Source organism: Papaver somniferum, unplaced genomic scaffold (genome assembly GCF_003573695.1).
Source record: "Papaver somniferum cultivar HN1 unplaced genomic scaffold, ASM357369v1 unplaced-scaffold_10, whole genome shotgun sequence".
Taxonomy (NCBI): domain Eukaryota; kingdom Viridiplantae; phylum Streptophyta; class Magnoliopsida; order Ranunculales; family Papaveraceae; genus Papaver; species Papaver somniferum.
In genome coordinates, this window is record NW_020618825.1 from 16,437,041 (window position 1) to 16,509,129 (window position 72,089).

At 37.4% G+C, this 72,089-nt stretch overlaps 3 protein-coding genes and 1 long non-coding RNA gene across 4 annotated transcripts; 2 read left to right on the plus strand and 2 right to left on the minus strand.

Annotated features, from left to right (window-relative positions):
- The first annotated feature begins 7,272 nt into the window (after positions 1-7,272).
- LOC113326453 lies at positions 7,273-7,812 on the plus strand. Its single transcript, XM_026574179.1, has one exon. The coding sequence runs from the start codon at positions 7,273-7,275 to the stop codon at positions 7,810-7,812; it is 540 nt and encodes a 179-aa protein (XP_026429964.1).
- A 16,002-nt stretch (positions 7,813-23,814) lies between these two features.
- LOC113326070 lies at positions 23,815-25,367 on the plus strand. Its single transcript, XM_026573875.1, has 3 exons — positions 23,815-23,976; positions 24,099-24,596; positions 24,696-25,367. Exons 1-3 carry the CDS (start codon positions 23,871-23,873, stop codon positions 24,947-24,949), a joined length of 858 nt encoding a protein of 285 aa, XP_026429660.1. The 5' UTR covers positions 23,815-23,870; the 3' UTR covers positions 24,950-25,367.
- Positions 25,368-56,802: 31,435 nt separating this feature from the next.
- Positions 56,803-58,464, minus strand: LOC113326985 (salutaridinol 7-O-acetyltransferase-like). Its single transcript, XM_026574638.1, has one exon. It carries the CDS (start codon positions 58,351-58,353, stop codon positions 56,998-57,000), a length of 1,356 nt encoding a protein of 451 aa, XP_026430423.1. The 5' UTR covers positions 58,354-58,464; the 3' UTR covers positions 56,803-56,997.
- An 11,126-nt stretch (positions 58,465-69,590) lies between these two features.
- On the minus strand, positions 69,591-70,874 carry LOC113326757. Its single transcript, XR_003348525.1, has 4 exons — positions 70,742-70,874; positions 70,048-70,183; positions 69,859-69,953; positions 69,591-69,760 (listed from the first exon to the last, which is right to left on the minus strand). It is a non-coding gene; the product is annotated as an uncharacterized LOC113326757 (long non-coding RNA).
- Positions 70,875-72,089: the final 1,215 nt, after the last annotated feature.

A 72,089-nucleotide genomic window follows, 5' to 3' on the forward strand; every position in this document is an offset into this window, starting at 1 on the left:
TTAAACTGATTCCTAATGATCGGTTTACATGTGCAACTATAAAGTCCGATTTAAGAATTGTCGAAATAATTTCAAAGTCCGGAATCGGTTCACTTCTAGTGCCATATAATCCGATTATTGTTCACATTTCTTCTGGAACTTAAAAATCGGATTACATATACACGAAAATAAACCGATTGTCAACTTTGTGCTTTCTACGTGATTTTTTAAGTGAAGAATTTGGGTTATAAACATCAACAACAAAAATCGATTCTGGTCACGTACCATTCGCGACAAAAAAATTACTACAATCGGGTTATATGGTGATGAAAAAACCCCGATTCCTGTACCCAATTTGGGGATTTTACCCAGAACCGGTTTATGTCATGCTATCGAATAAACCGATTCTGGGTTAAAGTTTTGATTTTTTTTCCTTATTCGACTATTGGGACATGCAAATACATGTCTATAGATCGTTACTCGTACCTGTTTATTAGAAGCATTATCATCTTCTTCCTCCCGACGAAATTGTTCTTGTGCGTGAATAATATCCTCAAGCATTCTTCGGTTCACTTTCTCTTCTTCACTCAGCAAATTTTCCATTTCGGTAGGATCGAAATCTGATGCACCCATCTCTTCATCACTACTAGAGTCTTCATCATCACTATATTCTTTCATTTTTGTTAAGAAAATCAAAAACCCTAGTTTCACTCTACTTCTTTCCCTCCAAACCTTTAAAAAGAAAATGAATTTCTATTCTAATCCAAACATTATAATGCCACTCAAACACTTATTAATTTAACAAAAATTAACTTAATTAATTAATCACTAATTTAATAAGGACATATTAGGTATTAACAAAAATCATGATAAGGAATTTCTATAAATTACTTCATAATGGCACTATTTTGTCGTGTAGTTATAGACCCCAATTAAATGGCATAGGCCCCAATTTAGCCAGATTGTAAAATCCAAAACCGTCATCTTGGCGATGCTAATGCATGTGCGATGACTATCGTTGCTGATCATCAACGGTTAGCAAATATAATCTTCCTCGGATAAAAGAAAAGAAAAGAAAAAAAGGAACTTTGGTACGTACAAGTCTGCAGCCACTGTACTGCAAGATCTCCACTGAAGAACATAAGATTTTGTACCAAAAAGAAAGATCATTTTTGTTAGACAGTAAAGAAGATGTTAAGGGCAAATCAGGAGCCCCACCCACGTTAGATCCGTTTTTACTAGCTAATAGTCCCAGTCCAGGGCTGCCTCTTGGCTTAAAGCCTTAAAGCTTAACGGTATTCTCTCAAGGGGCAACTCTAGTAATGGTCCTCAACTCCTCCTTAATCACATTCTCCGTCCAAGATATATAATGCATCCTAATTAATCACTTGTTTACTAGTCCAAATTTTAGTCAAATTATGCACGTTGAAAGTCATTGCTCGAAATTGCATTGCATTCATTAACGTTGGCAAACAATGATCGACTAAATTTTATTTTATTTTTGACAAATCAGGATATCCTGGCAGGCCTCTTAGAGCTCCTGACTAATCACTGGATCAGGTTAAGACCATAGATCTCTCATTCCTATCTGACCGGGTTAAAACGTTGATTGTGAGAGTGACCATAAGGAAGAACCAAGATTTCAACCTCCAGTTTATGAGGTAGTGTCAAACCATGCGCTTGACCATCTTCCCGATAGTTGACTAAAATGTACTAACAACAAAAACCCGCAATTCAAAACCTTTGAAAGTATTTGAGTTGAAATGATCCTATACCTTGAGGATTCTTGTGGGAAACGAAGCTGGAAGAGCCAGGAACAAATACGGCATTAGACCAATAAAAAGTTTGGTAAAGTTATTGATACAGGAATATTGTCTCACTCACTCCATGAATGGAGCACAGAGGAGAGAAAGACAATATCGGCAATCACTACGTAAGTTTCAAATGCAAATTAGTCAATTGAAATGACCAAATCTTTTTAAGGTTTACTCACCTAACAACAACTCAATCTTTTTGAGGTCTTTCTCTCAGTATATTTTTAGTCGATTCACATTAATGTTTAATTAATCTTTGACCAACTATTTAGTGTTCAAGATTTTGAGTGTCGTGTGCAAACTGGTATACCATTTGCTTTTGGTCATCAGGTGTCAACAGCATTATTTGGTTGTCTAAGTCAGTACATGTGGAATGGTCGGAGCAGGTATTTCTTCTCTTTGGTCAGATTTTTTCATTCATATTCACTCGATAATTTCTAATGGTAAAAGATGTTGGAAAATTGGGTCAAAAATTAGAGGGTGAAAAACAAACACAAGAATGGTGTCCTCGTGACTTTAAGGTTCTTTCTATTTTTTTTTAGACAATAATTAAGTCTTTCCTAATTAATTTGATGAATACAACAGGTCCCTTGAACTATGTCTTTGGGATTCAATGAACCGTAACATCGTAATCGAATTTAAGGATTGTACTTTTTTGACCCGCACAAGAACACACTGTTTAAAGTTCTGATGATGCTACTAAAGAAGAAGAAAAATAATGATATTTGATGTGTTTTCAAGAGAAACAATCACTACTACTTATAGGGATTTCATGTATTTTGGAGGTGTCTGTTCATCACCAAACAACAACTTCAAAAGGTGTCAGCCCAGCACAGCCATCCCATGAAATCACATGCTTAGCGTGGTGTGTGTTGTGTTGTGCTGTGTCGTGTCGTGCAGGAGATTAAGATGTGTCGTGCTTGGTCGTGTTAGAAGGCGTGTTGTGATGTGTTGTGCTGTGTCGTGTCCGAGATTAAGACGTGTCGTTTTTTGCCGTGTTAGAAGGCGTGTTGTGCTGTGTTTTGCCAGAAAATAAACCTGATATGTCGTACTGTGCTGTGCCGGGCACATCTATATTATGTTTTCCAATACAAATATTTACTAAATACTTAGGATTATATGTATTGTTATGAAAAGAAGTCAACATAACGGTAATAAAATGTCAATAATTGGATAGAATAAAATAAACGTAATGTACCGTGCTTTTGTGAAATATGCACAAAATGTGATGTATTGTGCAATGTTGTGTAGTATTTTATACATATTATGACGTGCTTTCTTAACGTGTTGCGTTGTGTCGTGCCACGTGTTTATCCGTGCCGCGTGCTATGCTGGGCTACTGCGCTGATTAGTCTAGCCCAGATCGTCTAATGAAACTAACATGTTATGTCATATTGGGCTAAGTCATGTGCTGGGTTGGGCTGTACTCAAATTTGAGCGTGCGGGACTGTGCTCGTGCTGGCAATGCCTAATTTACACCTCTACACCTGGCCACCTTCATGGCAATTAAAGTTGGGTATTTGAGTAAGCTTTGAGAAAAAAATATAAAATAAAACCCTTTTGACACTTTATCTACTAAGAACATCCTCACAAATGTAATCTATAACACCCACACTGGAGTGGGGGTTGATTGAAACTTTGGATGAACCAAAATCATAAATTAAGAGCAAAATTGTAGAATTAAGATTGTATATTTGTATGTCTCAAATTGTCAACAGATGAGCTGCGTAAGTAACATAAAGGTCGACAATGGATGATTAAAATAACAATGCACGTCGAGATATGTTTTTGTACTAACATCATCAACTATGTATGCACTGTACTTTCCTAGGAAGCCGCCAATCTAAAAATTTAAAATCAAAAATTGATTTCTTATTAAGATTATGTTTTTATTTTATCAAAACTAAAAATAACATAATAGTTAAACAGAAATGATAGATGCACCGAGGGAGTTATCCCGATGCTCTCTAGCAACTTCTTGGGACCCGTCACAAATAAGTGGCCGCCCTGTTACACTCCCTTGGTGGTGAGGCGGTGAGGCCCTCAAATTTGTGAGAGAGCATCGAGATTGTGGAACGAATCCCTCTGTGCATCTATCACTTCTTAAAATTGAATGAACTTGACTAAATTAAGTATAATTTTTTCATTTTTGGTCGATTGACAGACCCTTAACTGGCCCAAAACCATAGTCACCAATTCGGCAACTTCATTACCAGTCCTAACACCGCCAAACCCATTATTGTTGGTCTCTCTTCATTAACTTTTATGCTTCGCTGCAAATGTTACATTAGACAAGAACACCGCTACCACGATGGGGAGATCCGACCGAAGAAAAAAGGAAACACTGCTGCAATTGGATTGTAAAAGAAAATTTGTGCCTACAGTGAAAGTATCAATTTTCCTGAAACGGAGGGAGTACGTCGTTTTATTAGTTACAATGGAAAATTAGTTGATGCATAAACCAAAATATGGCTACATAATGTGTTATGCGTCTTTTGTGGTGGTGTGCACACTGGCTATAAAATCAAATTTTGAAAATCGTGCCTTAAATGATAAACACCTCCGGATTTTTCGTAAAATCTCTAAATTTGATATTGTTGTTTGTACTCATTGTGTATATTTCTTTAAATTCTTTCCAACGAGATAAAATTTGTAAGATTCCAAAGCATAGATTTTTAGATATGTTATATTCTAGTTTGTTTGCCAATTATACCCCTGAAAAGATATGATAAATAAGGAATTATAATACAATTTGACTCTGATACCTCTTTACCCTTCCTCTTTGGTTTATTTACGAAAATGTTTAGTACCTATTTGCCTTTCCTCTTCGGTTTATTTACGAAAATGTCTAATACCTATTTGCCTTTCATCTTCGATTTATTTACGAAAATGTATAAAGGAAAAAGAGAAAAATTTGATTCAGAGGGACATTTTTGGTTTTTCGACACGGAGCATTTCCAATCTTTTTATGTCAATTGATCACTTATATTTACAAAAAAAAAAGACCATATAGAAGTTCCTCCCTCTTTCGCTTCGCTCGGTCGGTCGGCCGGCCAATTACAATGTTTATTTTTGCAAAAACTAAATGAAAGATTGTTGGTAGTATAATGACATTCTCTCTGGGACATCCCAGTTATCTCACATAAGCTAATGAAAAAGACTAATCATGAGGGAGCCTTATGTAACGAAAGTGCTGCTACTATCTACAAACGTTTTAGTTGCCACACCGTCCATATCACTATCGGGTTTGGATATTTTGGTGCATAAAATCCTAACCTGCCGTCCAAAAAAGTGCTTTTGTTTTCGATTCATCTGAATGCGCATAGTCATACACGATTCTCCTAGCATTGCATGGACGAAGCACATAAGAGGATGAAAAATTGCAAAGACTATATAACGAACTCCAAAACAAAAAATAGTCAAATGACGAGCTAAGTGTTGTAAAATATTTGTTTCGCGTTTCGGCTTCTTGGAAATCATAATCGACAGTGTTAAATTAAAGTAAGATGAGACGTCAGATATGTTTTTATGCTGCCATCACGAAGTATGTATGCACGGTACTTTCCAAGAAAAAGGAACCCCCGATTTAGATTTTTAACATCTATAAAAAAAAATCGATCAAAGAAAGTAATGACTTTCGCAAAGTTTGTATATTATTGTACTAAAAGGCAAAAAGCCGAATAACCTCTTTTAATGGTAAGCTTGTGGATGTTAAAGAATTGTAAAAAGTATTGGCTGCTAATTATATTGGGACATGATTTATCCTCTCAACCGATAAAGCAAGATTTGCAGTATTGGAACAATGATCGTATCATATTCATCCAGTTGGAGCTTTACGCTACAATTATTATAACTGTCCTAAAATCCATTTAGGACGATTCTAGGTATTTGAAACAGGGTCCGGCCGTTTCATAACTGCAACAGTTGCAGAACTGTTGGCAACGGTACATTTGAAGTATTTGAAACGTCTCGGTTCAGTGCAAAACCGACAATTCTGTCATTTGTAAATATTCATCAGAAACCATACGAAAATGATGAATGACATATCCTCCGACAAACAGAAACCATGTTAATCTGAACTTTTACATTCAAAACATATAGGGATAGGTACATTTACTAGCAATAAAATCATCTAATCAGTTTAAACCAAAGGTCTTCGGTTTGGTTTGATGGTTCATCGGATATCGACATTTTCCCCGAACGACATCTCACATAAGCTAGTGATAAGGACTAGTCATGCGGGTGTCATTGGTAACCAAAGTTCTGCTACTATCTACAAACGTTTTAGTTGCCACACCGTCCATAATACTAGGAAGCCATTATCGTTATAAGGTTTGAATATTTAGGACCCACATAATCTAATTTTGGATCCTCATTATTATCATTGTAAGGTTTGAAACCTTAAACAGTGAAAACCGACCATGTATAATGGCTCAAATCAATCATCCTATCACATCTTAAGATATGTATTTTAGTGCATACATTTCCACACTGCCGTCCAAAGTGCTTTTGTTTTCAGAATCATTTAAGTGTGTGAACGGCTTCGATTCTGTTCAGTAATTTATAGCCATAGACCACAATATCTAGTTGCAGTCGGTGGCCGAACAAGCATAGGCCAATTGGAGTAATAGACCTTTGATGGTTAATGCCCAAAAGTTTTTCTCCATGTTTTTAAAATTGCATTCAGATTTTCCGCCCCCTGCAGCCTAACTTGGCCGGTCATTTTGATAACTGTTCATTTTCTTATTTGATAACTAATCATTTTCTTAGTTAGTACCATGAGAAACATGTTACTGTATATATGGAGTTCTTACTTACTTTTATGACCAAAAGTCATCATCAATCCCCCTTACCAAACTTTGGACACACTTGGTATAAACCTCTTATCAGAATTTAATATCAGTTGAGTGGATATACACATACAATGAATTTCAAGCTGCTGTGGGAAACAGTAGACTTTTCACTGACAATGGGTCTTTTTGGATATATAGAATCCATTCCTCTGTGAGAATATTGATGATGAATGGATGAGTCAGTTTTGAACTAAATATCAAATCTGAAAGAGTTCAGTAGAGAGTTGATGTCACTACCATGTGCAAAGAAAACTGCAAGTGCAGAAGAGCGGGTGAGCCAGTGACGGAATCAGAACTTATATATTATGGGGTCAAGAAAAAAAAATATATATATATATATATATATATATTTGTTCTAATTTATTTTTTAAATCCTAATAGAATATATTTTCCCTTATTTACAGCTCACAGGATATTCTCATTGATGGACTGTAATCATAATAATATATATTGCCTAACATCCCTCTAAGGAAGTTAAGGCGTGTTTTACCAAAACCAACATGGTATCATCCTAACTACACGATCCTCTTCTTCCTCTTCCATTTTCAAACCAACATGGTATCATCCTAACTACACGATCCTCTTCTTCCTCTTCCATTTTCTTTTCTTCTTCAACAACATCAATCATGGCAGGAGATAAAAAGACACTACACCCGGCGTTTACCATCAACAACATCAAAACCCTCATCCCTATTCTCCTAGATATCAAACAGGATGAATACTCTTCTTGGGTTTTTCTGTTCGAGCTCCATCTTCAGGCTCATCGTCTTCTCTTTCTCATTGATGGATCCACACCACCACCGGATGTCGACGCTACCACCGTGCTTCAACTTGACGCTCTCTGTCGTCAATGGATGTTCTCCACCATGACCAAGGATTTAATGCTCACCGTCCTCAAATCTGGCGAAACTGCTCAAGAGATTTGGAATCATCTCAAGAAACTTTTTCAAGACAACAAAGGTAACCGCGCTGCGACTCTTGAACGTCAGTTTGTTAACCTTAAGTTTGTTGATTGCACTAGTATTGATGATTATTGTGATAAAATTAAATACCTATCCGATCGATTACGTGATCTTGATTTTCCTATGAATGATAAACGACTTGTGATTCAACTCGTCAACGGCCTTCCGGAGGAATACAACATGGTGGCCTCCTTTATCCAATAAGCTATGCCTACATTCGATGCCGCTCGCTCACAGCTGCGAACCGAAGAGATCCGGCGCCCTCAACAGACCTGTACGTCTTCACCTACAGCGCTTGCAGCTAAAGCTTCGACCACAGATCGTGGAACTCAGCGCTCACAGCGCTCAGGCTCAGCCAAACGCAGTGGCAGTCGATCGTCCTCCTCACTGCGGCTCCACCACTGCTGCCAACTCCACCACTGCTGCCAACTCCACCACATCCTTACCATCTGTATCGTGCACCAAATCCGGCTTACTGGACACCACAGTGGGCAACGCCACCTTGTCCGTATCCCACAGCACCTCCGGAAACAGCATGGCAGCAACCTTTCAGTCACAGCTCCTACCGAGGCCGTGGACGCAGTGGACAGTCACGCGGTCGACCTTCCAGCATTGGACGTGGACAGGCATATCTCACTCCATCCACGGAATACCTTCATCCCAGTGACATTTCCGAAGCGTACAGTTCCATGAGTTTACACTCTCCTGACGACGCTTTTTATATGGATACCGGTGCCACATCGCATCTCACCGCAGACTCAGGTACTCTAAACACTGTTTTTAATACTAGCAATGTTCGTTCCATCTTAGTTGGCAATGGTAACAGTATTCCAGTCATTGCTTCCGGTACCAAGTTCATAGACATTCCATCTCGCACCCTAAAGCTAAAAGACACTCTTGTTGCTCCTGACATTATCAAAAATTTGGTTTTCGTTCGTAAATTCACCACTGATAATCATGTGTCTGTTGAATTTGACCCATCTGGTTTTTCTGTGAAGGATTTGAGATCGAGGAAGATTCTTCTTCGATGTAATAGTTCCGGGGAGCTCTACCCTATTACTCCTTCTACCGTGCCACCTTCAACTTCGCTCTTGCCTCATCCAATATCCCTTCTCACGTGCTCCTATGATGTTTGGCACAGCCGTCTTGGCCACCCAGGGAAAGCTATCTTAGATAATTTACGTGCAAACTCTTCAATTCTATGTAATAAAAATCAGTCTACTAAACTTTGTCATTCCTGTCAAGTTAGTAAACATATTCGTCTGCCATTTTCTGATTCAAACTCTGTCACTTTTTCCCCATTTGATATAATTCATAGCGACTTATGGACATCTCCATTGCATGTCGAGACTGGTTTCAATTACTATCTTATATTGCTAGATGACTTCACAAATTATCTATGGATCTTTCCTCTTAAATTAAAATCCCAAGTTTATACCAAGTTCTTAGAATTTCGCTCTTTCGTTAAAACACAGTTTGAACGAGAAATCAAATCTTTTCAATGTGACATGGGTCGTGAATTCGACAACTCCTCATTTCACGATTTTGCTCACCAAAATGGGTTAGTTTTCCGTTTCTCATGTCCTCATACCTCCTCTCAAAACGGCAAGGCTGAGCGAATGATTCGTCGTGTCAATGACATCACTCGCACGATTATGTCTCATGCCTCGATCCCTCCCACCTATTGGGACGACTCCCTTCATATGGCCGTCTACCTTCATAACATACTCCCTTCCAAAATTCTCGATTACGCTTCTCCAGTTTCAATTCTTTATCAACGACAACCAACGTACTCTCATATTCGTATTTTTGGTTGTCTTTGGTATCCAAACCTATCCGCCACCACTCCTCATAAGCTTTCTCCTCGTTCTACTAGGTGTGTTTTTCTTGGTTTCCCAACACATCATCGTGGCTATCGTTGTCTCGACTTAGCCACTCACAAGATCATCTTATCTCGACACGTGACGTTTGATGAAAACGTTTTTCCATTCAAAGAAAAACTTCCCATCGCATCCCACAGTCCAGAGCCTCCTTCCACATCAACTCTCCCTCTTCTTCCCATTCGTCTTCTCTACCCAACAACTCTTAACCCTCAGACCAGCCTCCCTCCTGCCCTGCCATCTTCCGCCGCTTCTGCACAACCTATTTCCGCTGCACAGCAACTACCAGCTACACAGCACCATCCCGTCACTTCCCCACCAGTTCCTACTGCACAGGAACTACCATCTCCACAGCACAATCCCGTCATTTCCTCACCAGATTCCGCTCCACAGCAACTCTATACTCCTCCCCATCGTCGTTCCCCCACAGCAGCTCGACTCCACTCCACTGCACACCCAGATTCCAGACCTGCAGTTTCTGACAACTGCGATCCAGCAGGGTCTGTCCCTACCACGACCCCTGCCTGCCCTGCCCGGGCAGATACACCATCATCCCCCACTCCGTCTGTCCCTGACACTTCAGTCACCTCTTCTCGACCTGTCACCCGTGCCTCTCGTGGCATATTTCGTCCCACCCATCGTCTGAATCTTCATGTGCAAACACCACAACTTATATCCAATCTGCCAAAATCTCACCTGTCTGCTCTTCGTGATCCCAACTGGACCAAGTCCATGCTAGATGAGTTCGTTGCTATGTTAAAAACACACACTTGGGACCTAGTACCACGACCTCTTGGTGCTCATGTTATTCGCTCCATGTGGTTATATCGTCACAAGTTTAATGCAGATGGTACATTGCAGCGACACAAAGCCCGTCTTGTTGCCAACGGTAAGTCACAACAGGTTGGGGTTGATTGTTTTGAGACTTTTAGTCCGGTTGTTAAGCCATCCACTATTCGTACCGTTCTCAGCATTGCCACGTCCAGATCCTAGCCGATTCATCAGTTGGATGTCAAGAATGCCTTTCTTCATGGGGACTTGTCCGAGACAGTTTATATGTTTCAACCTCCAGGTTTTGTTGACCCTACTCGCCCTGATTATGTTTGTCGTCTTCGTCGATCCCTTTATGGTCTCAAACAGGCGCCTCGGGCGTGGTTTCAGAGGTTTGCAACTTTCATTACAGGTTGTGGTTTTCGGGGTAGTGTTTGTGATCCATCTCTTTTCATTTACCGGTCCGGTCAGGATACTGCATACTTATTATTGTATGTTGATGATATCATACTCACTGCCTCTACTGATGCTCTACTGTCCCGTTTTATTGACCTGATGAAACAGGAATTTTCTATGACTGATCTTGGCCCGTTGTATCATTTTTTGGGTATTACTGCCACTCGTTCTTCCTCAGGGTTGTTTTTATCTCATTCGATCTATACAAAGGATATTATTGCTCGTGCATCCATGACGAACTGCAATCCAGTAGCAACTCCGGTCGACACAAATTCTAAGATGAGCGCTACTTCTGGTCCAGCAATTTCGGATCCTACTTTATACAGAAGTCTGTCCGGGGCGCTACAATACCTTACTTTCACTCGACCGGATATCTCTTATGCAGTCCAGCAGGTATGTTTATTTATGCACGATCCTCGAGAGCCTCACATGCAAGCCATCAAGCGCATTATTCGATATCTTCAGGGCACTATTGATCACGGTTTGTCACTATCGGTTTCGAATATTTCTGCCCTAACCGCCTACTCTGATGCTGATTGGGAGGGTTGTCCTGACTCACGACGCTCAACCTCTGGTTACTGCATATTTCTTGGGGACAATCTTGTATCATGGTCCTCAAAACGTCAAGCAACTGTGTCCCGTTCCAGTGCCGAAGCAGAATACAGAGGTGTCGCTAATGCGGTGGCTGAAACAACCTGGCTACGGAATTTACTTCTTGAGTTGCATATACCATTACGGCGTGCTACTATGGTATATTGTGACAATGTGAGTGCTATCTACATGTCTGGTGATCCGGTTCAACATCAACGCACTAAGCATGTAGAGATTGATATCCACTTCGTTCGTGAAAGAGTTCGTATTGGTGACATTCGCGTATTGCACATCCCTTCAGAAAATCAGTATGCTGATATCTTCACGAAGGGTCTTCCACGTCAGTTGTTTCTTAGTTTTCGTTCTAGTCTTAGCGTTTGTTCCTCTCCCGCTCAGACTAAGGGGGTGTAATAGAATATATTTTTCCTTATTTACAGCTCACGGGATATTCTCATTGATGGACTGTAATCATAATAATATATATTGCCTAACATCCCTCTAAGGAAGTTAAGACATATTTTACCAAAACCAACAAATCCATATTTAGGCTTCAAATTCAAGTGACAAGGTCATTTTTTCTCTTTAGTTTTAGCCTGCAGTGCAGATAGATTTTATCACGTAAACATCATAAATTTCAAGTTTGCCAATAGAAACTTGCACCCACAAGACGCAACAATTCAAGCAATCCCAACCTTGAGACTCAAAATTTATTGGGTGCAAGTGGGGTCCCTGAGAAGGGCCGTCAGTGGACCTAGCTGACCAACTAGGCAATATTATAACTTCTCCTTAGAGTCCTCCTGGGGTGAGCATTTTATCGTAATCATTGGATTTAACAGGGACCAACCGTTCTTTTGCGGATGGATAACCAGACCGTTCGTTATTGAGTTGGATGCAGATGTAATCTTTTAAATCCAACAGATTACGAATCGGGCACGAATGCAACCTTGAAAATTCGTTGGACATCCATATCTGTTAAATTAAAGGTATTTATATAGTTTTAGAAAATACCTATGAATCATTTAGGAATTTTTAAGGGGTTTGATTGGGATGTTGTACATGGTATTTTTATATTTGTATATATATATAAGATATGTAGATTTTATAAGGAGTTACTTGTGTTAGCTTTATTTTCTTTACTATAAATTTTAACTAAAACAAATCCATTGGATTATTCGCATCTAATCCGTCCATCCGTGCATTCATTGGATGCAAATTCGTTGGATCTGGATTGGATGTGGATGCCAAATTTAGAATCCGTAGTGCATTGGATTGGATGCGGATGAGGTGAAAACCGGTCCATACCGGTCCATGCTCACCCCTAGGACTCCTCCAAGGTTGGGGATTTCGTCTCATATTCTACTAGTTGAAAGTCTTTCTTCATTCGCAGATAAGCCCACCAATATCTACGGGTAAATGGGCTCATGTCATATCTACGTAGGTTTTTCGAAGCATAAAAGAAGGTTATTAGCTTTAAAATGTGTGTAGGTGCATCCAATCATCCATAGTGTCATTGGTTACAATTTGGTTCAAAAAAAATAGAGACAACAACTCTCAAATTGTTGCTTCGAGGATTCTTAATGGCTTCTTTCCGTTGCGTAATTTGCTAGTTCATTGGTCGCCTGGTTGCCTTTCCTAATTGTGTGACGAGGGATCCATCCTAGTAGGTGTGTGATTTTATTGAGCACATATCTCAGGTACCATGGTGCTTTGGTAATGTGCTTGACGAAATGAGCTATGTCCGTGAGTGATTAAAAGCAAACCTTTGTCCATTGTGGTAATTATATAATTGTCCCTTGTTTTGATGAATTTCACAAATACCCTTACCACAAAATAAATATACTCCTCTCCATCTATAAGCCCATCAGGGGTCCATTAACATCTCTTTTGTTTCCATATTTATCCACCTCACACAAAATCACTTTCACTATTTTCTTTTTAGATCTAAATATTTTCTCTCCATCTACTACTTCCTCTGCCATCACCAAATCTTCAACCTCTTCACTTCTCCATCGTTGCTACCAGAGTACCACCACCATCTCTTACGCCGCCACCGCAACCAACACCATTAGTACCACCATCTTCATCGTCACAACCATCACCATATTTTCTCTACTTCCTAACCAATTGATTAAATCGATTTTCACCCAAGTCAGTTTCTGCCGCTGTGACTGAATAGAATCCACCATCTGAACCACCACCTCCTAAATTGATTATAGATCGATTTTCCATTTTATCTGCAGAAATTCATTATTGTGACGAATCAGAGAGAACCTAATTTTCATATCATAGTCTTGGTCATTAGAAACATCAGATTCATTCCGATTTCAGTTGATTTCATCTTGAAGAACCTGAAATCAATGATAACGATGTGTATCAATTGGGAAGAGACGATGAAAAGATTCATCAATAAGTGGATATGGAGATTCAATCATGATAAACAAATTAAAAGATAAGTTTGATATATGGTTTCGATTTTTTGGTCTTGATTCAACATAATTCTTTTGTTTATTTCGATTTTAATTGAGCTCTTGATTGTGATTCATTTCTGAAACAGGCAAATGGAGTTTGGTTATATTAGTGAGATTGGTGGTGCTGATGGTGATAGAAACATTGGGTATTGGTGTTGTTGCTATTATGGTGGTGGTGGTGGAATGTGGTGGAAGGTGTTGTTACATCGGTGGCGGTGGATTTTATTGTATTAGTGAAGGTGGAGACGTATTTTTTATGGATAAACTATTGTTGTTGATCCCGTTTATGGGATCAACTCTTACTGTTGACACCAATTTTTATGGGATCAACTAGTGTTGTTGGTCTTGGTGTTGTTGTACTTCTGTTAGTGGTGGTAGAAGGTGGTGGAAGGTGTTATTACAACGATGGTGGTCGATGTTTGTTGCATTGAATGTGATGGTGGTGGTTTTATCGTAGTAGTGAAGGTGGTGGCTTATTTTTTTTAAGGGATCAACTATTGTTGTTGACACCACTTATGGGATCAACTCCTTTTGTCAACCCCATTTTTATGGGATCAACTACTATTGTCGATCCCAGTTATGGAATCAACTCTTATTGTTGATAACATTAGTATAGTCATGATTGTAGTTTAAATCAGGTTTGTTAAAAAAATTAGATACTTTATATTACGAGTACCTTAAATGCTCTTCATATTGCGTATTGCCTCTCTTACATCATTATAAAGACTAGTGTGCTTATGAATTTCGTTTTTTGATGGGTGTGGTAGTGGTTGTGTAGTGCTGGTACTGGCGATGTTGGATTGGTGGTAATATTGGAATTTGGTGATTTTGTTGGTTTGTGTATTGGTGTTTGACTAATGGTACTAGTTGTGTCTTTGTATTTTATAGATGTAAAGTTCTTCGAATGTTAAATTTGTGGTGCAATGGTAGCATGACTGACTCCACGTCAGATGATGCGTGTTCGAATCACGCCAAGTTCACTCATTCCTATGTGTCATTTCAGGTTTTTGTATCAAAGATGGTTGTTGCAGAAATTTTTGTTAATCTTGTGTTTCTTAAGGATATGTCAGTTTGCAGGTTCCAGGTTTACTGGTTTTACAGTAAACAGACTCGTAAAAATGCTGTCAACTCTAACTGTTGATCCCATTTTTTGTGGATCAACTTCCATTGTTGATCTCACTTAATGGGATCAACTTCAATTGTTGATCCCACTTAAAGGGATCAACTTTGGTTGTTGAAACTATAATCTGGAAACATTGTTCATGGGTTCCATCTTTTGTATCAACTTTGGTTGTTGACTCCATTCACTGGGATCAACTTCGATTGTTGGGGAAAAAAAACTGGAATATTAGTTAGTAAAGTTATTTTAGAACTTTTGATTTTTGGATCAACTTCAGTTGTTGACACCTAATTTTGATGGCGACGATGGTGGCGATAGCAGCGATGACAACATCGTCAATGATGGTGGTGATGGTGGTGGTGGAATATAAGTGACGGTGGTGGAATATTGGTGGTGGTTGTAGTTAGTAAATGGTGGTGGTGGTGATGGAGTGGTGATGGCGGCAGTGCTGGTGGTGGAATGGTGGTGGTGGTGGTGGTGGCTGTCAAGTATTAGAGAAAAAAATTTGTTACGGGAAGGCTTTTAAATGAAAAATAATATTATAAGTGAGGGTAATAAGGTAATCTAATTTTTAATGGATAAGGTTTTTAAATAATAGGGGTATATTTATTGTTGTATAAGGGTATATTTATTGGGTGTGAAAACTAATGATATTTAATTAATATACCCCATTGTCCATTAACTAGTGAGATCTTTACTATTTAGTCCAGAAAACCCGACCCGGATTACTGGCTGGTCCGGCGGGATATAACAATTAATGGCTAGTCCAATAAAGTTTAAAAACATGTTATTTTACCTATATGCCCTGGACCACGTGATGTGTACAGTTTCCGTCCGTTTTCTTTTCATTTTTTTTCCAGTTGCATTCTCTATCTCTTCTGCAACCTAACTCTCAATTGAAAAACGCAAACTGCTTCGTCTTTCTTCACATTCAGAAAACTGCTCCCGTCTCTCTTCTGCAACCTAACTCAATTAATCACCATTATCAGAAAAAGATCGAAAAATCACCATTATCAGAAACAGAAACTGCTTCTTCTTTCAGTATCTGACCTAATTTTCATTAAATTCAATTGAAGAAGAAATGGGTACAAGTAGAAAAATTAAGAGGACGATTACAGAAGAAATTACTGAAGTATCTCCATCACCAGTGAAAAAAAGAAAGAAATCTGACGACGATTCACCAACAGAAGCGTCCCCTGCTTCTAAATCTCCTACACTATTGAAAACAAGAAGCAAATCTGTCGATGATTCAGCAACAAAATCCTCCCCTACTGCTAAATCTCGTACACCAGTGAAAAGAAGAAGGAAGTCTACCGATGATTCACCAACAGGAACCTCCCCTGCTGCTAAATCTCCAACAACAAGAAGTATGAGTAAGGTTCCTCAGGAAAAGGTAAATCAAATCAAAAACAAAGCCAAATATGTACTTCATATTGACATGCAATATTCCCAAAACCTAAAATATGTACTGTTACATATTGAAATGTAGTGTTGTTTAACTAATACATACTAAAATTTAGTATGTCAATTTATATGTGTACTACATATCAATATGTTGTCTGCAATTTGTACTTCATTTTGACAAGTTATATGTTGTACCATACTGATATGTAATGTGTACAAAACTTTTTGATATGTAGTCTGCAATTTGTACTTCATTTTGACAAGTTATATGAGTAAGGTTCCTCAGGAAAAAAGTAAATCAAATCAAAAACAAAGCCTAATATGTACTTCATTTTGACATGCAATATTCCCAAAACCTAAAATATGTACTGTTACATATTGAAATGTATTGTTGTTTAACTAATACATACTAAAATTTAGTATGTCAATTTATATGTGTACTACATATCACTATGTTGTCTGCAATTTGTACTTCATTTTTACAAGTTATATGTTGTACCATACTGATATGTAATGTGTACAAAACTTTTGGTTTACAAAAACAGCAAAAACCAAGGGAAAGAAAGCAGATGATGCTCCTGAAGCAAAAAGAAAAAGAAAAACAGCAGCGACAACTACTAAAGCAAAAGGAAAAAAGTGACAAAGGCTGCTACTCCTTCACCACCAGCAAAGGGGAACAAAATAAAAAAAAATAATGCATAATGTCTTATGCAGCTAAAAAAACTGATGCATAACCAGAAAAAGTGAGAAAAGTAATGCATAAGACATTATGCAGCAAAAAAAATATTAATGCATAATGTCTTATGCATCTAAAAAAAAACTGATGCATAACCAGAAAAGTGAGAAAAGTAATGCATAAGACATTATGCAGCTAAAACAAAATAATGCATAATGTCTTATGCATCTAAAAAAAACTGACGCATAACCAGAAAAGTGAAAAACAGTAATGCATAAGACATTATGCAGCTAAAACAAAAATAATGCATAATGTATTATGCATCTAAAAAAAACTGATGCATAACCAGAAAAGTGAAAAAAAAGTAATGCATAAGACATTATGCAGCTAAAACAAAATAATGCATAATGTCTTATGCACTAAACAAAATGATGCCGAAGACATTATGCACGTGCATAAAAATCCATAAATCAGAAAAGTGAAAAAAGTAATGCATAAGACAATATGCAGCTAAAACAAAATAATGCATAATGTCTTATGCATCTAAAAAAACTGATGCATAACCAGAAAAAGTGAGAAAAGTAATGCATAAGACATTATGCAGCAAAAAAAAAAATTAATGCATAATGTCTTATGCATCTAACAAAACTGATGCATAACCAGAAAAGTGAGAAAAGTAATGCATAAGACATTATGCAGCTAAAACAAAATAATGCATAATGTCTTATGCATCTAAAAAAAACTGACGCATAACCAGAAAAGTGAAAACATTATGCAGCTAAAACAAAAATAATGCATAATGTATTATGCATCTAAAAAAAACTGATGCATAACCAGAAAAGTGAGAAAAGTAATGCATAAGACATTATGCAGCTAAACAAAATAATGCATAATGTCTTATGCATCTAAAAAAACTGACGCATAACCAGAAAAGTGAAAACATTATGCAGCTAAAACAAAAATAATGCATAATGTATTATGCATCTAAAAAAAACTGATGCATAACCAAAAATCTTCAGTATGTAAATACTTCACTACTGGTGATAGATACTGACATTTTGATAGACTTAACAACATATTTCATTATTCGAAAATAACTACAATAACTACATTTTGATAGACTTATAATGTTTCAAAAACCAAAAGATGTTCTAAGAAACAACAAAAACAGTATTTTCAGTACACTTGTAATGTATGTACTGTAAATGAAATGCTTATTAACCAAATTCAGTTGGTACTGACAAAATCAAAAAGAAAAACGGTATAATAGAACAAGGGCTAGAGGAAAGAATTGTGGAAAAGGAATCTGGCAACATCATCGATATAACATTCTGCTGCACATTAAAGCCTGTGATAAAAGAAAAAGAGAAATCAGAACACTACTTGCTTAAAAGTACATTGTATTGTATCAAACTTACTTAATTAAGACATTAATATGTATCTGACTGAAATACATACCTGACACAAAATCATTCTTCAGAAAGTTCATACTGTCGGATAAGATTGCATGCAAAGTTCATACTGTCGGTGAGTCAACCAGCTCCACATATTACAGATGCAAAATTTCAAATCCTCTAAATTTGAAAACGATGTAACCTCATATGCAAAATGATATTGCTTATGGTATACATGAGAATAGATGGAGAAGTCTGGTTTGGGAGCAACGTCAGACATGTTAACCCTGTAAATGATCAAAAAATTAACTAAGTCTCTGAATGGATATACGTTATACATATTGATATGTATTGGAATCTACTGTATTGCACGATACATACTAAGAGCGCAGGCTATATGTAGTACGTATTGATATGTAACATGTAGAATAACTAAGTCTCTGAATTCCTATACGTTATACATATTGATATGTATTGGCATCTACTGTATTTTAGTAAGATATATTTGCAGGCTATATGCAGTACGTATTGGTACGTAACATGTAGAATATATTTTACAACATATCAATATGTTTTGAGTTTCATCTTCTATAAATAGAAGAACTGCAACTATATCAAAAAGAGAATACAAAATTATTACACGATCTATCTAACAAAACAAACCTATATCAAAAAATACAGTAAAACAAACCTATATCAGATTACAAAGAAACTAAAACAGAACAGCAGCAGAGAAAAGGTGATTATAGTAACATACCTTGTTCGAATCTGAGATTAACCTAATTCGATTTTAAGATACCTGATTGAAACACACAAAAATCACAATGTAAATCGAACGGAAACTGAATTGAAAAATGTAAATCATCACAAAACTGAAATCATAAAAGAAAGATAACAATGTACATCATAGACAACTATTCTGATAGAAATCGGATCAGAATAAACCTAATTATTCATCAACATTCCAAGAACAACAGCAGAGGAAGATGATTTACGAGATAAATACCTTGTTCGAATCTGATTTCGAAGCACAGATGATTTACGAGATAATAGCTGTGATGAGCCTAATTGAAAGACGCAACCAAATACTGTGATGAACTAAAACGCAGGAGCAGAGAAAACCAAAGAGAAACAAATCTGAGATGAAAAAAAGAGAAATAAACTGAATTTGATTTGTTCGTGGAGTTGCAGAAAGGGTATTTTTGGTACTTTTGAAAAACTTGTCTTGTGTGACCCGTACGTTTTGGACTAGGGAATAAATACTATGGTCCAAAACATGTTTTTGGACCAGCGGATAATTTTATTCTAGGAGTGGATTGGAGAGTAACCGGTACTGGGTTTCCTGGACTACCTAGTAATTCCTAGTTAACTAGTTGTTGTTGTTTTGGATCGCCACAAGGTTGGCCTAAGTCCAACCCGCCTTTGGAGTCCAATACAAAGGATTATTCTTGTATTTCCTAGATATGACGTAAATTTGATGTTCTAATGTGTGTACAGTGTTGCAAGTGATCTTTTACATTAAAGAGAAAAATCGAAGGTAAGAGGGTATGTGGGAATCAGGCGCCTATAGAGTCTACCCCATGACGACCGATTCCAAAAAATTTCAAGATTCATCTCTGATTGATTTGAAAGGAGTAAAGTATTCTGGCTAGTTTGGGGCCTAATCCATTTATTTGGACCTGTTACTAGATGAAAAAAAAGGTCATTAGAAATAAATTTCACATAACCCCTTATCCAACTATTATCTAACTACCCATTTTACTCCTAATTAATTAACCTAACTAATCATATTAGGTGTCAATTAATCGTTTTAGATGTGAGATTAACTAATGTAAATCCATCTTCATCTGAATCAAACAACTAAATTTTTTTGATTTTCTATTCGGAAACACAACCCAGAAAATCGGTTTACGTTCATGCACTTTTAAACTGATTCTGGGTAGTGTTTTCGAAATGAACAGAGGAGTTACAGAATCAATTTAAGTAAGCATAGATAAAATCCGGTTCTAACAATCGGATTTTTTTGAGTCATATATAAATCGATTGTGACCTTCTCATAAATTTTTTTCATTCATTTCATACCTACTCTTTTTCGTAGGAATCACTGATGCACTTAGCACGTGCATCAAGCCTTTGAACCCTTAGGTGACCCTAGTGGACGTGTTATAGTCTCGTGAGGATTTACATAGAGGTCTACCCACAAAACTTATGCAAAAACTTCTAAAACCATCAATCTTCGTTGGAGGAATCCGAGTCCGATTCACCCACCATAATGTCCAGGCCATACTCCGGAATTTTGGATACCATGAAGTGATAGCTTGCATAGAATGCGAATTCTTCCCCCTTTTCCTCCAAGTAGCGCGCTTTCACGACTTCATGCTACAAAAACACAACACAAACTTACTTAGTTAGTGGTGTTTCATTGGGAGATAAAACAAAACGGATTACGTAAAATAATCCACAAAAATACTTACAAATTGTTCAATGGACAAGCTAAAGTGGATAGCGTTCTAAATCCGATGTTGGATAGATAAATAAGCAAATAGGTGCGTGTTGGATAGATAATCCGATTTGGCGTATCATGCTTTGGTGATGGATAAATTTTCATTTGAATCAAATGATGCCATTGTTTTATGTAGAGGTATTGGGAGAGTTGGAAAGAGTAGATTATGATATGAGCTTTAGAGACTATATGTATATAGGTGCGTGTTGTTTTGTGGAGGTATGGAGTGAGAGGGAATAGAATGAGAAATTTTGTGGCAAATGAGGTCCAAGGATGAGCTCTCTATATATAGAGAAAGGCCCCAACGACTTTTTGTTTTTTAAAAAAGTGAAATAATTTTTAACAATCGGTCTTCTCAAAGGTACATAAAATCCGATTTTGCTTTTATGCCACCAAGAATCGATCTTTATTGTGACCAACATAAACCGATTAGAGACACGTAAAAACTTAGAATTTTCACCGAAACTAATAGGGTTATATAAATGCACATGTGATCCGATTCTAGCTTGAAAAAGATACAGAAAAAATAACTTTTCTAAGGAATGAAGAATCGGATTATACTGACCCCACACATAAACCGATTCCCTTATGACCTAGACAATCGGTTTATGTTGACATATCGAGTAGCCGAATTGTTGGCATGTGTTTGGGTAAAATAATTATTGAGCATGCATAAACTTGTTTGATACACATAAGATTAAAATTAAAACTTTAAGTGTATTAAGTTCAAACCAGGATCACCCAAGATATAAACTTTAACCATCCCAAAAGAGTGTTAAAAACTTAAAAAACCAAGTCTTAAAAACTTAAACTTATAAATCATGGAGCACCAGTATCAGGAGCAGCAACCCCAGAAGCATCTATAGCAGCAGCATCAGGAGCAACACCAGCACCACCAACACCAGCATCAAGTACAACAGCTTCTGCATCAGCCATGGCTTGATTTAAGCCATTTCTTTAAACATACCTTCCAAATGTCTGTGGAGATCCCTCTCAGATGAAGTCAAATCCCTCTTTCTCCTCACGAACCTGATGACCTCATCGATCTCTTCCAGTGCAATCTTGTCTACCAGTGCCAGAGCTTCCTCCAGATAGGTCTCACGCCCATATGCAAACTTGTATAAGCTTCTTTGTGGCACGAGTTGTGGTTCCCTGTGAATGTCCTCATGGGTGAGATCTCAAGAGAAAAATGCTAGGTGGCCGAAGTCCATATTTACAAAAAAAAAAAATCAAGTTAACAATCGATACATAATTAAACATATGTAATCCGATTCTCAACAATAAAACGCACATGAATGTCAAACATAAACAATCGGTTTATGTAATACATATATAAAAACCAATTAAGAAATAGAATCTGAAGAGACAATTCCACAATCGGTACATTAACAAGCAAATAAATCCGATCGTGGAAACCTATAGTTAAAAAAAAAATTAGTACCCAGAATCAGTTTATGCTAATTCACTTATAAACCGATTCTGGTGATGTCTTTTCATATTCCGATTTCAGACCCATAATCGGTCGATGTTAATCATCACATAAACCGATTACTCTGTGTGCTCTTCATGGCTGAAAAACAAAACCCAGAATCAGATTATACGATAGGTCAACATAAACCGATTCTGGGTAAGATCAGAGATTTTGATTTTCAAAAATCGAAGATTTAAACATAACAATCAATAAAGAAATCGAATACTACAAGGGTTGATAGAGATTTACCTTTTTCTTGGTTGGATCGCAAATCGTTGGAGAAGAGGGTGATTTTTTTATTTATTAAAGTTTTGAAAATTTGGAAAGATTATGATGAAAATAGAAAGTTTTTCTAATTTAGGTTTTCATGTTTTTGGATTTTGCTGAAAATGGTAAAGATTAGTATTTATATGGGTTAGTTTTAGGAATTAATTTGGGGATAAATTAGACTTTTTAAGAAGTTTGGCGCCCCATAGCCATTTGGTAGAGTTGGAAGAGAAATTTGATAGGCCCCAAATAATTGGTCCAGGCCCCAATTTAGCTAGGTAACGTATAAAGATTGGTTTTGCTCTTATAAAAGAAACAAGTCCTACCAACCTCCTTGCACCATTCTAGTCACACATTTTCAATCAAGGAACGTCACAACCGATTACCATTTTAGATATGAAATTGGTTGTGATGATACATTGATACTTACAAAAACAAAAAAAACAAAAAACTTGGTAAATACTTCCTTCATATTAAAAAAAAAGAAAAGAAAAAGAAAAAAGATATTATACTTTTTCAATTTACATATTTTTAGACTAAAATGAAAAAAATAATAGTCTTCCTTTTTGGAGAGCATAAGAGTAAAATTTGTTAAAACCAGCTGAATTGACTAAATGTCGTTTATGTTCTTCAGTGGCTAGGTAAAAAGTGCTCCAATTGTTGCACTATTAATGATTTATATCCAGCAGTGATTAGGCATAAATTGAGAAACGGAATTGTTATTATGTTTATGGTACCTTGGGATCTGGAGATACAAATAATATAGTCACTGACATTCATGAACATCGACAGCTTCAATCCCAGCCACGCATGATCGATGTTTTTGTATTATACGGTAATCACCTGGATCTTGCAGGTTATCCTTAAAGTCTCTGTTCTCTCCTTGAATGTATTCATTGCGTATGCTATTTGTTATTACTAGTTGAGGCCGGGCTAGTTGTTCCTTCCCCAGCTTATTTCCTTGGCAGTTTCATTCCAATTATATAAAATGATTACTGCGAACGAATCTATCCAAGTAACGATGAACCAACTCTATTTTCGGCTATTTCTGTGGGTATCTAACGTGGCGATCTTGTCATATTCTTTATTGTTTTCCAAGAAGTCAATATTTCGAAGTGTACATGCTCGAGGCCCCGAGTTCATTAACACTACTATAAAGATAAACCATACTCAGAAGCTCATTTCTCATCCCATACATACAACTGATTCACATTTAACAGGTCTTTAGTTTCTTCTCTAACAACAGTAAATACACTGAGAAATGTCATCATTCTCATCGATATCGCTCTCCGTTTTTGTACTTTTCGCGCTTCTCTTGGGCAACATTAGTACTACTTCATTTGCAGCTAAACCTAAGCTTCTTGACGGTAACTTCATTAGCTAGCTGAATCTCTAAATTTAATCTGTATTTTAGCTTTTATTCGACATACATGTTTGTTTTCTTATTTTGGTGCTGCTCGTTAAATTAATTGTGTGTGTTAACTTCCAGAGGTTCTTCCAAATGGGCATTTTGAAGATGGACCAGCACCATCAAATCTAAAGAAAACTGTGATCATAGGGAAAAATTCACTACCCAAATGGGAAATCAATGGCTTAGTAGAATACGTCTCTGGTGGTCCTCAACCAGGTGGATTTTTCTATGCTGTTCCACGAGGAGTTCATGCTATAAGACTAGGAAATGAAGCCAACATCTCTCAGTCTTTAAAACTTAAACCGAATTCGTACTATTCTTTAACATTCGGTGCAACTAGAACCTGTGCACAAGATGAGGTACTAGGGGTGGCTGTTCCTCCAAGTTCAGGAGCATTTCCGTTACAGACATTATATAGTAGTGATGGTGGTGATACTTATGCTTGGGATTTCCGCGCCAAATCAAAACACAATAGAATCACTTTTATGAATCCCGGAGCTCAAGAGGATCCTACATGCGGTCCTCTTATCGATCATGTAGCTATAAAAGAACTCGTCCTTCCTCGCTATACATCAGGTAGGAATTCCGACTCCAACTTAGGAATTTACTATCCTACTAGAGAGTCATATGTTAATTGGCCATAAAATTAATACTGATGTATACACGCACTTGCAGGTAATATGGTAAAGAATGGTGGATTTGAATCTGGACCACATTTCTTCAAGGATTACTCAACTGGAGTCCTCATCCCTCCTAAACAACAAGACAATGTATCTCCACTCCCAGGTTGGATCGTTGAATCCCTTAAATCCGTTCGCTACATCGATTCAAACAACTCTAAGGTTCCATATGGACTTGCTGCAGTCGAGTTAGTTGCAGGAAGGGAAAGTTCAATTGCTCAAATCCTAAGGACAATCCCGAAACAATGATATAAACTTGAGTTTACAATAGGAGATGCAGAAAATTCCTGTCATGGATCTATGATGGTTGAGGCATTTGCAGGCAAGGAAACTTTAAAAGCTAAGTTCGAATCGACTGGAAAAGGTCACTTCAAGACTGTTAGTCTCAAATTCAAAGCTTTTTCAGCAAGAACTCGGATAAGTTTCTACAGCAGCTTTTACCATACAAAGATAGTAAATTTTGGTCACCTTTGTGGTCCTGTTTTGGATCAAGTTAAAGTATACCCTGTGTCTAGTTAGTTATATTGATTTATATAATTAGTGCCCTTTTGTGGTATTATGCTCGGTTTGCAATTTGTATTGGTTCAAACCAAAGATGTGTCTTGTGGTGTTATAGTTGTACTATGTGTTTAGACATTAAAATGGAATGGTTATTTATATATTGTTAGATTAATTCTACGTTGACCGTTGAAAGTCCCCGAGGAATATTATGGGAGAGAGAGCACCGTGGACCCCACCAGGGAGTTTAAGGAAGGCCGGCTATAGTTTTCTTTTCCGGGATTTTCCACGGTCAATAAATTTTATTTATAGAATTGAAATATCACATGTAATGCGTAGCTCATTTAGTTCATAAATTCGACCTTGATTATTGGATAGAACTTGATTGACACTCGCACATTGGTCTTTAGTACCATGCGAGTTATTCTCATATCAATCAGTCTCACAGATTTCTATCCATTTGATTTACTGATTGTATTGAGAAAGAAATAAAGCTCTTTGATATCTTTCTTGCACTACAAAAAAGAAGGCCTCTTGGGACGGTCATAAAACTGTCGCAAAAGTCTAAAAGCCGTCCCAACAGGTATTTAGGGACGGTTTTCTTAGCGTCCCCTGAACCACCGTCACTAATACTACTAGAGACGGCTTTGGCTTCCAGGGACGGCTTAATTCAACCGTCACCAATACTTCTAGGGACGGATTCACGCTGTAGGGATGGTTTTAGAATCCATCCCAAATACTTTTCTAACCGTCCCTAGAGAAAAATTCCAACAGTAGCAGTGACCCAATAGTAACGCCAAAAAAGCGTTGCTAAAGTTTGAAAAAATTGGTAAGACCTTTCTTGGTTTCTTTGGCAGGATGCCTTTCCCTTTACCCTTATGAACATTCATTCACACAGTATTTTCTCATTCATGAAATCAAGTTTTTAACAAAAATGATTCAAACATTTAGAATAACAAGTCTCATACAACAAAAGAAAAAACTCCGCAAAAACAATCAACAGGTGATGTTCATAGTTGTACACAACTTGGACGTAAACGGTGCACCATCTGCACTGGAAATGTATTTGATTGCTTCTGCTCCAGAACGAATTTTATTTCTCCGTGGCATTTAATTCCTACCATCTACCATCATCGAAATTCTGCAACAAAGTCATCGATCGACATACATGAAGAACGAAACCGTAGTATCTAACCTAAATAAGTTCGCCTCCCTGTAAGAGGGAAAGTTGAAAACAAGAAATTTCTTAGAACCAAATTATCAGCATCTCAGATTGTCGTAGGCATTATTTACTGAAAATAATTAGTATCTTAACTTACATACACAGTTTATTTACGAGAAAATAGAAATGAACAAACCAAATAGGGTAAATACTATTGGGACAGGGATAGAGGAATAAATACTCAGTTTATGGGTTTGCATTTCCAGTTTGTGTTATATGCCTTTGGAGGAGTTCTAACTCACCTCAATTAGAATATTTGGGATAAGACACATACCGTTGGCATATGGCACCAGAATTTCCATTGAACTGCCAGTATCCTACCGCATTTCCATTTGACCCTACAAGTAAATCAATTTCAAAAGTTAGGTCAATTCGTAATACAACTGCAAAAAACAGATATGACTCGAAGCTTTACCTCTTTGTCGGATTTCATATGTGGCTTGGAGCCGCCAGTGTGTCACTGTTGAACCTTTTGTTTGGTCCTATTTTCTATATCCGCTAACTCATGTTTCAAAGCAAAATAAATTAGTGCGCTTAAATGTTCAAAAGTGTAAAATAAAGAATCCACATCTATCAAACAAACAGGAGTGCAATCTCTCAAGCAAACCGAAGACAAAAATGAAAACCTTAACATCGAACTCCAATATTATACACAAAAGGACTAAGGATCGAGTAAACAAGATCAAAGCAAACAAAATTCGAGGGTAAATTATCAAAAGGACTCAGGTATTTGGTTGGCCATTTTCTTCAACCGGGGCGACACAAAGGTTACCAAGTGTATACACTACCTCATTTCTTATGTCGAATGAGCAGCAAAAAGAAGATGTAGCAACAAAGGCAATGTCTCGCTAAAGTATATCAACTTCTTATGAGCAGGAGTACCTGCTGCTATGTTGGATAAACCCCAGGCTGCCTCCTACAGTACTAACAAAAATATCAACTGAGAGGTGAGAAAAATATAATACTACATAAGAGTTGTTAGTAAGGAAATCATACCTTCTTCAACACCCGATGCTCACATCTCAAGCAATCTACAAGAGCCAACACGACATTCTCAAGAAACTTCATAAGCAACTATGGAATTAGAGGACACTAACTCTCCACATTAGCAGACATACAATGAACTTCCGCCTACAAAAGACACCAGCTGAGAAAACTTATCTCACCCTTCCGGCTAAAGTGGAGTGTCCCAACCAGAAATCAGCGTGCGCATATGTATAAAACCCGAATTCATTCTACAGTTCTCAAATAAAACCAAGAAGACAGACAAACTTATCTCACCCTGCCAGATGAAGTAAATTCCATACTTAATTTCTCCTTCTCGAACAACATACTCACCTGAATCTACAATCAATTTCAATGCAGTACAAACACAAAAATTTAACCCCTATAAGAAATTGAAGGGAAATGTTATTAATTTTAATTCAAATTTACACGAACAAAACACATAAACAAAAATTCTTACTATAATGTTTGAACTGGATAAGTTGAGCAATCTTTAGCAGTGATGCATTTGGGAGTCTCTGTAATAACAGAACGTGAGATGGAAACTCGATTACTGTTCTTCACCTATATATCAAAAATTAGATAAGGTATGATTAGATTAAATAAACTCAGAGATACCATATGAGCAGAGTCAGCTTATATATAATACAAGGAGTTATGGATGGAGGGAAGGAAATAACATGATGTATCTGTTTTTCTTAGATAGGAGATGTTTCTTGGATAGCACCTTCTTTCTACTTATCAGGAACGATCACCTTTCGATAGCTTCTTCTCACCTGCAAATCAAAACTCTAAAAGTAATCATTTCGTACGAGTAATTTTTAAACCATAGTACTTCACTTTATGAATTCACAACAGAAAAAGAGAAAAATTACACTTATCGCACACCATAGTAATTTAGGTTCTCTATCTGTTTTTTATTAGAGATTTTAAGATATCCCCTTCTATTTGTACTCTAACGGAGAGACACTCCTGTCCTAAAATTCATAGTCTCTTAACAGTGTCCTAATAGATCTACATCTGTGTCACTTATTGAACCAAGCTACGCAAGGAAACACCATACTATTAGTTCTAGTAGCAATAATTGACAATACAAAATCCTTAGAATACAAGGTGTACATAAAGCCTTGGCATCTGATAGATTGTTAACTATTTTATTATGCTAATTTTTGATGCAGGACTACTCTTTTCCTGACAGCAATATTACTAGCATCGAATCACTTATGACAAGTAATTTTGAAATCAGTGTCGGTTACTAAAAATTATCTTATACAAAGGTCAAAGGAAATCTCTAAGTTGCACCCTGTTGTTTTTACCTATTGACACAGATGAGATGCAATTTGCAACCTACACAGACATTTAGAACAACCAACTCTGCAATCATGTTATAGAGAGATAGAGAGGTAGAGATTTATACCATCCAGAGAGATAAGGAAATTGAACAAGGTCATGATGTAAGGAAACACCAGAGGATTGTTGAGTCAGATTGGTTTTTATGATTCTACGAAATGTCACTCTGGAGATTATGATGGTCATTATCAAGAAATAGAAATAGGTTGAAATTATTTGTTAAGTTACTAAGATTAATTAACGATCACCATTGGTGTCGGTAAAACAAGAAAGAAGATAATTCAAGAAACCTAATTAAGCTAAGCATGAAAAATAATTAACCCCAAATTTGTAATTAGAATCTGAAAGAAGACATTAATGTCTAAATTCTGTAAGACCTGAATGAAATTTCTCAGTTCTATAATGGAAAAGATCAAAAAAACATATGGAGAGAGATAACTTACAGTGGAGACAAGAAGAGTAACAGAGCAATTGCATTCCCTGTTTCAGAGAGACATCATACCCCATAATTAACGAAATCGACAAACAAAATCACATACACAAATAACAAAAAGAAAGAAGCAAATTAGCTAATAATTGAATTTTTAGTATAGACAATGTGAACTATCACCAACCTGTATGTATTCATGGATGTGACTGTTTCCATTTCCCAGCTGAATAAGCCTATTAGAAATATGTGTAATGTGTCCAAGATTACCGGCTCGAGGTACCTGCTTTCTAACGGAACATGAAGTCGGCAGTGGGTCAAAAATTGATTTCATTCTTGCTTTAGATGACTAATATACTCGGCTAACATCATAGATCAATTCACACTGTGTTGTACATAAAATGAAATACAATAAACACAGAATCAAATCTAATTTTCAACAAACTGAGGAGTACCTGATCTGAACCACTGGAAAGAATGGTACTCTGGTCCGCTTATAGGATTTTACCCGCTACATCGAAAGTCGACAAAAACAGATCCTAATCGTGAAACTGTACTTATGATGCAAGGTTGAAAGATATAGTTCAGCAACAATTAATAATATAAAGGATGCAAAGTTTGCTCGCCGATGATTTACAAATTACTATCAACGTAGTAAAACGATTCAAATCTAGAGTAAACTTGTGCCGGAGGACTTTTTTCTGGTGCTTACACTTTTTGTTCATTCCTGTATAGTGAAATTTGAATATCCTCTTACTCCTATCAACAAATTTAACTCAAAATTATCAAACTCAATCAATAAAATTGAACTAAAAAATAACAGATTCAACTCAAAATTATCAATCTCAATCAATAATATTCTCTAATTGAACCAAATATATAGCAGATTCAACTCAAAACTAATATTCTCTAATTGAAACAGATAACAAATTTTACCTCAAAATATTAGATACTGCGATTTTCCTAACCGCAACCTTAAATTCTTCGTTTCAAACATCAAACCAAAAAAAATTCAAAGGGAATGAGAGATAGAGTCTTACCCAAAGTTTGCATGATGAGCATCTGTAATTTGCAAACCCAAAATCGATGAAGACGCGGAAAGTGTTCTCTTGTAATTTGCAAACCCTAAAATCAAAAAACAACCACGTGAGATTTTCAAAACAAAATTCGCAAACCCTAAAATCAAATCAACGTAAGATTGAGAGAGAAAGAGGAAGAAATTCAACCTGAGAATCAAGTGTCGCTTCACTGTGAACGAATTTGAGATCTCCGTCTATTGCTGCTTTAGACTTTACAAGTTTGAGATAAAATTAGGATATTAGGTTTGCATCTCCGTCTAGTTTGCATCGTTTCTGAGATCTCAACAAGAATGGATGTAGTTGAAGTTATAAAGCTAAACTTAGAAGGAACCTCCTCCGTTTACAGTGAAGCGAGATTTTTTGTTAAGCAATCTTTTATCCTGGGGACGACTATACTAGACGGAGATCTCAAACTTAGTGTAAAGAATATCACGAACGGAGGAGGAGGTTTAGCTTAACGAGATTTTTTCAGCAGAAGAGGAAGAAGGTAAAGAGAAAACGAAAGAAGGTCGATATAACCAACAAAGTAAAATGTTTTCTTGTGTTTTCAGGCGTAAGATATTAAACTACCGATTATTCAATCACAACCGTCAAAAACCTATCTATTGGGACAGCTTAAAATAATGCGTCCCAATTAGTGGACAACTAGTGACGGCCAGAGTGGTACGTCCCAAATGGACAATTCTAGGGACGGCTAAAGCAGAGTGTCCCAACAACTAACCTCTAGGGACGTTTTTTGTAGAAGTGGCCGTCCCTAGAAGCCTTGTTTTTTGTAGTGTTGATTGAGTCTCACTTTTAAGTTGGTTCTCTCGGAATTTTATTGGAGTTTAGTCCATACAGATTTCCGAACGAAATATTAGGTGTGATTTTTATATCCCGCGTTTTCAAAATCTCCAGTACTGTCTGATAAGATTTGACAACAGTAGTAGATAAAAAAAAGGATTTGATAACAGTATTCGTCCAAAGGTGTGGGTATCTTTTCTTTTTCTTTTTCTTTCAACTATCCTATTTAAGTTTAATGAAATACAGAGACAGTGTGTATCTTCTTAACACATACAAAAGTTGCACTGAACAAATATCATCATTTTCGATTTTGTTATCCAGTTTTTCAGAAATTAAGAGCTCGTATCTAGATTAACAGTTGACAGTTAAATTTTTTGTTTGGCCAGAGTCTTAGTTTCTTTGTAGTTTCTTTCGTATAAGAGGAAGCATTCGTTTACCATACGTATTTCGTGTCATTATTTCAATACCGGACCGTTATTTAGTAGATACTATCAATTAGTTCTGATATAAAACATAGAACGTTTGGGTGGTCCTATTGACTTGGTCCAATTGCTCTAAGGTCCATATTCAAAACTATGTTTTAATTTGGTCCAAAGGTCAGACGCTAAACATTACCCATGCAGATGACTTCATCATCTGATAAACAATGTCAGAAGTACCTTTATGTTTCTTCTTATAAAATTACAAAGAAAAAAAACTTGAAAATTAAATATATTTTGTTCACAAGTCGAAAAATGATGAAATTTATATATTAATTTGGGAAGCTCTCGACGTATACAACGAGTACCACTTTCACTATTTTCGAGCATTAATTTTTGGGTTATTGTTTAACTAAAAATCAATTACAAAATTAGCTATTAGCCGAGTTCATTCTATGAATGAACTGCATATTATTTCATTCAAAAAAAATTAACAGGTATAATGATCTACCATATTAAAACGGTGTTCATTCTTGAATTAACTACTATACGAATTCATATACTAATTCGTTTACAAAATGAACTACCTTACAAGTTCATTCTACAAAATGAACGGCTGGCATGAACTATCACATAAATGGTGTTCATTCTTGAATACGGACTACCATTATCGATACCTTTGAACATTAAAGTTTCGAAAAATAGTACAATAGGTATTCATTATATAGGTCTTGCCGAGAACTCTTCAAATATATAAAGATTCTTAATTTTCGACTTATAATTGAAGAGATATTTAAGTTTTATGTTTTTTTTCCTTCTTTGTCTTAAGAAGAGAGACAAAAGAAACAAGCACATGATTAATCAAAACATAATATATACGTGGTTCGCCTTTATAGGTTACTGTTGATGGTGGTTTTTAGCTTAGGATTAAAATCGTAAAACCTTATATCTGACATGACTTCACTAGGACCACTAGCGCATTTATTCAATCATTCAACACGCCTACGTAAGAATTACCAGGGTACCTTTTTGTTTTTACATATATATGTGTCATGTTCCACGGTAGAAACCTTAGTATTGACCGACATCACCTTCGTACACCAAACCCTAAATTCTTACACCACCATGCCAATGGCAAACCATGCCAGACACGTCTCCGCGCCAAGGCATGCCAACCATGCCAGCCACGTCTCCGCGCCAAGGCATGCCAACCATGCCAGCCGCATGTGCCAATGGCATGTCGTGCCAGCCATATCTCCGTGTCAAAGCATGCCAACCATGCCAGCCGCACCACCGTTCCAATGGCAAACCATGCCAGCCACGTCTCCGTGCCAAAGCATGCCAACCATGTCAACCGCGCCGCCGTGCCAGCCACATCTCCGCGCCAAGTCATGCCAACCATGCCAGCCGCACCACCGTGCCAATGGAAAACCATGCCAGCCACGTCTCCGCGCCAAAGCATGCCAACCATGCCAGCCGCGCCACCGTGCCAATGGAAAGCCGTGTCAGCCACATCTCCGCGCCGAGGCATGTCAACCATGCCAGCCATACCACCGTGCCAATGGAAAACCTTGCCAGCCACGTCTCCGCGCCAAGGAATGCCAACCATGCCAGCCGCACCACCGTGCCAATGGCAAACCATGTCAGTCACGTATCCGCGCCAAAGCATGCCAACCATGCCTTCCACGTCTCTGCGCCAAGGCATGCCAACCATGCCAGCCGCACCACATGTGCCAATGGCATGTCGTGACATCCACACCTCCGCGCCAAGGAATGCCAACCATGCCAGCCACGCCACCGTGCCAATGGCAAACCATGCCAGCCACGATTCCATGCCAAAACCATGTCGGCCCCGCTACATGTCGCTAGCTGCCAAAACGAAGGGTTGCAACCATCAACGAGCCACCCTTCCATCTGAGATGCAGATCTTAGCCGCCCAAGGTGACCAGCCAACGCATCGTAACCTTTGGCCCAATGCCAAAACCCTAGTTTTGGCCACGCCTAAACCGTGCCAAGGCATGCCGACCATGCCACATGTGCCAATGGAATGTCGTGCCAGCCATCTTGTCGCGCCTAAACCATACCATGCCGGCCTTCCCTTTACGGCTGCCAAAACGAAGGCGTGCGACAATCAACGACCACTCTTCCATCTTATATGCAAATCTTACCGTCCAAGGTCGCCAGCCAACGCATGGTAACCTTTGGCCCAACGCCAAAATCCTAGTTTTGGCCACGCCTAAACCGCGCCAAGGCATGCCGACCATGCCACATGTGCCAATGGCATGCCGTGCCATCCACCTTGCCTTGCCTAAACCATACCATGCCGGCCTTCCCTTTACGGCTGCCAAAACGAAGGCATGCGACAATCAACGGGCACCCTTCCATCTTAGATGCAAATCTTAGCCGTCTAAGGTCACCAACCAACGCATGGTAACCTTTGGCCCAACGCCAAAACCCTAGTTTGGGTCACGCCTAAACCACGCCATGACATGTCGACCATGCCACATGTGCCCAATGGCTTGTCGTGCCAGCCACCTTGCCGCGCCTAAACCATACCATGCGGGCCTTCCCCTCACGGCTTCCAAAACGAAGGCGTGTGGAAATCAACGGCCACCCTTCCATCTTAGATGCAAATCTTAACCGTCCAAGGTCACCAACCAACGCATGGTAACCTTTGGCCCAACGGCAACACCCTAGTTTCGGCCACGCCTAAACCGTGCCAAGGCATGCCGACCATGCCACATGTGCCAATGGCATGCCGTGCCAGCCACCTTGCTGCGCCTAAACCATACCATGCCGGCCTTCCCCTCACGGCTGCCAAAACTAAGGCATGCGACAATAACCAACCACCCTTCCATCTTAGATGCAAATCTTAGCCGTCTAAGGTCACCAACCAATGCATGGTAACCTTTGGCCCAACGCCAAAACCTTAGTTTTGGCCACGCCTAAACCGCTTCAAGGCATAGACCATGCCAGATGTGCCAATGGCATGCCGTGCCAGCCACCTTGTTGCGCCTAAACCATACCATGCCGGACTTCCCTTCACGGCTTCCAAAACGAAGGCTTGCAACAATCGAAGGCCACATTTCCATCTAAGACGCAGATATTAGCCGTCCAAGGTTACCAGCTAACGCAGGGCAACCTTTTGGCTCGACGCCAAGACCTAGTTTTGATCGCGCCCAAACAATGCCAAAACCGGCTCAAGATTCAAAATCTTGACCTTCGAAGGTCTCCACCGAGCCGGCAAGTCTCCCAAGCTCAACTTTCCAAACAACAACAACATGCTACATGTTTTCCACGAAAACACTCGAGACATCAACACTAGGGTTGTCAATGGGTACCCGTTACCCGGAACCGGATCCGAGCGAATAGGGTCCGGTTTCGGGTCCCAAAATTGGACCCATTAACAAGTTAGGACCCGAAGGGTAATTACCCGATTGGACCCGAATCTAAACGGGTCCGAACGGGTAATACCCGATGGGTACCCGCGGGTAACGGGTACCCGGTTATTCATTCTTTTATCCCTCTTTTTAGCAAAATTACAAGTATTTTACTAGTTTGGTTTTGAAATTTTTTTCTCATTTTTCATTTCTTCTTATATTTAATCTTTATTTAGTACATTAATAAAGAAATAATACCAAATTTTTATAGAAATAAGTTTGATTCAAGCAAAAAAAAGGGAAAGACATCAAAATTTTGAACTTTTATGTGTTTTTTCTTAATACCCAACGGGTACCCGGAACCGATGGGTACCCGAGGTTTTAAACGGGTCCGGTTCTGGGTCCACTAATTTAGGAACCGGACCCAGAACCGCTAGTAACCGGACCCGACTTTTATAAATAGGGTCCGGGTCCGGATCCATTGATACCCGGGAGGACCCGGACCCGTTGACAGCCCTAATCAACACATGTCACAAACTGGGGGATGCTCATTGGTTATTGGTTTGGCGGTTTACAAGGTGCGGCGTACACTATGCCCGTTACAAGACGGTGTCATAAGGATGAGGCGGTTAGTAAATACATGGAGTAATGGTAAAACACTTTCTTTTATGGAACATCAATTCCAGGCGTTACCAGTTACCACCTCCTCCCATTTACTCATCCGTTTTCCATTTCTTACGAGACCAGAGTACGTTTCACTTCGACTTGTATAAATAGGTCTTACGTATTTCCACCGAACAACAAGTTCTGGTCAGGAGCATACAACACTCATAAAACGTTTGCTAGCTTTCCCATATGTTAGCTTCCCACTTTCTGATGCAAGTCATAAAACTACTCTTTCAGGATCAACTATTCTGGTCTCAACACTCTCTTCGCTTCCCTCCCCAAAACCAACCCTTCTCCTCCTCTTTGTGACCTAAGCAAGTCTGGAATGGCCATTTCTTGGTTTAGGCCGGATTTGTACAAATTGATCTTCTGAATCTAAAGTACTCCCTTGCAGTACATTGTTTAGGGTTTAGACTCGTTTCTCACCAACACATCCGAAATTACCGAAATCAGCAGAAACCATTTTCACCCTCAAACAATTGGCGACCACAGTGAGAGATTGATCTTTCGGTTACAATGTCGACTTTCAATCCTCGATCTCATATTTCGACCCACACATCAGGATGGTAGAATCCAAATGACCCGCCCATGAATCGACGACTCAGTTACCAGACGGCACGGTTACCAGTCATGACATGACAAGGATGACTGGGACTTTCCACAGTCACGGCGGTGCTTCCCACAAAACTCGGTCTTACACCTGGGAGATTCCTTTTCATCAGGAGATCCGAAAAACCGAGTAAGTCTTGCTAGAAAAAATACATGGTCTACTACTTCAAATCTTCACAGAGGAGATAAAAAACCGATAGCCATATTTTTCCCGTGTTTCATGCTTTCTACTATGGCACAACATTCACAATTCCATGACTTCCCTGGGGTACTCATGCCACTTATATTCATAACCAAAAACATCAATATTCTAAAACAGTTCATTCCAAATAATAACCCAAAACCCTCAGGGTAATACTTGTCTATCAAACCAAAAATCCATAAAATCAAAACCATAAACCAAGCGCTTTGTTTGCCTTCAAAGAAAAAAACACAGTCACATACCCGTACGTGCCTACTTTGCATAATAATGATTACCCGCCACTATTCATGAGTTATCCGACGTTACTACGGTGATATTCGAAGAGGAATTGTTTATGACGAAGTGTTTATACAAGTTTATGAAAGGCATACCCACGACTAGGGTTTACACCAGTTCGGAAGAACAATATTTCTACAGATTTATGGAAGGCATACCTATGGCTAGGGTTTGCACCAACACAAGAAAACAAGAAAACAAATTGAAAGAGAAACGCTGGAGTACATAGTTGGAATATGCTTGCCCACTTTATTGCTACCGCGCTACCACTAACACCAGGACGTGAGAACAAAGATACGAGATAAAAAGGAGAGTCAACCCCTTTCATACGCATAACACTTTTGGAATTTGAATAAGGAAATGATTTCCTATTTGAGCTACATATGGAAAGAGGAAACTGGGCCTGCAAGAACAAGTCCGCGCCCCGCCAAGCCAGCGCCGTGCCAAGCCAACATTCCGCACCATGCCCAGCCGACAGCCCGCGCCATACCAAATCCAAGCCAGCGTCCATGCCAAGCCTGCGTCCACGCCAAGCCAGCGCCCATTCCAAGTCGATCCAGCGCTAACAACTTGCATCTTTCCAGCGCCAGCAGCTTGCATCTTTCCAGCGCCAGCAGCTTGCATATTTCCAGCACCAGCAGCTTGCATCCTTTCCAGCGCTAACAGCTTGCATCTTCGCTGCGCCAGCAGATTTCATCCTTCTAGCGTTTCTCTTGAACGCCCAGTAGAAGGGAATCAACAATATAATTTCATTACACGAAAAGATCAGGAACGACTTCTCCAAAATCGAAGCAAAGAAAAATCAGCAACCCCCCTGAGTTCACAAAGACTCTTTTCCCTGTCAGGAGATGCATGATTTCTGGGGACTTCGCCCGAAAAATCGTGCAGTTTATGATGAAACATTTATGTGAGATTTTATATTTCCCCAAGGTGCAATGTCAAGGCATATTTGCAGCCCTCAATCGCACATCATCAGGGAAGCAGCTGTTTCCAACCAGAGAAGTCGTTCCCAAACCCCAACCTCTCATGGAAAGCACGATTGGTAGATGGAACTGGGGACTCCTAACCATTGTTCGCTTGAAGGATGTCCAGTTTGACAACACACTTATTAACGCAGCCGCTCCGCTTCAACATCCTCCAGCAGCGACTCCGCTTCAACGATCACTCCGATAGACGCTCCGTTTCAGCATTCTCTCCATAAGCTTCTCCAGGATCCGAAGACGAGGCTTCAGCGTTCGCCTTATTAAGTTTCATCATCTTCTCCAAGAGCCGAAGCTACTTCAACGACGCTTCTTTCTGCAAAGGGTCGTACCACCACGCTGCCCATGTCAAGGATCATGATCACAGCTAACTAATCTTCGTAGTCATGGAAAGTTTGCACGCTTACACATCCAGTCAATCCTTTTACTTCCACGGATGCCCGTACAACTCCATCCAATCCTTTTACTTACACGGATTCCCATACAATTCCATCCAACCTACTTTGTTACCACGACAATGTAGTCTCTTCTGATTACATCTGCTACCAAGAATTGTTGCCGTGCATTTGTTGATACCAGCCAGAGCTTCACCACAGCAGCAATCACTGCAAAGATGGAAACATGTAAATCATACTTGGGGACTGAGGATATACACGGAATCCCTTCACTGTCAAATCTGAGAAGACACAGTCAACCAAAAGGCCATAGACGCAACAAGGTCATCTACTCTTCAAGGGTGTATCACAAGAATATCATCACCTCTCTGTATAGAAGACGCCTTCAACACTTTACGTGGCCGCGGGAGGATCCCAAGCCTGCTCAGAGGAAAACAACTTCAGAAACTGAAGAAAAATACGATCGGGGACTTCTCTTCGCAGTCCATCGACGACCATGAAAGACTCATGAGATAACTCCAGATACGCGACTGAAACATTTTCTTGAAGAAACAGAGGGAGCCATGATAAACAACATAACTCTCTCATTCCTACATCTTCACTATCCAGAATATTTATTTCATGCGATATCCTGAGCATCCCAGTGTCACATCCAGAAGAGTACGATAAGCTTGTATCAAATCACGTGGACGTGGATTCAAGGCGATGCAATGAAAATAGGATACACATGGGGACTTCCAGCATGAGACGCTCTCACTCCCCTCAACCAGGTTATTTCTCATTTCAATATCATCACTGTCGAAGTTTCACGAGCCTCAGGAATTTCTCAACACGAAGACGTACATGTACACCGAAGACTTCAAAATCATGCCACAAAGATACATTCACATATTCATCCATGCCATCAAATCAAAACGAAGTAAAACTGGGGACTTCTTACCACATCTCATTCCATACGATAGTCCAAGATTCAGAAGATGGTTTGAAGGATGTCGCTTGGAACAAAGTTCTGGAAGACTTGATAGAAGCACATCGGCAACGGAACATCTCCCTATTTCATCCGGGGGCGCCAGAAGTTTTCGACCATACAAGCATTCACAACACATCATCATCACGATCAGAAGGTCCGAGCACTGTACAACCTAAAGCCGAGGATGGACCGACACTGCAACCACAATCTCCAAGATTAACCCTGACATGATCGTTGCCGAGCATATATTCCATCCATCATTCCCAAGAATGCAATGGAGTTTGGTAAATTTTGGAATCCACTGGAGAGACACTGCAGACGAAAGCGCGGATACAAACGAGCAACAGAAAACAGAAGAAGGTCAATACCTCTTTTCATGTGGACGGAGTTTCTATAGTTTTGCACAGAATAAAGTTCCCTTCTTTCTCCATGAACGGGAACAGATGACTCGGCGCGACTATGCTACCCCGGGCCCGCAACATCCCTCCTGAATTCTTCCCGAGTTTCACTGTAGGGCCGTTTTCACCTCCTAAACGAGCTCAAAACCTAAATATTCCCGAGCGAGGAGATATTAAATTCTTTTCCGGTCAGATGGAGGGGCGGACCGTCAAAATCCGAGTTCGTACGATAATTCTACAACGATTTTAGTAAAGAGCGCTAAATAGGGTATCGACATCCCAAACCCTGATTTCGACAAAGTTGTCAGGCGCCATCACTACCATTTGATAACCGAAGTTCCAGCGTCATCACCATCATTTGGTAGCTGAAGTTCTGAAACCAGTTTACACCATTCTGCGGACTGAAGACAGTTTCCACCATTCCGCTGACCGAAGCCAGTTTCCTCCATTCCAAGCCGAACAACGCCTGTGGCTCCCATTCCAAGCCGTCCAACGCTTGCGGCTCCCGTTCCAAGACGACCAACGCCTGTGTATCCCATTCCAAGCCGAACAACGCATGTGGCTCCCATTCCAAGACGACCAACGTCTGCGGCTCCCATTCCAAGCCGACCAACGCCTGCGGCTCTTATTCCAAGCCGACAATCTACATCTCACCACTTTACGGTATAACCAGCAACACCACAAGTAGAATCTATGCAAGGCCGCCAACACGAGAATCACGAACTCTCCTTACCTCTCGAAAAAGGTTAGTCGGGTCTTCTTGACCATATTTTCACGACTTGTCATTTCGATTTTGTCCTCGCCTGTCACCATCATATGCTTACCTCGCAAAAATGCTCATGTTCCGAGCTAAGCAGGGGACTTAATGTTGATGGTGGTTTTTAGCATAGGGTTAAAATCGTAAAACCTTACATCTGACATGACGTCACTAGGACCACTAGCGCATTATTGAATAATTCAACACGCCTATGTAAGAATTACCAGGGTACCTTTTTTTTACATATATATGTGTCATGTTCCACGGTAGAACCTTTAATATTGACCAACATCACCTTCGTACACCAAACCCTAAATTCTTACACCACCGTGCCAATGGAAAACCATGCCAGCTACGTCTCCGCGCCAAGGCATACCAACCATTCTAGCCGCACCACCGTGCCAATGACAAACCATTCCAGCCACTTCTCCGCGCCAAGGTATGCCAACCATGCCAGCCGCATGTGCCAATGGCATGACGTGACATCCTTATCTCCGAGCCAAGGTATGCCAACCATGCCAGCCACGTCTCTGCGCCAAAGCATGCCAACCATGCCAGTCGCGCCGCCGTGCCAGCCACATCTCCGCGCCAAGTCATGCCAACCATGCCAGTCGCACCACCGTGCCAATGGAAAACCATGCCAGCCACGTCTATGCGCCAAAGCATGCCAACCATGCCAGCCGCGCCACCGTGCCAATGGAAATCCGTGCCAGCCACATCTCCGCGCCAAGGAATGTCAACCATGCCAGCCGCACCATCATGCCAATGGAAAACCATGACATCCACGTCTCCGCGCCAAGGCATGCCAACCACGTCTCCGCGCCAACGCATGCCAACCATGTCATTCGCACCACCGTGCCAATGGAAAACCATGCCAGCCACGTCTCCGCGCCAAACCATGCCAACCATGCCATCGTGCCAATGGCAAACCATTCCAGCCACGTCTCTGCGCCAAGGCATTCCGTGCTAGCCATACCTCCACGCCAAGGCATGCCAACCATGCCAGCCGCGCCACCGTGCCAATGGAAAACCATGCCATCCACGATTCCATACCAAAGCCATGCCGGCCCCGCTACATGTCGCTCGATGCCAAAATAAAGGGTTGTAACAATTAACGGCCACCCTTTCATTTGAGATGCAGATCTTAGCCGTCCAAGGTCGACAGCCAACGCATGGTAACCTTTGGCCCAACGCCAAAACCCTAGTTTTGGCCACGCCTAAACCGTGCCAAGGCATGCCGACCATGCCACATGTGCCAATGCCATGCCGTGTCAGCCACCTTGACGCGCCTAAACCATACTATGTCGGTCTTCCCTTTACGGCTACCAAAACGAAGGCGTGCGACAATCAACGGCCACCCTTTCATCTTAGATGCAAATCTTAGCCGTCCAAGGTCGCCATCCAACGCATGGTAACCTTTGGCCACGCCTAAACCGCGCCAAGGCATGTTGACCATGACACATGTGCCAATGGCATGCCGTGCCAGCCACCTTGCCGCGCCTAAACCATACCATGCCGGCCTTCCCTTTACGGCTTCCAAAACGAAGGCGTGCGACAATCAACGACTACCCTTCCATCTTAGATGCAAATCTTATCCTTCCAAGGTCACCAACCAACGCATGGTAACCTTTGGCCCAACGCCAAAACCCTAGTTTTGGCCACGCCTAAACCGCACCAAGGCATGCCGACCATGCCAAATGTGGAAATGGCATGTCATGCCAGCCACCTTGCCGCGCCTAAACTATACCATGCGGCCTTCCCCTCACGGCTTCCAAAACGAAGGCGTGCGACCAACAATGGCCACACTTCCATCTTAGATGCAAATCTTAACCGTCCAAGGTCACCAACCAATGCATGGTAACCTTTGGCCCAACACCAAAACCCTAGTTTCGGCCACGCCGAAACCGCGCCAAGGCATGCCGACCATGCCACATGTGCCAATGGCATGCCGTGCCATCCACCTTGCCGCGCCTCAACCATACCATGTCGGCCTTCCCCTCACGGCTGCCGAAACGAAGGCGTCCGACAATCAACGACCACCCTTCCATCTTAGATGAAAATCTTAGCCGTCCAAGGTCACAAACCAACGCATGGTAACCTTTGGCCCAACGCCAAAACCCTAGTTTCGGCCACGCCTAAACCGCGCCAAGGCATGCCGACCATGCCACATGTGCCAATGGCATGCCGTGCCATCCACCTTGTTGCGCCTAAACCATACCATGCCGGCCTTCCCTTCACGGCTTCCAAAACGAAGGCTTGCAACAATCGACGACCACATTTCCATCTAAGGCGCATTTATTAGCCTTCCAAGGTTACCAGCTAACGCAGGGCAACCTTTTGGATCGACGCCAATCCCTAGTTTTGGTCGTGCCCAAACAATGCCAAAACCATAGGTTTTGGCCACGCATAAACTAGGCCATATTAAAGCCATGTCAGCCATGCTTTCATGCCAATGGATACCAAACGAAGGGTTACAATAATCAACGACTACCCTTCCTCTCAAGATTCAAAATCTCGACCTTCGAAGGTCGCCACCGAGCCGGAAAGTCTCCCAAGCTCAACTTTCCAAACAACAACAACATGCTACATGTTTTCCAAGAAAACACTCGAGACATCAACACATGTCACAAACTGGGGGATGCTCATTGGGTATTGGTTTGGCGGTTTACAGCGTGTCGCGTACACTACGCCCGTTACAAGACAGTGTCATAAGGATGAGGCGGTTAGTAAATACAGGGAGTAATGGTAAAACGCTTTCTTTTATGGAACATCAATTACAGGCGTTACCGGTTACCACCTCCTCCCATTTACTCATTTGTTTTCCATTTCTTACGAGACCAGAGTACGTTTCACTTCGACTTGTATAAATAGGTCTTACCTATTTCCACCGAACAACAAGTTGTGGTCAGGAGCATACAACACTCAGAAAACGTTTGCTAGCTTTCCCATCTGTTAGCTTCCCACTTTCTGATGCAAGTCACAAAAAAACTACTCTTCCAGTATCAACTATTCTGGTCTCAACACTCTCTTCGCTTCCCTCCCCAAAACCAACCCTTCTCCTCCTCTTTGTGACCGAAGGAAGTCTGGAACGGCCATATCTTGGTTTAGGCCGGATTTGTACAGATTGATCTCTTGAATCTAAAGTACTCCCTTGCAGTACATTATTTAGGGTTTAGACTCGTCTCTCACCCACACACCCTTGTTAAGTTACGTAACAATACAGACTTCACAACCAAACTTGACATACCAAGCGCTTGGTGGGTTCAACCAGCAGTGCTCTAACGATCTTCGGTTTTTTCAATTTTAGTGACAAAACTATTTTTACCTACGAATAATAAAAAAAATTAATAGAAAAATATGACATTACATAATAATCTTTTAATTTTATCTTCATACGGTTGATTATATTAGAAGTTTTAACAAGAATGTTGTAACAAAGGTTAAACAAAGAACTTTCTGGCAACTTGTTTTAGGGAAAAACCCTAAACATTATAACATTACAATTCTCTCTCGACAAAGAGATATTGACTTTCATGGTAGCAAATTGACCCACATTTACAAAAAGACCTAAAACCTAAGCACAAGGTTGTACAACTTTTCTAGGTTGGATAACTTAATTCCCCTAATTCAAGTCCTATATATAAAGAACATAAAGTTGGTCTCCAAGTTTGTTGGGTTTCCTAATTGCATTGGGACCCATAAACCTAGGAAGGAATATGAAACCCATAAACTCTTCCCAATGCAATTAGGAAACCATATCAATATGGAAACTGACCAATATATGAAATCTATTGATTTCCTAAAAGTCTCATACTCCTTCCTAGGTTTTCTCCTCCAATGAAAACTGATGAAATAAATATAAAATATTTGGTTTTTCGGCAAAAGTTACTTTTCTTCTCACTTCATCTCAGCTGAAGTTGTTTCTATGATATGTAATTTTGTGTGATGTTTGTTAGATGTCCCGTATAACGACTAGCGACTTAATTATGGGAGTATTCAAAACAGAACTTGGTCCTTGGTTTTTCTTCCAGATAATTTTCCTCGTTAACAAAATCTTATGTCTTGTCGAATTACTTTACTTCCCATAGTATAATTATTATAATAAAGCAATAAGACTTTTACATTAATCATATCTTGATTGGTATCGTAGTTAGTTTAATTTGAACTTAGACTATATAAAGGTCACCTTCGTTTTTAGTTTTTACGGATAAGGATAAGAGTAATGTGTGTTTTTATAGTTTGATATCGAAAAATATTTTGGTGTACTCAAACTGTACCCTAGTTTGATATCGAAAATAGTTTGATTTCTAAGGTTTTTTCAATTGCGTTCTAGGGTGCCTCTTATTAATTCTTTTTTTGTTTTGGGTCGTATATTGTGGGTGGCGAAAAGAGCATGTAATGGTCGTGATAAAATGAAAGTTTTTCTGTTGGTGATAGTCGCATGTAACTGTTTGAGGGTGAAAACGGTTTCTGCTGATTTCGGTAATTTCGAAGTTTGATGTATTTTTTGTGTGACCCGTTGAATTTCAATATGTTAGATTGAAAAATCTAGTAACAATGTAATGCTTTTTAAGGCTTGGGAAAATAAGTGTCTCATGAAGCGAAATAATTTTACTGCTACAACTATTGGTGGATGACCAGCAACCAAGGTATGTTTTCTTTTTAATGCCTTAAATGGCTAAATGTGCAAAAGAAGGAATGGGAATGGAGATAAAGGCATTATCTTTAAAAGGTTGTGAAAATACATCTTCCTATTAAAAAAATAGAGTTATTTTGTTTTGTGAGTTGAGTACATATTATTTTCTTTAGTACATGTGTACATGTAATGTGATATCTACTAAGTTTTTACTAAGTACATATATCTATATCTATTAGATTTTTACACAGTACATATCAATATATGTTAATCTTTCGATTCTTATTTTCTTCAGTATATGTGCATACATACTGCAATTTTCTGTTTCTTTTTTTATTTTAAAAGTTTTGGGTTTTTGTTGAAAAATTATTTGTACACATATAAAATTTCGGACTATTCTTTCTTTATAATTAGAGACCCAAAGTCACCACATGTCAGCACCACAATCACATTTGATTTTGGTGAAGCCATGTCAGCACTAACAATCCCCGTCATCGCTTTCTGATTCTCAACATAATAACCTCGAAAGGTTAAGACGCAATACAATTTCCAAACCCAATAGTCACCATTGTATCCAACAAATATGACAGGAGAAGATATATTGAACCCAAAACTCAACTAAAAACAACACGATTTCCCTAACCGCCACAATCCATGCAGTATAATATCTGTCTTAACCTTTGAGGATATAATATCGTTTTAACACACTGACACTATATATGGATATACATATCCCAGCACCACTAAGAAACAAACCTTAGTGAGATATTATGTGAGATATTCATGGAAGAAACAGCCACGTACCTAGCCATCCAGTCTGTATTATGTGAGATATTCATGAGATGTTCATAACATTGTTACTGTTTTGAGAAAAAGAAAAACACAAAAGAACTGCGGAACCGGTGTGCGACTCCTACCAGAAGATGTTCAACATTGAGAAATAAACATTTTAAATTTGGTGTTTTTAAAATGATTATTTCCCAAAAGTACGGTATATCAGACAATGAAGATCTTCATACCAAGAAACAAACCTAATCAGCAGGTCATTTAAATAATTCCCAAAGCTTCATTACCATAATATTCAACAAAACTCCACTTTCTGATGGTTTCTTGGGGAAGCACAAGGGACTGACGAATATTGAGTAAAGAATGGTGTTTGAGGCTGTGATGGAGGCGGTTGAAGGGAAGAAAAGGGGATGTTTTTATCGTCTTTGGAAATGGTGGCACGGGAAAAGCGTATATATGCAAAACGTCGGCAGATGATTTAATATCAAAATTAAATGTTGCTTTTATAGTAGATTTATCACGAATAACATCAGTATCATTACCAGAAGGAAGGACAACACATTCAAATTTAAATTACCCCCAGAATTTTATGAGATCTCATGATGTCACAGTGTCACATACCGAATGCATTTGGAGGCATTCATGTGTAGAGTAAACATGCCTTTGAATCATTGGATAGGACATTCGAAGATCTTATGGGTACACCTACATGGACATTTGGAATAAAATCTATTTCGTTTAGTGAAGATTTTAGGCGGATATTAACGACGATTTACAAAGGAATTACATAGGGATATATAGGTGAGACCAGTGGAGCCATTTCAAAATCTTAAATCTTACTGACAATACGACTGACTTTGGAGTAAAGGAAGCAACAAAAGAAACAAAAGAATTTAGTAAATGGGTATTGGATTTCAGAAATGAAATCTATTGGTAATTGCACTTACCATATCCCACAATTTTGATATGTTGTCGAGAAGAAAAGGTTAAGTTCTGGTGAAAGAACCTCCTCCATTTTGAAGGAAATTTTGGACTAAGGGAGGACCAGGGTACAATAGATTCCAAAAAAACTACAATTTGGTGTTTTCTTTCACATAGATTGGTATAAAAATAGACAAAAAAATATACGATAGAAAAGCACCTTCTATTTTCAGATCATGGTTCATAAGATTGGGTCATTGTTACCAAGCGATGGCATAAAAGTGATATTTTAACAACCATACATGATACTGAAAGTGTAATAAGTTGAAGGTCAAGAGTGTAATTGGGGCGTCAACTAATGAAAAATAATTGGACAAAAATGTCACCGGTCTTATCAAAATGCTAAATGAGATTAATCTTCTTGTACAAGGGTTTAGAATGGAGAAATATGGACAATAAAAATATGAAAGGGTGACAGTTAGATTGGTAATCATTGCATCATGAAAAAAGGATGAGCGCCAATATAACTTACCAACTGTGTAAGAGGTCTGCTCTAATTGCTGGCTGTGAATAATAGCAAGAATACGTGCAGAGATACAATAGTTGATGAAAATAGATATAACTTAAATAAGACCACTAATATCATCTAAGTTACAACACATCACCTGCGTCTGTTGGAAAAAAGGATTCCAGTACATCTTCTCTTAATGAAGGCCAATATACATGTTACAACACTATCATGATGCGGTATCCATTGTGATAACCATACAGATCAGGGACGGCCCTGGCATTTTGCTGCCCCAAAGCTTACCCAAAAAATGTTGCCCCCTTACATACAACAAACTACAGTCATGAGCATAAGGTGGTGTACAAACTATGTTAGCCTCATTCTCTGTCATATTTAAGCCTGTAAATACATATATTAAGTTCTCAAATGTTTCCACAAGCTTGTCAAATATCTCAACAGAACATATGTTCAAAAAACAATAATAATAAAAGTTCATTCGATTCGAATAATAACACAGATTACCATCTATTCGAAAATGACCCTTCTTACATTCTTGGATGCAAAATCAGAAAGTACAATTTTAAAATCAACTTGCATAGCCATGTCATTTTCAATTGCTAACATAGATAATCCTACTAGTCTTTCCTGCGACATAGTTGATCGAAGATACGAGAAAATCAACTTTAGCTTAGAAAAACTTCTTTCCGCGGAGGAGACTGTGACTGGAATCATAAACAATATCCTATAAGCAATCCATGCATTAGGGTAACAACCACCCATTCTTATTAAAAACTGTAAGACATCGATTGGCTTACTACACGAACTAGGTAGTACAATTCGCATGACGATTAGTTCCATACATAATTCCCTGCCATCAATATCACTAGATCTACCATGCTTCAAATAAGCTTCAAGTGCAACACATGCACTCATCAATTCATCATCACTCATAGATTTCAACTTGTTCAAGTCATACAAAAACCCAAATATTTCTTCGTACATCTGAAATTGTTCAAATCTGGTTCGGAGTGAAGACATAGCACTGTCTACTATATATAAGAAGTATTTTTTTCTAAAAACCTCCTCACCCGATGTTGGTTCGGTAGTACGAGCTTTCCTACCGTGTGTCTGACAACGGTTTAAGTGTCCATCATTTCTTTCCAATCTCCTCTTTAAATACATCCCACCGGTTGGTTGAAGCTGAAAAAAGTGTATAAACCAGTACTGCACTTAGGTTATTCCAATCATTAAACCCAGTACTGCACAACTGATAATTACTTTCCCTTTTCATGAACAGTTTACAACAAAAACAGAACACCTTATCCAAAGTTTTCTAATACACTAACCATCTTCTATCTTGTTTCATAAAATTGCTCAATTTCCGAAAGTAATGATAGTTAGAGAAACAATCGTTCATGGCATCTCTAGGGAATATGATATTGTCAACTATTACCGGACCCTTCTCTATCAAAAAATCGACAAGTTTTTTATCAGTTGTTTCCCAATTACATGGATCAAGCATGTCTCTATCTGTTAACTTATCACCAAAATTTCCAACTTCATTATTTTCTGTTGTTGTGTTTACATCATCCTCATTTCTATCTCTATTATCACCATCAGCACCTTCATTCTCATTATTCACCTAATAGCCACCATCATTCATACCGTTAGCAGCACTTCCATAATTCTCATTGTCATAAACACCATTATCAGCAGCACCAACACTCACATTCCCATTAATCCCCTCATTAACACCATTATTAGCAACACCAACTTTCACATTATCCTCCTCAATCCCATTATCAGCATCCCCATCACTTATATTCCCCTCATTCATGCCATTATCAGCAACACCGTCGTTCTCATTCCCTTCATTCATACCCTTATCAGCTGCAACATCATCTTCGTTGGCGGCGTTCCCAACTATTGGTTGATTCCTAATCAAAAACTTATCAAACGAACCTGCAAGAGATTTAGTAGATGTCAATCTCTTTTTTTGGTTCTTCCTATTTTGACATCCAGATGATTGTTTTCTTTTCAGAGGCATACCTGCAATTGATTCAACAAAGAAAAATGCTCAGCAAACAAGAACAACAAACAAAAAAAAATTCACTAAAAATTGGGGGTTCAATTAAAAAAATTTGCCCTAAAATATACAATTAAGTAATGCTAACTGAGAATCAAAAGATAACATTTAAAATCAATCATAAAACATACATGATAATCTATTCTTATGATTGAATCAGGGGTTTAAAACTTTTTGCCCTAAAAATACACTTAAGTTATACTAACCGAAAACCAAAGATTAGATGCAAAATCAGTTATAATATATTAATGTCAATCTATCTTATGCTTCATGATTGAATTGGGGTTTTGATTCTACTTACGGTGGAGATGGTGGTGTCGCAACAATGGCTCAAGTGGAAGAGCCGAAGAGACAGAGGAGTAGGAAGGAAATAAGGAAGAAGACGATATTTAGATAGAAAAATTGAGAAAAAATCTATCTGTAATATATGATATTTATTATATATATAGCAATAAACCTTTAAAGTAAGTCCTTATTCACAATATGCCCCTACCTATCTTCCTATACATCCTTTTTACTTTATGTACTCACGTTTTAAACCTTCATTTTCATATTTTTTTTTATCACAAACCCCCTACACAAAATCCTATTTTTGTTGCCCCCTTACGCTGTCGCCCCAAAATCAATCTTTGTTGACTTTTCCTCAGAGCCGACCCTGAATACAGAGATTTACGATACCTCTGGATTTGTTCATAATTAAGTTTCACATGTGACCCGATGTGGTCATAACTAAAACCACCTTTGAATTTGATGAAAGGACAAAAATACAAGGAAAACCGAGTGATAATGCCTCGAGGGTTTTCAAGATTAAATTAAATAAAATAATTATCATGCTAGTTGTTGTTAGAGCACTACTCTGTCTAACTCGCATGCGTTGCTATTTCAAGAATGTTTGTCAATATTAGTGATCAAAACTATAAGTCTTGATTACTAGTCTACTTATATGTAAGTCTCAGACTAGGATAGTAAGTGTAGTTGAGCTCTAGACTCCACGGCGTTCATCATTCAAAGACGAAGAACTACTCAAGGAACTGGTGTAACTTCATCGACAAAAAGGTATGTGGATACTTGAACTTATCTATCACTTAAAAGTCTATCTGTTATATCTCATATCTTGAGACAAAATTCGTATTGCTATATAGACTTCTATCATACACATTTGCTATTTTGAGCCGAGTTTATCTCGCTTATCTATTTATCGAAATATGTGTTGGTAAGATTTCGCTTTCGCCAAGTTCATCTTTACTCGTGACGATTGTCATGTTGATTATTTCAATATCTTGAAAATTGCTTTGATGAAAAATAGTTTGTGAATAACAACTATATAACATCCTCTAAGAATGTTTCAATTATTGAAATAAAGACTTTAGAATATGTAACCATCTTTGGATATAAGCATATATATTGTGTTTGCACATTATAAATCCAAAACCGGGAAGTCATGGAAACTGGGTAGAGTATGCGTACCCGTACTCATACTAGCGAAATTTCACGTCCGTAAATTTTTGTTGAGTTTGGAAAACCAAAACAAACTCATCTGGTTACCTAAGTATGCGTACCTGTACGCATACTGGCGGAAAGTTAACATCCGTGAATTTCTGCTGAGTTTGGAAACTTAAACAAACTCAATTCCGGTCACTTAAGTACGCATACCCGTACGCATACTTAAGTTGGTTACTTTCTAAAATCGGTTCATTCATGAACTTAAACTTTTATAATAAGAAATGCAAGTTGCAAACCGTGGATATAATGTTCATGAATCGATTCATGTGAATCAAACCGATTATGCTTCGATTGTGTCTTGTATACTTCTATGAGATTTAAGCAATTGAACAACTCTCAAAGTAGTTCATTTGAGTCATTTGGACTAGTTGTAGTGAATATGAATAAGGCTGATATGAAAGTGCTCATATGGCTAACATTGGTTAACTATTGTTGAACCAACTAGGTGCACACGTTTAGGTGCACACGTTTAGGTGCACACATTTCATTTGTGTATGACAAGCTAAGATTCGATATAACGGTTGGAAGATATTAGCTTGAATCTAATCAGGTTTTCATTTAACGGTGAATATTGAATGCTTTGTTACCAAGTTAACATTGATTGCAAACCCTGCTTTGAAATATTTATAAATGAGAACTCTAGCAACTGGGAAACCTAATCCCCACACCTCATGTGTGATACTAGTTGTATTAGCTAGAGTCGATTCTCCCTTAACCTTAGGTTTCTTCTTGAGACCATGTAGGTTAATGACTTAAAGACTTCATTGAGATTGTGAAGCCAGACCCAACTATTTTCTCTATTGTTGCATGATATGATCTTGTTGTTTCTATCGTGTTTGAGTAGAATCGTAAGATTGGTTTGAGATTAATTTCTCCGATAGGCAAGATAGAAAATTAGTCACAAACATCTTCATCTCATCGTTTGTGATTCCACAATATCTTGTTTCGCTAGTCGATTAAGATTATTGTGAGGTGATTGATATTTCTAGGTTGTTCTCCGGTATATAAATTGGTTCCTGTTCACCTTGATTTATCAAAAGATGGAACAAAAACTCATAGGTATTTCAGTGGGAGATAGATTTATCTATTACCATAGACTTTTCTGTGTGAGACAGATTTGTTTATTCAAGTCTTTAACTTTGAGTAGTAGAAACTTTTAGTTGTGGGTGAGATCAGCTAAGGGAATCAAGTACGTAGTATCCTGCCGGGATTAGAGACGTAAGGAAGGCAACTGTACCTTGGATCAGTGTGAGATTGATTGGGGTTCAACTACATTCCATACCGAAGTTAGTTTGTAGTAGGATAGTGTCTATAGCGGCTTAATACAGTGTGTTCAATCTAGACTAGGTATCATGGTTTTTCTGCATTTGCGGTTTCCTCGTTAACAAAATTGTTGTTGTCTTTGTTATTTATTTTCCGTATTATACTTTTTTATACGATTGAAATATCACAGGTTGTGCGTTGTATCGATCAATTGGTAAATCCAAACTTTGGTTGTTGATTGAATTTGATTGATCCTTGAACATTGGTCTTTGGTACCTTTCAAGTTAATTCTCTTGTATTCAATTAGGCTCGCAGATTTCTATTTTCTTGAGTAAGGATTGAATCAAGAGAATGAGATAATAACTCTTTGAAATACTTTTATTAATATTGAGTCTGACTGTCTAGTTGATTCTCTTGAAAGTAGATTGGAGTTAATCCATACATATTGCTAAGATAAATATTGGGTGTGGTTGTTAGACACCCGCTTTTTCAATTGTTTCTACAATTTATACCATATTAAATTTCAGAAGCGAGGGCTTTCTCATGCACTTGTTTTGTTGTTCCTCCTTCTACGTTAAAAAGATAAACAAAAGTCTGTCTTCAAACGATGATAAAATCGTACCATCAGGAATACCAAATAAAGATGCAGACCCAAAATATACGAGGTTATAATTTAAATCAATAATGTAGGGTTCTTAATGCGAATTTTACGCACAAACGATTTACACACTCGCGATGTCGGTGCGTATGCACTGAGTTAGAGGCTTGTATATGGTTATATCTTACAGTAGCTATGAACCTTTATGAGAATGATACTCCAGTCATTAGTGGTTTTATATTTATAAAAGCATAAAAAAAAAGTTACCCAAATGGAAGGTGACTATTAATTAAGCATGTGTTTATTTTCTTTACTGTTTGGAACATGTAGTCTATTTGGATTCCGAATAGCTAGCATTTTATGTGTGTTGTTCAGTTCCTGGCTTCTTGTTTGCAGATAATTGTTGTTTTTATTTGATCAGAGGTGTGTTGGTATGGGACTCATATGATATCTTCAAAAACTTCTCATTGGAAGGAACTAAAGTTTGTCAGCAATAAAGTCTTATGTAATCCAACAAATAGTGGGTAAGATGGAGTTTAATCTAGGTTATTCTTTTTCTATTTTAAGTTACTTGGTTAATTTGGATAATATTTATTTTTTTCATCTGAATGTTTTAGGTGGTAAAAGTGGCAGAAACGGTGGTTGTAAGACAGGTGAAACCGACTTTGTAACTTGTGTCCATCACAGGTGAAATTGTTATGGATGTCGTTTCGTCACCAGATGCCTACATGTACTCTTGTTATGCATATATAGGAATGCATAATACATTCGTAACAATGGTTCGTAGACATATCTTTATATGCGTGTAAATCTCCTTTTAGATGGAAGTTCCTTGGAGACTGTTTATCTTTTTGATGGAAAGGATAGCGATCGATATTTCCTATTTTGTCAATGTGTATATTACAACTACTGTAATTGGGTTCAGTTCGAAATGAATTAATCAACCAGGTTACTATGGTGCTTTTGTTTTCTCATTATTTTTAATAAATTATAATGTAATGTGTTATGTAATAACTTGGAAACATCATACTCGTAAATTGATACAAAGTTAGAAATCATGAGAGCCGTAAATCAACAAGTTAATGAGTGAATAATAAAATTATGGTGTGAATATTAACCACAAGAAAAGAAAACTCGTGAAGAATAACACATAAACAATTTCAGTCGGATTTCAGCCGGGATACCGTTATTTTTTTCTCGGTTAGTCTATTAAAGATAGGAAACACAATAAAAAATAGCCATTCTTAAATATTTAAACAAATGATAAAAGAGTTAGTTGAAATACCCACCGGTATTCCTTATAGGAAGTTTCTATTTCAAGTGTCATTGTCTATTTATGTACTGCCGAAAATGTTTACACTAAATTCACCAAAACTTAACTTTTAGCTCAGAAAACTAATCCAAAGGCAGTTGCATCAAATAAACAAAGAAATAAAGACCAAATGTGACGGCATCATAAGTAGGGCTTACTGCAGGTGCAGCAACAATGACGCTCTCAAGGGATGAGGAAGCTATGAATCCCATGACAATTATTGTAACCAAAATTCTCATCTTTATTTCCTCCATTATTGTCTCTGTAGATTTCTAAAATTCTCTGATAATTCCTTTTGAATACAAAAAACTAAATTCTCATATAAAATACACATATTTTTCCATAAATCGTTGGAAGTTAGACAAGGGTATGAAACACAAACTGGAAGTTATTTGTGATGGGTATTCAAGCATAAATCAATTTTTCCATCAGTACGTATTTATATCAATATGTATTGTAGGATCATTTTTGTTGAAATGTACTGCATCCAGAATCACATTTTTCTTAGGTACATATCGATATGTATTGTAAGATCTTATCAATAATAAACTAGGGGTTATGAAAACGTGTTGATGTTTACTCCATCAACGAATCATTTTCTCCGTCATTACATATCGGCATGTACTGTAGGATCATATTCAAACATAAACTAAGGGTTTAAAAAGTATATATTGATTTGTATTAATCAGTGAATCACTTTTTCCTAAGTACATATTGGTATATATATTATGGGATTCTGTTCAAGCATAAACTAGGGATTGGGTTTTATACATTATATAATGATATATACTTATTTTTTACCTAAGTACGTATTGATATGTACTGTAAGGTCATATTCAATCATAAATTATGGATATGGGGTTTATACAATACGTAATGACATGTACTAGCTACATCAATTTGAATCATTTTTTTTTCCTAAAATACATATTGATATGTTTGTAGGATCATATTCAAGCATAAATTATGGGTATATACACTAAATCAAAAAATTCAAAATTTCTCATTATTATAAAAATTAACAAATTGTACATCTTGACAAAAAAAAAATATATTTCTTCACTGATGATGTTGAGGTCAAGAATCTGTTATTTATTTAAATATCTTAACAACAGATTCAGTAATCTTAACAAATTTACCTTTATCAAAATTAAACTCGCCAAGAGCTCCCTACTTTGTATTTATCCAGTAGCATTCTCTTCTGTTGTTGCTTCTTTGTCTTTTCTCCCTCTCCTCCTTCAATCACCGTGTAATAAATTTTTTTTGTGTTTTCCCTAAGTATAGAATTCTGAAGTGTTCCTTCAATCACCACTGTCGTTCACCGCCACTAAAAACTTCACGAAAAATAATGTATTATACACTTTTTCTCTCCCGTGGCCCCGCCATCAATATAATATGTCTTTCCTATACTGCATATTTACTTAACTGCATTCCAGTCTGATAGTAGGCTAGTATTGCAGATTTCCTATACTGGTCAGTTTCCATATTGATACGATTTTCCAAATTGGATTTGGAAAGAGTTAATCAGTTCCTATTCCTAGGAGACTAATATACATGGTGACCAAGCTTGTGTTCTTTATATAAATGACTAGGATTAGAGGAATAAAGATATCCATCCTATAGAAGAGTTTTAAAACCTTGTGCTTAGGTTTTTGGTATCTTTGTTAGGGAGGGTCAACTACTAACATTAAAGACAATATCAATGTGAGAGAAAATATCGTCGAGGGAGAAGTTTTGGTGTCATAGTGTTTAGAGTTTAGGGTTTTCCCCTAAAACAATTTTCCAAAAGGTTTCCATGTTTACCCTCTGTTACAGCATTGCTATTGAAACTTCCAACCAAGCGTATGAAGATAGAGTTAAGAGATTGTTCTGTAATTTAGTATTTATCTATTTTTTTTATTATTATTCATATGTAAAGAGCTATGACACTAAAATTAACAAAGAGGGCGACTGATATAGCGTTTTTCGGTGAAACCACCGGTATTTGTTTGTCAAGTTTGGTTGCCAAGTCTGTATTGCTATGTATCTTAACTTCTAAGAGCTTTTTTTATCGAATCAACTTGACTCCAAGTTTTGTAACAAATATTTTGAGCATCAATTCTTTTGACGCTTTAATTTGGATTCAAATCTCTCTATATCTCTTCTTTGAAACAATAGACATACACCGTCTCCCATATGAGCCAGACTACGACCGGGAAGAATTAAGTATTTTGAGTGTGTGAAAGAGTTATGGACCTATGAAAAAATATTTTTCGTGGATGGACCTTAGTTTAGGTATTTAAATGTGTTTTGGACTAACCAGCAAATTTCCCACTAGATATTTGTTGGTTCCCTTCATATGTAATCCGTGTATCCTCTCTGAGGGCGATTACTATGGTAATTGGCAAATCAAATTTTTTGTTGAGCCACATGGATGACCAAACGTGTTTTTCCATAATGAGAAACCCATTCAAAATGATCAAATATAATGAAATTAAAGTTTTAATCAAATGATAAAGTTAAAAGTTATGAATATAGTATAATAAAATTAAAAAGTTATAAATATAATAATGTTTCTTTAACAGTTAAAAGTAGGAAGAAGTTAGAAAATTAGTAAAAGTTGTAGTGAGCGAATCTTCAAGGAATGCCCGTGGATTTTCTTTGACCTTGCGGTGCAAAATGAAACTCGCGGCTCATGTAGGTTGATTCTGTAATGGTAGAAAAATGAACAAACCTGTTAGTTTGACCATCCCTTTTTTTATGTTTGTTGATTCTGTAATGGTAGAAAAATGAACAATAAGATTGCTTTGACATTCTCAAATGGCAATCGGAGCATACAGAGAGATTGGTTACGGGTATGATAGCCACTTAAGATGCTTCTAAGGTTAAATGAGCTCACATCTAGCCACTTAGAAAAAGAAATGCACTTTCAAAACATTTTAATTGAAGAACAATTTTTTTTGTTTTGTTGAGTAAAATGGATTGAGAATAATGTAATTCAATAGGATTTCATGTTGTTATAATGGAAGTAATGGCTTGTAAAAGATAATATGTTTCGAATGAACCAACAAATTGGAAATAATTAGCATGCATATGTAATCAATCTATAAACATTTTATTCAAACCCAAGTGATGATTACTTACATGAAAACTTAACAAGATAACAAAGCCCAACATTGGCAAATATTTGGGCACAAGCACAACCCTATACAAAAACAAACACACACACCAAAAAAGAAAGGGGCAAAAAAAAAAAAAGAATTATAAAGCCATGTACAAATTCCGATATCTAGTTGGTAACGGTGGCAAATTCAAGAAGCCCTTGATTTGTCTCAAACAAAGCCATATCTTCCTCTGTCATATTTACTTGCACTTCAACCCCATTACCACATTTTGTATCCATCAATAGAAATACATTCTGATATGGTTGACTTGCACCAGAACTCACCAACTCTGGTTTCCCCCATCCAAAATCAATCTCATACAGCGGAACTTTACATATACTAGAGATCCAATAAACCTCAACATTTTGATCCATAGGATTCCCATTCTCATTAAAATTTGCAAACGCTAATATGGATTTCAGAAATCCACCACTTCCCATATACTGTATATACTCATTGTTGATCTTACTTATACTTTCTCTAACTTGACCCACCAATCCATCTAATTCATTTTCGCTATTGTTCATCGATGTTGCAGTGGCGACCGTTACGATATTCCCGAACGATGCACTTGGCAATGGTGGTTCCATTCTTTTTCTCAAGTTTACGCCAAGGTTTACTACTGAAATTGGCGTGGGTTTTTCTAGTGTAGCTGATCTCGATTTACTCACCTCCATCACTGATTTCCATAACAGAGCCGTAACGGCCTCGACTGCTGTCAGGTGGTGATCGCTGTTTGTTGTATCAGAAGACATGTCCATGATCGTTGACCTTAAGGTGGATAATTTGGAACCATCTATTACAAATCTCTTGGAAACAATCTTTGATCCTTGCCCAATGCTCTGTAGTAAATCTGCAGGTATAATGGAATTTGGTATGTTCTGTTGAGGAGGGAAATGAGAAGCAGACTCGAATGTCGGGTGCAGACTTTCCACAACACCACCACCCCCACCCCCACCGAGAGCGCTGGCTGCCCAAGCGTTGACCAACGCTGCGACGCTCAGCCCGTCGGCTAGCTTGTGTGACACGCACCCGGTGATGGCTATCCCGCCGCAATCAAACATGTTTACTTGGACGACTAGCGGAGTATCCTGGACAATATTATCAGTAACAATATCAGATGGAAACAATTGATACAAGACATCTGAACTCATATATTCGGAGATTTCGCCATTGACTTTCGCCTCATAGTACTCGATTCCCTCATCGTTACAATCAACTATGATGTTATCTTTGATTCGACCAGCAAACGGATAATAAAGCGTTAGTGTCTCCGATAACGATTTCTTGAGTAGCTTGAAGATTTCTGTTTCACCCCCATTAATTTTCTCAATGCTACCGGATGGATAGAAAACAATGCCCTGAACATAAACAGGAGGAGTAAGCTGATCAAGAAGTGAAAGGTTATAGGTTTTGAGGTGTTGAGGTGTCGGAGAAGACGGTTTGATGATCTCCTTTGATAACAATTCTACTTTGTTCATCGTCGTCTCAGAATGAAAATTCCGATGAATTCGATACAGCAATCGTTCACCGATCCATAGTTATGTAATGATAATATTTTAACTGAATTATTAGGTGATTATAGTTGTCATATTAATTCCCAGCTAATTTATAGTTGACTTAATATTATTTTTGTATTAAAAAACTTGGTGGCATCACCATGGCTCCCGCTGTCTGCAAAACATAGCATGGCTCCTGCCTGCCTTTTGTTTTAATTCTTTGGGATTGATTACGATTTACGAATATATTCATGGTGTCACATAAATAAATTAATCCAACAGGTTTTCAGTATTAAATGCGAAAGTGATAATTCACAAGTCTAAACAATTTTTTTGGTAGGCTACTCTAGGCCGGCTCATAGACATAGCCATGAAACAATTATGGTTCACGTTGAGTATAAATGCATGTATATACACGTCTACGCGAAAATAATGAATTTTCGACCACCCCTGGCCGCTGCTGTCCGACGGTTCATCCGTGCGTAGAGCTATGTTAGGGTTGCGATAAATTAAATTATCGCGTAACATGTGCAGCGGCATCCATGTGAACAGTTCGTGGATGCTGCAAAATATTTAATCAAAATAGATGACATCACAGTAAAATCTGGCCTAATAACAGCCAAATGCATTAGACGATCGACGAGACGTCGAAATTGATTCTTATATTATACCATAAATGACAAGGATTTGACGAGAATAAGCCAACCTAGTGCAGAACATGGATTTTTGTATTAGTTGTTGTTATAAAATTAAAAACCGTGTATGTCAGTGTAAACTCTGATGAGCTAACGTTGTATTTATACGGAAACACGTCAAGAATTATGACATGTTATGAAATATGCATGGAAATTTCCTCCAGATTGTTCCTCCAATCTGGAATTTGGAGACATAACTTGAAATTTTAATAAGGAAAGACGAAATTTGTTAACTGCTAATACTTAAATTAATTATAAAATCTGAGAGGTCATTAAAGACATAGATTGATATATTCAGTTGGATGTACCTTATCGGCTGATGAGGAGGCATTTTATTGTCAACCGCTGAAGCAACAGTGGAGATTGTGTGTTGATTTTGGAGGAATATACAAATAATGTGGCCTGTTACCTTATATATAATTTTTCACCCCTTCTAAGATTTTAGCTAGGTCTATACCAGAAGGTCCATAACTGATTTTTCACCCCCATCTAAGATTTTGAACCATTTTTTAGGGACCAATATTTTTTTGGGACCATGATCTTATTAGAACAACCTCCCTATACTTATAAGGAGCGTCTTAAAGTTATGTAAATACACATTTATCCTTTACTTTAATTTAAATTAAAACTAACTTAATAACTATATAAATCTAATCATATACATCTAATCTAGATGAATTTATTAACCAAAATCAAAATCAAAAACAAAAACAGGAGGGGAATCAAAAATTTTTAGTTTTGAAAAAAAATAATTATTCTCTTCTTCTTCTCTCTTTCCTTGACGTTCCTCGTTCGATTGAAAACCCCATCAAACTTTTTAATTCGTTTTTTGATTGGGAAAATTGAGTAGAAATCATCAAAACATTATGAAACCAAGAACACGAAGAACACTTCGGTTATCGCAAAAATAGTTTTAACCGAACTCCTCATTGAAAACCAGTATATTGTGTTCGGTTGGTCCCCAAAAAATTCTAAAACTAGTTAGTAACGGAACTCTACCCATAATATATATAAAAAAAAAACCGAACTGTGTTATTTTTCCCACTATGTTGAGTTATGATTTAACCGAACTTTGCCTACTCTGTTCGGTTGGTTCGCAAAAATTTCTAAAACTATCTAGTAACCGAACTCTACCCATATTACAAAAAAAAAAAATCCAATGTAACTGAACTGTGCTATTTTGCGTACTATATTGAGTTTCAATTTAACCGAACTTGTCCCACTATGTTCGGTTTGTTCGCAAAAAATCTTGACAAACCGAACTCTTCACTAATTGCATACATGTGGAGTTCGGTTAGATATGCCATTGGGTTAAAGTTTGCGAACCAACCGAACATTACTCTGTAAATCCTATAAACAAAGTTCGGTAATACGTCTTCTTACCGAACGACTAAAAACCTCCATTAAAGAGCGAGTTCGGTAACCTGCGTGTTTGGAAAAAGTAACCGAACTACACTTTCAGATGAGTTCGGTAACCTGTTCTTCACATAAGGTAACCGAACAAGCCCAAATCTACTCTAAATCTTTTTTTGAAAATTTGGAGCAATTCAACCAACATTATCTCAGTTTGAAGCATACCTGGGTACCCAAATACCCTTCCTCCGGTTGTGGTTGGTAAAATCCATCGTTTTCATGTTTTCCTTCTTCATCTTCTCTAACTTTACTCTCTCAATAATTCTACTTCTTTTAAAGAAAAAAACTCATCTGAGTTTTTAATCTCACTAATTATCTTTAACTTAATCATCTCACTAATCATTACACTAACTATTATTAACACTAATTAATCATTACCCAAAATTAATCAAGAGGGTAATTTAGGTAATAATATAAATATCTAGATAAAGGGTGACCTAGATTTACTTCTAATGTCTTATCCAAAATAAAACCATGGTCCCCAAAAAGAATCATGGTCCGCAAAAAAACGGTTCAAGATTCTGGCTAGGTCCAATGGTCCATACCAGAACTAATAATTGTATAGTAAAACTTTTCTAATATAATACTCGATAATATAATAGTCTCGCGTGCCTCCGTAAGTATCATCCAACAACTTTACCACTTTAGTAACTCATGTCAAGTTGTTAGTATCAACAAGCTACTTTACCATTTTACTAATTAAAGGATACCGGTTAGAAATACTTTTCTTTCAACTCAAGATTCTTTTTATATGTGATGTTTATTTGTGATGAACTGAAAAATAAAATATTCTCCGCATCAATACTGAAGTTAGGGGAAACTATATTTTTGAGAAAAAAAGCTAGTATATTAAAAATTAACTTCAAAATCTTCTCCAAGTTCGATTCTAATTAAAGGGTTTCCAAAAGTAATTATATTATGCTGGACACATCGGAAAAGGTGGCGAAATTTTGGGATCAAAATCTCTTTTGTGGTGCCACAAATTTGAACACGCTGCATAAACTGCTCATATGTCAAATTAATACTGGTAACCATGAATGAACTGGTACTGAATATTCCAGGTGAAGCAATTTCAAAATCCACTATATATATGTTCCAAAATGTTTCCCGTGGCAAGTGATCCTGAACTTCATGACTTGTATGATGTATCATCGTGGTGGTGAAGTAAACCTCCGATTTAGTTTACTCCATTGTCTCGAGGGAATTTAATATGTTGGATTTGTATATGCTTCGATTGATATTCTAACAACTTAATGACAAAAAGATTATACATATTACTTCAAAAATAATAATATAAATATTGTTCAATATTAGTTCTCGCCGCTGAGGTTCTTTTTATATGTTAATTTCCTTTCGTATCACATCGTATAATTAACGTGTTAAGCTATCACAAAAATATGATGAACTTGCAGTAGAGTAAAATACTAAATTCATTGTATTTTTAGTCATACTTTACGACCAAAGATATTTACTTAAAATTCGAAATTCAAACCTTCAGGGGTTTTCTTCGGAGAACACTGTTTTAAAGGTCAATTTGTTGAATTTGGCCCATATAATTCAAATCATTGTTCTCCGAAGTAACCCTTGGAGGATAGAATCCTGAATTTTAAGTGAGGATCCTTGGTCGAATCAAAACAATAAATAATTCACTATATTAAGGGAACAATGTTTTATGGTGTTTGAATTCAGATGTTTTCAAATAAGTTTTAAGGTGAATGATTTGAATTAGATGGGCGCCCTTTTTATGGTGCTTTCATTGTTCATTGTATTGAGGCACATTGTTTTTTTACGAATCAACAAAGTAAAAGTTTCCATTGATAAAAAAAAAGGTACAGAAGAATTGTACAACTGAAAGAGAGTATAAAGAAGAATAGAAAGAAAAATAACAATACATGAGAGGGGAAGCGATCCAAGAAAGACACGAAAAAACAGAGAGAGCAAACCAAAACAGTTACATCTGAAGAGGTTGAAAGTAAATCATTTTCCAATTGTCAACCTCAATTTCATAAGATACTTGCTGAAACTCAATAAAACATAATGCCCATGAAAAAAACAAGTATTTTTCTTTAGAAAAAACCCTTTAAAGCTGAATTTTATTCTTCGAGAATACTCTGGTGGTTTTTTCTAACCAAATGGACAAACTATCATAGCAGGTATCATATCCCACAACTTCTCCTGCAACTTCGTCAAATCCTTAGCATGCCATGTAGACAACAAAGTCTTCATCGAGGAAAGGAGGACAAAAGAAAACTGAAACTCGCTCCTAAGATGGTTACACAAGACTTCAGAAAAAACACAGTGAATAAATAAATGATTCATAATTTCGATATCACCACAAAACATACAGCCTCATCCAATCTGCATACTTATGCGCCTAAGAAAATCCTTAGTTTGAATTTTATATTCAAGAATGCACTAAATGAAAATAAAATAAAATAGAAGGATATATCTGCCACCAAATATGCTTGAAGATCAGACTATCAAGACGCGATGATGAATATGTTCATAACTAGACTTCATCAAATAAAAATTATTGTCCTTGTTGAGTTTCCAACTGACTTCATCCCATCAGACCAAATAAAATCCACCACAGCTTGGCTTTCATAGTCTCCAGTTAGATCTCAAAACAATATCAAGTCTGTTTAGGATTTCGAGATTCCTACTAGCCAACACATCAGACCCATTACTAACCGCATCAATAAACCTACCTTTAGAACGTTCTCTAGAGATTATGGGATTAAGTCTTCATATCTATATCAAACAGCCAACAATATTCCAAAAATCTAATTTAAGACTTAAATCTAAAAATAATATTTTCTTTGAAAATTGAATTTCTATCCATAATTCCCTTCCATAGTGAGTCCCATTATATAGGAACCTTTAGGATGATTAGAAATAAAAGGTTGTTGATTAATGTCATCATTCTCATTTATAATCTTTTTCCAAAGCAGGACATCCTGTAACACAAATCTTCGTAAACATTTCACTAATGGAGCATCATTCATATGTCTTAAAATATTAATCCCAAGACCCTTATTGCTTTTTTTCTGAGTCAAATGAAACCACTTCCGTAAATGGATATTCTTCTTACTATGTTTCCCATCCCATTGAAAATATCTCATTATTATTCCAATCTTATTATCCACATAAAAAAGAATCTCAAATAATGACATGAAGTATATACGTAAACTAGCTAACACACTTTTTATTAAAGTAATGATACCGTCCCTATAAAGATTAGATTTATTCCAATACGATATATAATCGTTCAGTGCATTTATCTTTGGCTAGACTCCATTTCCATTGTACCTTTATATTTATCACCAGAGGGTAATCCGAAATAAGAAGTAGGAAGAAAAGCGGTAAAACAACCCAAAAAAGAAGCAAACTGACTCATATCATCATTCAAATCCACACCATACAACTTGGTTTTTTCAAAGTTGATTTCAAGACTAGAAAACAACTCAAAATCTATTAAAATCATTCTCAAGTGTTTAAAGTAATCATCATTTGCATCCGTAAATAAATAATCGTTTGTGAACATTGAAACCATTACGACCTTCCTCTTTAGCTTTTAATTAACATCATTGAGAACAAATTTCAGCGACAATAGGAAATAAAAAAACAAGAGAGAAGATCACCTTGACGAATTAATTTTTTACTAATGAATTATCCCTCCACACTTCTGTTGATAAGATCCAAGAAATGAACTTTCTATACATAAATCATAATCCACTTTATTCACTTTTGACTGAATCCCATCTGCACCATAGCTTCTCTCAAAAACTCTAGCTAACATTATCGAACGTTTTTCCGAAATCGTCTAAGTTGTACCATATTTTATTCTTGAATTGATTAGTTCGCTGGGATCAAAACCCCATCCAGAATTTATGTCTGATTGAGAAATACTGATTGTTGTTGAGATATGACCTTAGGCAGAGCTTGTTTTAAACGATCTTCCAAATACTATCTCTAATCTTGCAAGCCCCATTAACCAAATTTATAGATCTCAAATAATAAATTTCTTCCACTATATTTCCTTTAGGTATCAAAGCTAAAAACATATTCTTGAATCTCCAATCCAAAAACCCTGACTCTTGCAACTCCTGAATAAAAATTTCATAGAATCAAATTTAATAATTTCCCAAGCCTTTAGAAAGAATAGAACTCGAAAAATATCTGGCCCTGAGAATTTTAGTTTTCCCTAGGGATTTAATATCATTACAAAAATTGGGTCTTGGAAATTGATTGCTTTAAGAATTTCTTCATATCTTCATCGATCTTTTAAATTGCAAATCACCGTAACGATTTTGTCAATAGGTTTATCTTGAAATATTTTCTTAACGTGATTGGCAATTTCTTCTTTGATTTCCTTGTCCTCTTGAGTCATTCTACCATCTACTTTGATTTTATATATGTAGATTCTTCTTTTTTTTTCTTCCATGGAGGTAATCTTGTGGGACAACTTAATGCTCATATCATTATTTTGAATAAAATCCACTCTACATCTATCTTTGATACCAAACAATTAATACAACGATAATTTTGCTGAGCCAGAACTCTCTTGTTCCATTGTTCATCACTCAAACCACCGTCAACTTCCCCTTCCATGTCCAAATGCATATAAATTTCTCTTCCAAATCTTCTACTTTTCTGTCTACATCCCCAAACTCTATCTTGCTCCAAGTCGTGAGTTTAAACTTTAATATTTGAATCTTCTTAGAAAAATAAAACATACTGAACCTGTAACAAATTAAAGAAATTAGGGTGGTTAAGACAATAAATATCATATAGGAAATGACATAGTTTTCATTTGATACCTTCACAAAGTGAGGACGGTTGGCATCAGTTAGAGGAAGGTCTTGGAAGAGAAATTTGAATTACCACTAAAAATTTCTCTTCCCAGTAACTAGAAATAACGATCCTGTCGATTCTGTTTTCTATATTATTCATCTGATTGTTATTGTTCCAGGTAAAAGTAGCCCCATTAAAAGGTATATACACCAAATCACAATTGAAAATGAATCGATTGAAGCGTCTCATGCCAGCCGAAATATCAGTTTCTGAAGTTCTCTCATACATAACCTAATTAATTAAAATCCCCTCCAAAAACCCATGGCAATTACCACAAACCCATGATCTCTTCTAACCTCTTCACAAAGCTTTTTTATCTATTGGGTTTGTAGGACCATAAACCCCTGTGAACATCCAATTTAAATTAGAGTCAATGAATTTTCATCTCAATCTAATCGAATGAATACCAATTACCACCTCCTCCACAACTAATTTATCCGCATCCTGAAAGGATAAATACCCCCTCATCTCCCTTCTGAAGGGGCATCAACCCATTTGGGACTTCTCTTCCCCCAAATTATTTTAGCTAGGAATTTATTACTTCCTCCGTACCGCATATATAGGCGGAGAGGGTTAATTATAGTTGATTAATAAAAGTGCTTTGAACTTATAAATTTTTATGTTTTTTCATGTTTTACCCTTTGTCCTATTCATAACACTATTATCTATGTACCATAAATAACGGTATGTCTGAAAATATTAATCTAGGAAATTGGACTCCGCCTATATATTGGTACAGGGAAAAATGAAACTTCGGCCTATACAATAGGTACCTAGGAAGTATATTTTTGAATTTTTATTCCTTGAAGAACTAGAATTGTTGATTTTCAATGTCTCACTTTCTTGTTAATGACATATTTTCTATTAATGTTGTTAATACCTCTAACATTCCATCTAACGATGTTGTAATCCATAAAAACATAAATAAACACCAATACAGAACCCCAGCAGATTTAATACCTTAAAGTGGAGCAGTTGTCACCTTCTCAAATCTGCTCAAGTGTCTTGTAATTGACTCCATCAACATATCGTCTATCTCTTCAATAGACCCAATAAGTTCTTCAAAGAATTTTACTTCAGTGCATTTTTTCCCTTGAAAATTGTTGATTTTCTTTACAACCAATTTGTCTGAACCTGATAAATAAGTAATTGAACAAGAGTTTTCCCCGACATAAAAAATAACCAAATCTAAATTTGTATTAACCTTTTTGTCACCTCCAAATCTAAAACCTGTATGGAAAAAATGTTTTTTTATAAAATGTTAGACACGTCCGCCTCTGAACTAAATTGAACTATATTAAAATAGAATATATGGCGGGAGAAGAAGAAATTTTAATCAGCTTATTATTGCTATAAAGTGTACCCTTGTTGACTGGGCTTTGTCTACTAAATTGTCTGATGGTTACGCTTTAAGCACTCTTAGTTGTAATCGGGAGACGGTGATTGGTGATTGTTAATAATTATCTCTCCTTGGATTGTTTTGTATTTGTCACTTCCGGTGACTTTTACTCTTTTATTCAATTTTCCATTTTCTTCACTATATTAGAATAGTTGGGTAAAAACTTAGCCGCCATTGTTTCTAAATATGTTTTAATTGAAACTTATGCACCATTTTTTTTTGAAATATCTGATCATGTTCATTTTAGTTAAAAATATTTCACTGGAAACTGAATGTTGAGTCATCTAACAATTCACCTATTATCGGCAATTTCAATATGGTATGAAGTGTGGATTACACACTGATTTGTGATGGTTTTAGTTGACATGGATACTACAAGAGGTCATCGGATTTTGTAGGGACACTAGCATATGACCCGTGCCGTAACGGCCGAGGGTTCGAATTGATTTATATTATTTTATTTTTAAAAGAAAACTTTCAGTTATTATTAAAAAGGAACTTTTCTGGGTATGGGGTAAAGACGCCCCATGGAATCGTTTTGTACAATTACATTTGCGAATGGTAGGCAAAAATAATCCCAGATATATGCACTACCTGATTCTTCATCTTGTAATTGTTTGTCTACCGCAAAGTTCGCCAATCCGTCTGTATCCTAGTTAGCCCCTCGGAATGCGTGAGTGATCTTGTATTCTTCTAGCGACTTTTTCCTACAATTATTTTTGACTTTTTTAAAAAAAAAATTGATATTGTTTCTGGTGACCGGTTCTAAATATTTTCACACCCTATGTTGGTTTAAATACATTTCTTGTAGATTTTAATATTAATTAAATGCGGTATCAGTGCACATTAGCTAAATATTAGCTAATAATAATGTTACATTAGGATGTCATTTCTTGTACATTATTCATCTCTACTCTATTCTAAGGCAGTATCAGTGGCTTCCAAAAGTGCAGAAAGAAGCTTCGTCGTTTGAATTGTATATTCTCGTGCTATTTGCCATTAAATTAATTCGAGAGATGTAAATTTTAATCAGTTCAAATACAAAGGCTTTACCAAACGTTGAGTATATTTAGAGTTTCAAAAATTCAAGAATTTATCTGAAGCAAAAATTAAAAAAGATGGACTAAAACTGTAAGTTACTAAGTTTGTGAAGCCAAGCCAGAGTAGATGACTTTCTTCTCAAAATGATGGTATCCAGATCCTTGCATTATACTATTGGACGTCCATTACTTTCTAAAAACTATAACGATGATGAATCGTGTTACAACGTTGGTACACCACTGTCTGTGAGATCTAAAAAATAGAAGTGCCAACGGTATCCCAAACAATAATGAAGGTTGATATCCCTCCATCAACTTAGAACATAATTTAGCAAAAAATAGTGAATATAAGCTTAGAAAATTAATAGAAACCATTACTCTTCTCAGCTTACGTTATAGATAGCTCATTCTTGCTTTCCTGCCAATAACGTAAGTTAGTATCCATGGGTCCAATAAAATTTTAACAACGGTCTAACGTTTAGCACAGCAAACAATCCCATGTAAAAATACGCAGCTTAACAATTAAGGTTTTCTGCAGTTTCTTTTGTATATTGAGTGTGATTGCAATAAAACCAACTTTATAACATTGAACCAAATTCTGGATATGATCATAGATTCATAGTAGTACGTATTAGTATGCTTTCATAGAAAGATGAGTATGTTATATAGATTCCACCCATAAAACATGATTATCCAAATATCAACATCTCTACTGCCATGTCAAAACAAAAAAGAAAACATCTCTACTGCAGTTATCGCCAAATGTCGTTCAAGATGTGCATTAGTTTAATTGCTCACCAATTTTCAGCAGAGTTACCAAAGCAGAATTGCGTAGGAATGATTGAGGCTTCTATCTCCTTCCAGATAAAGGAATTACATATATCACGCTCTCTAGAGTTTAAAATGATTATTCAAAAATGTTCGGTTACCAATGCCGGTAAGGGAACTAACAATATTGGTTCATCCCAAATTTATACTACTACTTACCAATCTTTACCACTCCCATTCTTATTAGTTTACCTTAAAAATTGTTCTGTCACTGCCTGCCGGGCATGGCGCCAACTAACACAGTGACTCGCACTATGGAACTACCATAAATTCAGATAATTTTGAACTTTTCTTTTCTCATATCGCATGACATTAACAATAATTTTGAAAATTGACGAATCAATATGCAAACGTTCGTATCATGTCAAATCTCCCACTAAGTAAAGTTCCCAAGAGTTCGTCACCTGGGGCCATGAAGGCTGGAAAATCAATATGTAATGTAAAGTGATGTGCATCTGAAACAACCAAGTTAAGCACTATAAAGAGGGGTTTGTAACCAACATTCAAACCAAAAAATAAAAATAAAAATAGGGAGGTAAACATGAAAAAAAGAAGAAGTAAACATAAAACAGAAGTAACTGTCATAAGTAAATGCTCAGAATGTCTTATTCATTCTAATTATAAGGTGGTATGCCAGTGCTCATGTTTGACTGGACTCTCATCCAGTTGGCATATTTCATCATGGTAAGGCTTCTTAGTCACATGATGATGTTCATCAGTGTCCGAGCTTCCTTCAACTTTTACATGGCTAAAAAGACCTTGGTTCAAAACTGGAGGTACATGAAGAATATAATCATTAAACTTGAGTGGCATCATAGCTGGTTGAAACTTTCTGTTTCATCTGGAATAAATTGACAGTAATTTTGAAAATCCAAAGCAAGATGGTGATGCAACATATGAGATTATCCAGACAGTAGGATTTTTTTGCAGTATCCTTAGAAAGGCTGGAGTGTGCAAAATTTTGTTTTTTTACTATAAACTGGTTGAAAAGGAACCTAATGTTCAAGCATAACTGAAGAATATCCAAAAACCTAGCTTACCTCTTTCCTTTTATGAACTCATTTGAGGTGTGCCATGCCAATTTCTGGACCTCGGTATCCAGGGATTCAATTGGTGCTAGTAGAGCAGGGTTCTATTCGACTTCAAAGCAGAGCAGGAATCTGCAGTCCAAAAAGGATCGTATGGCCGGTCAATTAAAAAAATTGATGGAAGGCTTTCTAAAAACTCTAAAATCAAAAATATACTGCAGGGCGTTTACCTCCCGATGGAATATCAACTTTGGTTTCGCATTTACCCCACCAAAGGTCACCATCGTCACCAAAAAATTTCATGTTATATGATCACATTATGTGCCTGCATTTACGGGGTTCAAAAGGATATCCGGAAAAGAAAATGTTTTCCAGTGAAAAAAATGAGTATTCAAAATGAAAAATGTTGTAAAACTAACCTAGTCTGCTGGATCCCATGTGGTGGAGAGAAGTTGGAAGATAGTTTTTAGATTATCCGTATCCAAAATCTATATAGGCGTTTTGGCTTTCTTAATAGGTACAGTAATATGTAGAGGTGGTCTTGCATTATGGTACCTGCAAACATTATAAAGATCAGTGTGTTAAAATCAAGGGTATATATAGGACTGATGTACTGATGTCGAAATTCACCCATAAATATCTATATGTTTAGAGTTCTGACATAATTATGTGCAAGCATACACATTAAAATATCCGTAAGTATTGGACATGATGCTTGTATCGACGCTTGCAGTATAAGATGTATAAATGGATTCAGTATTTAAATAGTGGTGACCCTCATTTAACATTTCACTTTTACAATGAAATGGATTGACAGCAACAACAGTACAAACAGAAATTCTGATTTTCTCTAAATATTTTTTTCATTATGAAAAACAAAATTCCAAAGCAATGATATAAAGAAAATGGAAAATTGATTCACAGAGGATCAATCAAGCATCCATAATCCAACGCGAAAGTGTCCAAAAATTTGAATCTTGCCGCAATGGATAGATCATTCAGAAGAATAAATATAAAAAACTATGATAAACTAAAAATTTAACACAAAGATGATTAAAAATCGAAACCCTATGATTAACCAAAAAAAACAAATTAAAAAGGATAATCACTTACAAACTCAAAGTTTCTGCACCTTCTACATGAATCAACCAAAAACGGATCGAAAAATACATTCTCTGTTTCGATTCATAGATGGCTTAAATATTAAAATTGATCATCCATAACGCCTCTCTGTTGTAAAATTGATCATCCATAACGCCTCTCTATTGATGGGAAGGAAAATTAAAATTAATATGAAAATTAATGGGATGAGACTATGAGTAACGGAAATAGCAAGAGGTTAGGGAGAGTATGGGGTTAGCGCACATTATGGGACATAAACGGTGATATAAATACGATTGAACGGGTAGGATCGTTGGATGAGAGCTTAAAACGGTGGTGCATTTTCATCCAAGATTTATGTTTTATATTTTTAAGGCACCCTAAGAAGAATATAAACCGTCGATCGTTATAAAAGATTCATACAGAACCGTCAGATTTTGAAAAACACATTTGTTTTTGTAAGATAGATATCAAACGTATGTAAAACAAAACAACGCATCTTCACCATCATAATTATTTGATGCTAACTCCCATGGAATTTGATGGCCCTATATTGCATCCTTGTGTGTTGGATATGCTAAAATTTCATCCCAACTAAGGAAAGGAGTTTTCTCTTCGATGTGCAGCAGGACGGGCCTATGAAGGGGACCATGGTTTTTTTGAGGAGACCATGATTTTATTAGGCCACCTTCCCTATAGTTATAAGGGGTGTTCTAAAGCGTTGAAATGACTAACCTATCCATAATCTAATTTAATTTAAAACCAACCTAATAACCACCTATTTATATATAATCACCACCTCCTCCCACCACCACCGCCCACCACCGCCGATTACCACTACCACCACCAACCACCGATTACCACCACCACCTCCGATTACCACCACCACCTACCACCACCACCACCTATATATATATAGCTTAATTTAAAACATTAACAAAGATATTCTCACAAACCCATTACTTGTCATTCGTTTTTGGTTGAATAAATGAGAAGTAATCATCAAAATGAGTTGAAAATGGATGTTGCAGAGAGGTTTAATGGAGTTTTTTTCAGAGAAAAGTTCAGTTACGTCGCAAAAAGTTCGGTTATCACGAATTATTTTTTCTTAACCGAACTCAGAATTCGGTTGATTCGCAAAAAAATACTTTTTACCGAACTCCTTGTATTAGAACAAAACAAGTCCATAAGTTCGGTTCCTTCTCAAAATAAGGATATCACCGAAATTTAGTTTATGAAAATAATGAGAAATCCAAAAGTTCGGTTCGTTCACAAAAATGTTAAGTTTTCTTTGTAACCGAACTGTACCTTTGAAACTTCATAGCCGAACTCTACCTAATTCGCCAAGAAATAAATTTCA

Coding starts and splice junctions, on each gene's coding strand:
- LOC113326453 (XM_026574179.1), top strand. CDS start 7,273: ATGGCAGGAGATAAAAAGACACTACACCCGGCGTTTACCATCAACAAC.
- LOC113326070 (XM_026573875.1), top strand. CDS start 23,871: ATGTCATCATTCTCATCGATATCGCTCTCCGTTTTTGTACTTTTCGCG. Junction 23,977..24,098: donor TAAACCTAAGCTTCTTGACG/GTAACTTCATTA, acceptor GTTAACTTCCAG/AGGTTCTTCCAAATGGGCAT. Junction 24,597..24,695: donor CCTTCCTCGCTATACATCAG/GTAGGAATTCCG, acceptor ACGCACTTGCAG/GTAATATGGTAAAGAATGGT.
- LOC113326985 (XM_026574638.1), bottom strand. CDS start 58,353: ATGAACAAAGTAGAATTGTTATCAAAGGAGATCATCAAACCGTCTTCT.